At 44.1% G+C, this 64,774-nt stretch overlaps 1 protein-coding gene across 1 annotated transcript; it reads left to right on the top strand.

The window, feature by feature from the left end:
- Positions 1-26,195: 26,195 nt before the first annotated feature.
- LOC119116549 (G-protein coupled receptor 37-like 1) lies at positions 26,196-64,560 on the top strand. The gene is made up of 7 exons (XM_037242007.1): positions 26,196-26,335; positions 26,462-26,676; positions 26,779-26,840; positions 26,898-27,098; positions 29,053-29,556; positions 62,765-63,067; positions 64,333-64,560. The coding sequence occupies exons 1-7, from the start codon at positions 26,196-26,198 to the stop codon at positions 64,558-64,560; spliced, it is 1,653 nt and encodes a 550-aa protein (XP_037097902.1).
- Positions 64,561-64,774: the final 214 nt, after the last annotated feature.

The following is a 64,774-nucleotide window of genomic DNA, read 5'->3' as shown; positions in this document are numbered from 1 at the left end:
TATGGTGTCTAAATCTGTTTATAGTGTTCTTTTTGCAGATTAATTTTTTTGTTCTGGGCAAATTTAAGTGATTTGATCACCACTGTGGAATGTGAAGTGAAATTGGTTAAAATGGTTTGATGTGAAACTTTTATCTTTGAATATAAGTAAAACAAAAGTCATGATAATTGGGAACTGTAAAATTAATTCATCGATGTAATTGATATAGTTTGTAACACTAAATCCTTAGGTATTTTTTGGACCATAAATTGAATTGGAAAAGGCAAATAACATTTGTTAAATCAAAACCAGAAAAATCAATTCCTACAATACATATAAGGTGAAAGAGGATTTTAAACAAAATGCGTATGTTTTGTATTATTCATTGTTGGTCACCACTGTGGAATGTGAAGTGAAATTGGTTAAAATGGTTTGATGTAAAACTATCTTTGAATATAAGTAAAACAAAATTCATGATAATTGGGAACTGTAAAATTAATTCATCTGTCTGCTGGGAACGTCTGGCGGAATCCCCTGTCAGGAAGAGCTTCAACTCCCACCTCCGGCAGAGCTTTTCCCACGGGGAGGCGGGGGACATTGAGTCCGAGTGGACCTTGTTCCGCGCCTCCATTGTTGAGGCGGCCGACCGGAGCTGTGGCCGTAAGGTCATTGGTGCCTGTCGTGGCGGCAATCCCCGAACCCGCTGGTGGATACCGGCGGTAAGGGATGCCGTCAAGCTGAAGAAGGAGTCCTATTCGGGCCGTTTTGGCCTGCGGGACTCCAGAGGCAGCTGACAGGTACCGGATGGCCAAGCGGAACGCGGCTTCGGCGGTTGCTGAGGCAAAAACCCGGGCGTGGGAGGAGTTTGGCGAGGCCATGGAGAATGACTTCCGGACGGCTTCGAGGAAATTCTGGTCCACCATCCGGCATCTCAGGAGGGGGAAGCAGTGCAACGTCAACACTGTTTACAGTGGAGATGGCGTGCTGCTGACCTCGACTCGGGACGTCGTGTGTCGGTGGGGAGAATACTTCGAAGACCTCCTCAATTCCACCTACACGCCTTCCATTGTGGAAGCAGGGCCTGGGGACTCTGAGGCGGACTCTCCAATCTCTGGGGTCGAAGTCACTGAGGTAGTTAAAAAACTCCTCGGTGGCAAGGCCCCGGGGGTGGATGAGATCCGCCCGGATTTCTTAAGGGCTCTGGATGTTGTGGGGCTGTCATGGCTGACACGTCTCTACAACATCGCGTGGACATCGGGGACAGTGCCTCTGGATTGGCAGACTGGGGTGGTGGTTCCCCTCTTTAAGAAGGGGGACCGGAGGGTGTGTTCCAATTACAGGGGAATTACACTCCTCAGCCTCCCTGGTAAGGTCTATTCAGTGGTGCTGGAGAGGAGGGTCCGTCGGGAGGTCGAACCTCGGATTCAGGAGGAACAGTGTGGCTTTCGTCCTGGCCGTGGAACAGTGGACCAGCTCTTCACCCTCAGCAGGATCCTCGAGGGTGCATGGGAGTTCGCCCAACCAGTCCACATGTGTTTTGTGGACTTGGAGAAGGCGTTCGACCGTGTCCCTCGGGAGGTTCTGTGGGGGGTACTTCGGGAGTATGGGGTACCGAGCCAACTGATAAGGGTCCCTGTATCACCGATGCCAGAGTTTGGTCCGCATTTCTGGCAGTAAGTCGGATTCGTTCCCAGTGAGGGTGGGACTCCGCCAAGGCTGCCCTTTGTCACCGATTCTGTTCATCATTTTTATGGACAGAATTTCTAGGCGCAGCCGAGGCGTTGAGGGTGTCCGGTTTGGGGACCTCAGCATTGCGTCTCTGCTTTTTGCAGACGACGTGGTGCTGTTGGCTTCTTCAGGCCGTGATCTCCAGCTCTCACTGGAGCGGTTCGCAGCCGAGTGTGAAGCGGTCGGGATGAGGGTCAGCACCTCCAAATCCGAGTCCATGGTCCTCGATCGGAAAAGGGTGGAATGCCCTCTCCAGATCGGGGATGAGATCCTGCCCCAAGTGGAGGAGTATCTTGGGGTCTTGTTCACGAGTGAGGGGAGGATGGAGCGCGAGATCAACAGGCGGATCGGTGCAGCGTCGGCAGTAATGCGGACACTGTACCGGTCCGTCGTGGTAAAGAGAGAGCTGAGCCAAAAGGCAAAGCTCTCAATTTACCGGTCGATTTACGCTCCTACCCTCACCTATGGTCACGAGCTATGGGTCGTGACCGAAAGAACGAGATCCCGGATACAAGCGGCCGAAATGAGTTTTCTCCGCAGGATGTCCGGGCTCTCCCTTAGAGATAGGGTGAGAAGTTCGGTCATCCGGGAGAGACTCGGAGTAGAGTCGCTACTCCTCCGCGTTGAGAGGAGCCAGATGAGGTGGCTCGGGCATCTCATCAGGATGCCTCCTTGACGCCTCCCTGGGGAGGTGTTCCGGACATGTCCCACCGGTAGGAGACCCCAGGGACGACCCAGGACGCGCTGGAGAGACTATGTCTCTCAGCTGGCCTGGGAACGCCTTGGGATCCTCCGGGATGAGCTCGATGAAGTGGCTGGGGAGAGGGAAGTCTGGGAGTCCCTCCTGAAGCTGCTGCCCCCGCGACCCGACCCCGGATAAGCGGAAGAAGATGGATGGATGGATGCATAATTCATCGATGTAATTGAAATAGTTTGTAATACTAAATCCTTAGGTATTTTTTGGACCATAAATTGAATTGGAAGATGCAAATAACATTTGTTAAATCAAAAACAGAAAAACCAATTGCTACAATACATATAAGGTGAAAGAGGATTTTAAACTAAATGCATGTTTTGTATTATTCATTGTTGATTGTATCCTATATAACATATGGTCTAGAAATATGGGGGAATGCATATCCCACTCATACAAAAGTTATTTTCATTTTAGAAAAGATATCTGTAAGGATTATAACGAAGTAAATTCATAGAGAACCATCAAATAATTATTTATAGGTTTAAGGGACGGTAAACCGAGGATGGTTCATTTTCAGTATACATATGTATTTTTTTCATCAGGAAAATGAAGAGGTTAGCATTTTCTATTTTGTCCATTCATCTTGGAGGAATAATGAAACAACAAATGCCTTTAAAAACACCCACTTCTATTGAGGAATAGGGCCACACACCCCTCCCCTCCATGTCTTGGTTGATGACGTCATGGAAGGAAGCAATCACAATTTCCCCATAGGAAATTATTGTACAGACTGTCGCTTAAAATGTCCAAAAACAGCTATCAATTGGCACCAAAATTTACATGGACATCTGTACTTATGACTACTTTCATATATCGATTAGTGTAGAAAAGGCTGCCAGAGGACTGTAAGACTGACCCCTTTAAAGGGTCAGAGCTTAGAGCCCGAGCTGCGACATATGTAGAGGGAGAGAAAAGGCAGAAGAGAAAGGAGAGACGGTGGCCAGACTTTGCGAGTTTTGTTTGGTCATTTACAGTGGGGCAAAAAAGTATTTAGTCAGCCACCGATTGTGCAAGTTCTCCCACTTGAAAGATGAGAGATGCCTGTAATTTTCATCATAGGTATACTTCAACTATGAGAGACAACATTATAAAAAAAATCCAGAAAATCACATTGTTTTATTTTTAAAGGGTTTATTTGTAAATTATGGTGGAAAACAAGTATTTGATCAAACATGGCCTCGATCTGGGGTTCCACGCAAGATCTCACCCCGTGTACCTAGTGAATGACTTGCAGAGAGCTGAGACCAAAGTAACAAATACTACCATCAGTAACACACTACGCCGCCAGGGACTCAAATCCTGGAGTGCCAGACGTGTCCCCCTGCTTAAGCCAGTACATGTCCAGGCCTGTCTGAAGTTTGATAGAGAGCATTTGGATGATCCAGAAGAGGATTGGGAGAAGGTCATATGGAATGTCAAATTTCAGACGGGCCTGGACATGTACTGGCTTAAGCAGGGGGGCAAAATTCCCAAAATTGCCAAGTTAAAAAATTTCACGTTTTCACGTTTAAATTTTGCGCAAAATTTCGCAAAATTTTGGTTTTCACTTCAAATTTCTACATTTTTCAACCGATTCAACCCATTCCAATATTAAACTGTTCATCTTTTGGCTTTATTGTCTGCATGAGCTTATGAATGGAAGAAGAATTGGCTTCCGGCCTGAGTGTGAGGGTGGTCTCACAATAATTCACCGTGTGAAGTGGAAAGTCACTGCTCTCTCTGTCCCTCCATTCAGGTCATTCGAGTGTATTGCATGCAAATTGTCCGGTCGCATTCCTACCATTATCGCCACTGTTTACCGTCCACCTAAGCCCCACCCAGAGTTTTTAAATGACATTGCTGCTTTTCTTGCCCATCTTTCCACACTCTCACCTAACGCGATTCTGCTGGGCGATTTCAACATCCATATGGACAATGCTGCTCTCCCCCTCACCCGTGACTTCTCATCCTGCCTTGAGAGCTCCGGGTTTCACATCTTCACTGACTTTCCTACCCACATTAAAGGCCACACACTGGATTTAATCTGTTGCTCCGGTCGCACTCTCTCCACCTGTACAGCTGATCATCTCCCCATCACGGACCACTTCCTCCTCTCTTTTAAAGTCACGCTCCGCCTCTCCATAACAAAGCCACCTCGTCTCATCTCATTCCGTAACATCAAGGACATAAATACTGACACTCTCTCCTCCACCATTGCCTCGCTACCATTCCTCTCCTGATGAACTGGTTCTCCACTACAACAACTCACTTACCAACATTCTCAACTCCCTCGCTCCAGTCAGAACCCGGTCTGTTTCTTTCACCCATTCTGCCCCCTAGTTCACCCCTGCTCTCCGCTCCATGAAGTCGAAAGGACGTCAACTTGAACGCCTCCATAAAAGACTGGTCTCGCTGTTCACCTGGACATGTACAATAACCACATTTTACAGTACAATGACTCTATTGCTTCAGCCAAATCCACTTACTTTTCCAGTCTTATTTCATCCAACCGTGGGAACCCTGAGGCTCTTTTTTCACTCCTCAACAAAATTCATCAACCCCAAGATCTCCCACCCCCCCACCTGTATTCCTCCGACACTTGCATCTCACTTCTTTTGTTTTTTACTCAAAAAATTGACAAAATCCACCAGCAACTGAGCCCCTCTTCCCCTTCTCCCTACTCCTCCTAACCTCTCTCGTACAGTCTGCCTTTCTCTTCATTTCAACTCCCTGACCCCTCTGCTATTTCTGCTATTTCATCTCCAAAATCCAAATCGTCCACATGTCAGTTAGACCCACTTCATACTGCCCTGATCCTATCCTGCCTCTCCTCACTGCTCTCTATCATCACTGCCATCATCCACTCCTCTCTCAGTAGTGGCTCTGTTCCCTTACATTACAAAACTGCTGCTGTCTCCCCAATTTTTAAAAAAGCTGGTTCAGATCCCAACAACTTCAATAACCTCCGCCCCATTTCCAATTTACCTTTCATCTCTAAAATTCTTGAAAAAATATTAGCCATAGCACCAAAACAGCCCTCCTAAAAATCACCAATGACCTCCTCACTGCAGCCGATTCCGGTTTACTCTCCATCCTCATCCTCCTTGACCTGAGTGCGGCCTTTGACACTATCTCTCATTCCATTGTCCTCAATAGACATCGGTATCTCTGGCACCCCCCTCGAATGGTTTCACTCCTCCCTCTCAGGCCACACTCAGTTCATCCAACTTAAATCCTTCCGTTCCCAATCCTCCCCTGTCTCCACTGGTGTCCCCCAGGGCTCTGTCCTGGGTTAAGTTAAAGTTAAAGTCCCAATGATTGTCACACACACATCTGGGTGTGGTGAAATTTGTTCTCTGCATTTAACCCATCCCCATGTGATTTTAATCCATCCCCTGGGGGAGAGGGGAGCAGTGAGCAGCAGCGGTGCCGCGCTCGGGAATCATTTGGTGATCTAACCCCCCAATTCCAACCCTTAATGCTGAGTGCCAAGCAGGGAGGCAATGGGTCCCATTTTTATAGTCTTTGGTATGACCCGGCCGGGGTTTGAACCCACAACCTTCCAGTCTCAGGGCGGACACTCTACCACTAGGCCACTGAGCTGGGTCCCCTCCTTTTCATCGCTTACCTCCTCCCTCTTGGTCTTATTTTCCGTAAATTCAATGTCCTCTTTCACTGCTTCGCGGATGACACCCAGCTCTATCTGTCCACCAAACCCAACTCCACCCTCCCTTCCTCTTCCCTGACTCACTGCCTCTCTGAACTACAAACCTGGTTCACCTCCAATTTTCTCAAACTTAACAGTGATAAAACTGAAATCCTTTTGGTTGGTTCTACATCCGCTCTATCAAAAGTTGACAGCTTCTCCCTCCCCATTGACAGCTCCTTAGTTTCCCCCTCTCCCCAGGTTAAGAGTCTGGGTGTCATCCTCGATGGCACACTCTCCTTCTCTTCCCATATCAACACCACTACCCGCAATGCTTACTTTCATCTCCGCAATATCAATCGCCTCCGCCCCTCTCTCACCCCCCACTCCACCTCTATTCTTGTTCATAGCCTCGTCACCTCCCATCTTGATTATTGTACCTCTCTCCTCTTCGGTCTCCCCCAGAAATTTATCCATAAGCTCCAACTGGTCCAGAATTCAGCTGCTCGAATCATGCTCTCTGCTCCCAAACTTTGGAACACACTTCCGCCTGACATCCGCAATATTGACTCCCTCCCACAGTTTAAATCCACTCTCAAGACCCACCTATTCAGGACAGCATTTCATCTCTAGTGGCCTTACTGTTGTTGTTTTTAACATGTTTTCACAATCTTCTTTACTGTATGATATTGTTTTAATTTGTTTTTAACTTGTTTTTAACTTTTTAACTCTTGTAAAGTGACCTTGAGTGACCTGAAAGGCGCTGCTAAATTAAATGTATTATTATTATTATCTTTTGCCTACTTATTTCAGAACTTGCCACAATCCAGGGGTGTTGACAGTTGAAAGACAAGTCAATTGAAGTTAAAAATGTGCTCTTCATCAAACCTAGATAGGATGAACAGATTTAGGCAGGATTTGACACAAATATGGACCCTTCATGCTCCAACTTTTTCCATTCATCTTCCATTCCATATAAGGTGTGAGTGAGTGAGTGAGCGAGTGAGCGCGTGCGCGCGTGCGCATGCATGCATGCAAAGCTTCAGTACTTATATGGGGCTGTAAATGGACATACAGTATGCACATCTGCCAATCATATGAAATGGTGTTTTGGAAACATTCAAGATCGCACTGGCACAAGAATAACAAATGCGCATAACTGCTTTTTGCATTGACTAAGAATAGGTGTCAAGTGCGTCGTTTGGGTTCCCTAACAAAATAGTGCCAAAGGGGTGCATATTTTTCTCTTACACCCATATTTCACACATTGTCAAATTTTGTTAAACAGCAGAAAATTATACAAACGTCTCATCTCAGCTGTTTGTCAGTACTTACAGCACATACAGATCATATACGTATAGAACAATTTCACAGTGTCACAATTAAGATTAAAGATTAAAGTCCCAATGATCGTCACACACACACCTGGGTGTGGTGAAATTTGTCCTCTGCATTTAACCCATCCCCGTGTGATTTTAATCCATCCCCTGGGGGAGAGGGGAGCAGTGAGCAGCAGCGGTGCCGCGCTCGGGAATCAGTTGGTGATCTAACCCCCCAATTCCAACCCTTAATGCTGAGTGCCAAGCAGGGAGGCAATGGGTCCCATTTTTATAGTCTTTGGTATGACCCGGCCGGGGTTTGAACCCACAACCTTCCAGTCTCAGGGCGGACACTCTACCACTAGGCCACTGAGCTGTTAGCTGTTAGTTACAATTGCTAGCACAACAGTGGAAAAAGGTAACTAAATCCATCCATGCATGCATTATCTGAACCGCTTATCCTGACGAGGATTGTGGGCATGCTGGAGCCTATCCCAGCTGACTTCGGACAGTAGACAGAGGACACCTTGAACTGTATCCGGAGAAAACCAACACGGGCATGAGGAGAACATGCAGACTCCACACAGGAAGGCCAGAGCCGGAATCGAACCTACACCTCTGAACTTTGAGGCAGACGTGTGAACCAGTCTACCATCGTTCCACCGCCAGGTAGAGTGGCCAGCAGGTCCTGAGCAGTCTGAGCAGCTTCAGTCTGCTTATAGGCTGGGCTGACCCTGGTGTCAAGGCAACAATACTAGGCATTTTGCAGTTTGCCTTCTCGTACTTTCTTGTGTCCTTGTGACCTGTGAAGTGTCATCAGTCACAGTACCAAGTATTGTTCCAGTTGATAGCACAAATATACCAAGATCACAGGGAATACTCAGATGGTTCTTCTCAGATAGCTTAATCCAAGGATGCATTGGTTGGATACCTGTAAAGGTTAGGCTTGGAAAATATCCCAGGATTTATTTTCTGCTGCCATCAATACAATACAATAGAACTATATCTATATCGCACATCTCACACAGCTGCAGCTGTAATGAACCACTTTGCATATAACATAAAATAACAATACAGTAATATAACACTGTGTAAAGTAAAGTAAAACACAAATGACACTAGCACATGAACAGTAGACACCAGAAGAACAACGTCAGTCTTATGGTGGGTCAAAAGCCAAAGAATAAAAATAAGAAATTAGCCTTCTGGAACGGATCAGTTCGTCTGTCCGCCATGATCAACGAAAACTGAAAATTTCATTGGTTGAATTTATATTAGTGGTGTCAGTTTAACGCGTTAATGCGATTAATCCAACCCTATTTTAATGGCATACATTTTTTTAATCGCGCAATTAAAGCTCATTTTGGCCTCATAAAATTTGCACTCTTTTCATGCACTGTTGCCGTAGAAAAACTACAACACCTCAACGAGACCGGAAATAAACGTCAAGCATGCCACACTGGTGACACTTTCCAGGGCTTGTTGTGCAGAGAAACGAGTTTTAAAAATGGTTTGTTGTAGACTTAATCCTTGTTTATATTGTTAGGCTACGGATTTTAGTTATTGATCTGACTCCAAATTGTGATCAACACTTAACACAAGAATTGTTACGTCCTAATCCACACACTGGTACACCTAACAATTTTGCGAGTTCGTTCTGTCAAAGAGAAGACCAGTAGATCAATTGGGCCGAATTTACCAATTGTTTAATCCTGACAAAGCAAACTAATACAGGCGCCTGGGTCCCCCGGGTCCCTCGCACTAAGATTCGTGTGTTCTTGTGACCATCAAGAGACAACACATTCTTCCGGGTTGCCCAGTTTTAAAGAAACACAATATGAATATTCAAGCATGCAAAATATTGTGTGGTGATTGGTTGATGGTCATCTCCTCGTTTGGGTTTTTCCGCTCAGCGCAGGTGTCTGGTCTCAGTTGTGGGCGGTTGGGTCTGGACCACAATGACGAGTTGTTATTCGCGTTCCTCACCGGCCTTGAGATGTCCTCCCTGTCTGGACATCCTGTTCCACAATACTTTGTAGAAAACAAATTCATGTAGCCTGCACATTCCTTTCCACTTAATATGCGACCACACTACTACTAGAAATTATATTGATACGATTACATATGTCTAACGCAGCCTTAATCAAATATGTTTGCAAACTGCCGAAAGTACATTTCCCTTTAACATTTAATGTGCATGTTGTATTTTTCATATTGCCCAAATTTTCAATTCTTAGAATGGATTGTTGAGGGGCTGTTGGTGTGACTTTTAAAAAATGGAATCCAAGTCAATAAAAGAATTGTCTGTCTGCATAAGAAAATCAATCCTCTTCTTCATGTTAAGTGTATCAAAATTTGCTAAAATAATGATCAGAATCAGAATCAGAATCAGAATCAGCTTTATTGTCAATTCCTTCATGCTAGGACACACAAAGAAACCGAAATACCGTTCCCCCTATCCCACGGTGACTAGACACAGCACACGATTAACACACAAGTAAAACAACGGGGAGAGAGTTCAGGACCCCAACAGCCCGGAGATCACAAACTTCGCCAGTGGCGAGCAGTGCTGGCATCTCACAACAAAGTCCCGGCACCATTCTTCACGGATGTAGACGCACAGTCCACCTCCACGCGATGTTCCCCCTCGTACAATGGCCCGGTCCGCCCGATAGCGCGCCATCCGCTCCAGACGCACAGCAGCTACGCACTGTCCGGTCCGCAGAACTCAGCAGGCATGTTGATGTCCAGCGATCGAACGTCCGTGATGGCACAGAACAAAAGTTTTTTTTTTTTACAATGCAAGCCAGTTGCAGGGCACACATAGAAAAACAATCATTTGCACTCACACCCACAACTACGGGCAATTTGGAATGGTCAATCAACCTACCATGCATGTTTTCGGAATGTAAAAGAAACTCGAGTATCCGGAGGAAACCCACACTGTCAGGATCGGAATGGAGCAGGGCGACCAAATGCAGCTTGGACCAGGGAAAAGGTAGTTGGAAGGGAGGATGAGGGGAACAAACCAACAGAACCGGCAAACTAACATAACTTAACGGACCGACCGACAGACTGGCTAACCGAAACAGAACTGACAAAGACAGGAACCAAGAAACAAGAAGACATCAACGATCCAACAGGGGAGTGAGGGGCAGACAAGACTTAAATACAAGACAGCTAACGAGACGCAGGTGAGGATGATCACACTGATCATGGACACACAGGAGGGGAGGGGCGAGTCGTGACACACGGGCATGGGGGAAAACATGCAAACTCCACACAGGAAGGCCGCAGCCTCTGAACTTTGTTTACAATAAATAAAAATGTGTGGTTAACTCATGGTTAATCGCACATTTTATTTATTGTAAAAAAAGAAAAAAAGAAAATCGCTTTTTTTCTGTGCCACTATTTTAGCAAATTTCGATTTTTTTTTAGAATAAATAAAATGCGATTAACTATGAAACACACACCCACACTCACACAATTACAAACAAGCATCTGAAGTCTGAACTTTAGCGCGTTCTCCAGATCTCCGACGGCTGGTTCCACCACAGCGATTATCCACCAAGCGGCACGCACGCACGCACACACACGCACGTACATGCACACACATGCAGTCCCAAGTATTGTTCCAGTTGATAGCATTAGCATTCCATCCACCATCATGCATGATGTCCAGCAAAAGACAGTGACTACCAAACTATTAATTACACTGATTTATTTTGTATTGTATAACAGGAACACATTGGTGATATAAACCTATGTCTCATATGAAGGCAAATTATTTGCATACATAAATATTTATTAATTTTGGCATTTTGCTTGAAATATGCATTAGAGCAATTCATTTCTAATATTTATATTTTGTAAAGCATCTTCTATCAATACAAACATCATTCAAAGTCTGTGACCTCACATTATAAATTAATACATTGAACATTATATCCACACTACATAATTAAAGAACCTTATATCCTACACTATATAATTAAAGAACCTCATTACAAGTTTACTCTTCCAGCTATAGTTGCAGATTTTGCATTTTGCTTTTGTAATTTGGAAGCATTATTTGAGACGGGGCGACCAAATGCAGCACGATCCTTTATTGAACAGGGGAAAGGGGAAGTGGAACACTGGACTGCCGGTCTGGCTGGTGTGGCTGAGCAGAAGAGCGCAGCCCGTAGTCGGAGGCAGGCAGGTGGTCGAGGCAGGCGGCGATCAGAAAGTGGTCAAGGACAGGCAAGTAGTCAGGGCAGGCAGCAAGCAAGGCGAGTCGGGTCAGAACACAAGCAAAGTCGACAACGGAAATCGTTCGGGCAGGGAGCAGGGTGCAGTGAGATGGACGCAGTGAGCAGGACGCAGTGAGCAGGACGCAGTGAGCAGGACGCAGTGAGCAGGACGCAGTGGCGTCACGGGCAGGGTAAGGAGACGAACTGACAACCACTGGCTTGAGTCACTGAGTTTAAATAGAGTGGACCCAACGAGCCGTGGCAGGTGCTGGTGCTTAGCTTGATTGGCGGCGTGGCTGGAAGTCAAGTGACGCAGGCACGTGACATTATTAGATTAATTAATGGTTAATTATAAAGTGCACATTTTCACTGTTCAAATTTTAATTGTAGCTGCAACAAAGCGCTTTATATAAAAATAATGATACAACTACAAGGATAGTGAAAACATTAAATTGAAACACAAATTAATAACACAAACACAAAGCAGACACCAGGAAGCAATGGACCAATGCAATAAGAGGCATAACAATAAATTTGTCGAACTAGTGCCCCCTCAAAAGCCATCCTTGTTGGTCAATGAGGAAAATGCTACCTCACATCTCAAAGTGGTCCATCTTACATCTCTCTCAGATCAGTTGAAGCAAAATTCCAACAGCAACATCCGATTGGATCAGGAGGGTCAAGAGGGCAGGACAACCCAGAACAGCTGGAGAGACTATGTCTCCTGCCTGGCCTGGGAACATCTACGCAAGAGCTGGAAGCTGGGCAGAAGGATTCCCTGCTGAAGCTGCTGCTCTCGCAAATCGACTCCAGATAAACGGTAGATGATTGATGAATTAGATGTTAGGGTTTAAAAACTAACTAAAATGAGATTACTTCCAAGACGAAGCACCTTCCACGCTCTCCAAACTCAACCTTTTAAGAAAAAAACATCAAAGTCAAAGTGGTGTCAACTTTTAAGAAAAAAAATCAAGTCATTTGGTGTGTGAGCCCATAACTGCATGGGTGAGTAACAGATTCAGTGACCAAGTGCTTGCTTGAGTGAGTGAGTGAGTGAGTGAGTGAGTGAATGAGTGAGTGAGTGAGTGAGTGAGTGAGTGAGTGAGTGAGTGAGTGAGTGAGTGAGTGAGTGAGTGAGTGAGTGAGTGAGTGAGCGAGTGAGCGAGTGGGCGAGCGAGCGCTTGAGTGAGTGACTGGGTAGATCAGTAAGCAGTAAGCAGGTAAGTAACTGGTATGTGAGCGGGGTTACTAAGTAAGCACGCAAGCACACAATGAACTCAAGTAACAAGGAAATCCATCGTAAAGATAGATGCCTGTATGAAATATATGTTCAAAATGACTCAGTCATACATGAGACCACAACAATTGGTGCAGTTAAATCGCACACCCTGTGTCCTCTCTCTCTCTGGCCTTTGGGATTCGTTATACTGCCTGCAGTAATCTATGGAGCAATGCTATAGCCTCGTTAGTCCAGTAAGCAAAATTTTATCCATGCCTATTTGATTTTAGTTTAGAGACAAAGTAAAACTTTAAAATAATGTAGGGACTATTTGAACTATATGGCATGCACAACAATTTACGAGAGACTTATCGGTCACAGTAAAGGTGTAGCGTAATTTTACTTCTGAATAAAAAAAACATACAAAAGTCAATAACTAATTTCTTAAAAACCCATTTCTTATCATCCTCCCATAGGGTTTTCCAACGGTAAGACGTCAGCACTTTTTCCGTTGTACGACGTCTTCCATGGTGACCCCCGCTGCCCAGATCGCTGTCGCAACTCTGCAGTACATCGCAAATTTGCCCTAATAATTGTAATACGGTCACAATTTCAGGCAAATGTGCAGGACAACTCCAAGACAGTGGGAGCAGAAAAACTAAGCATGTGAACGTGTTACAAATGCGGGAAAGAAGGTCATATCAAGCTTGGTTGTCCAGATTGGAAACGTAAAACTAAGCAGAAAACTCACAAGGCTAAGAGCATGATGTGTGAAGATGAAGAAGATTCATATGAAACTGCCTTTGTCACTAAGGAAGTACGCTCAACTAACAAATAGCAACAAGCTGAATGGTTGATTGATTCAGGAGCATCAACGCACATGACGTGACAAATATATACTTCAAGAATACCAACAGTTTTCAAGTGCACAGTCTGTAAAACTAGGTGATTCAAGATTCAAGAGATTCAAGAGTTTTTATTCGCCATGTTTGAGCGTGCCAAACAAGGAATTTGACTTCGGTACATCACTGCCTCTGTTCAACATTTAGGTGACTAACAACACTCAGGACATGTGAAAAATGACAAATATTCTCAAACATCCCCTTATCTTAAACTCCCAGGAGGGCAAGGAAAAACTCAAAACTCCAGCTAGGGGAAATGAGAAACCTTGAGAAGAGACCACAGATGGGAGGGTCCCTCTTCCAGGATGACCAGGCTGCAATGGATGCAGAGAGGACACAGTGTAGACAATTCAAAAAAGGTGTGGAGAGCAGGATGTTATTGCACAGCAATGACTCTGAGACTCTAAGAGTGGTGTGAGTTCATTAGAGCAACAGCCTGGGGGAAGAAGCTGTCTCTGTGTCTGCTGGTTTTGGCGTACAGAGCTCTATAACGCCGTCCGGAGGGGAGTAGTTCAAACAGACTGCAACCTGGGTGAGAAGGGTCTGTAGAGATGTTACTTGCACGTTTCCTGGTCCTGGCCTGTCCAAGTCTTGGATAGATGACGGTAGGGTGGTTGAACTTGACGCCCTTGGAATAGGAAACGTCAATTCGAAAATGATCTTCACACGAAGTGATGCAAAACATGTCAAGATGTATGATGTTCTCTATGTTCCAAAGCTAGCAGGGAATGTGTTCTCAGTGGGAGCTGCTACCAAAAAATGAAATACAGTGCAGTTCAAGAAGTCTTATTGCTACATACGTGGAAAAAATGTCACTCTCCTTGGAGCCAGAACTCAAAGAGCTGATGGACTGCTGCTCAGCTGGGTGTTGAAAGAGCTGTACCTGTCAGTTACGGTGCAGCACTTGCAGCTAGTCTGTGGCACCAATGCCTGAAACACAACTGCAAGCTGAAGGAAGTAAATGATCTGGTAAAAGGAGTGGACTTCTCTCCAGACAGGTTCCTTTCTGTGACGGGTGTGTGGAAGGGAAGCTGGCCAAACGTCCATCAAGTTGATTGGACGAATACACTCCAAACGCAGAATGCAGCTAATTCATACTGTAGTGATGTCTGTGGTCCCATGCAGACTGAATCGATTCGTTGGAGCAAAATATTTTGTGACATTCAGGGTGTATTCAGACCTGACTGTTTGGTCCGCTTTAAAAGGACCAGGGTTCGATTGCAACGCTTGTCCAGACCTTTTGTTCAGGTGTGAATAAACGTAAACGAATTCTGGTGCGGACTTAAGAAAGGGACCGAGACCCACATTTTCAAGTGGTCTCGGTTCGCTTCCAAACGAACCCTGGTGCGGTTTGCTTTAGGTGTGAATACAAACAGCGAAGATACGAACCAACAGCACAAATATGCAGAGCAGGAACGCAGCGCGTAGGACTCGCATGTTTTTTGCGGGTCTGTGCTCTGTGTGCTGCCCCTGGTCATTGCTGTCCAATGGGAGCACAGATTGTCACAAGTGTGGATGTGTATACTGAATAGGAACTGCATCAAACAAAAAAAATTGAGTCCGCTTTTGGTCCGGACCAAACAAGCGGACTAAAGGACTTTTCTGGTCTGAATACACCCTCTTAGATGACTACTCGAGATGCTGCAAAGTATACTCCATGAGACAGAAGAATGACGTGTTACAGTTTTGCCAGTTTGCCTGTATGCCCCTTTGGGCCACAGTGCCTGTTACCTTTTTGCCAATAATTCAGTAAAGCAATCAAAACCAACCGAGCCAACAGTCCTCAGGCTCCCCAACAATAGCGGTAGCAGTTTGCATTATTTTATTGCAATGTTTTTCCTTATTCAGATTTGTTTCAAGACTACAGTTACAGTTAGACTTCACTTTGATGGTTAATGCAGTTATTGCAATTTTGTTGTTTTATCACAGTAGATTGGTTTATTTACATTTTAAAAACCAGAAGCCATTCAGTGAAGAAGAAAAAAACGAGGGGTGACAGGATTCTGACTTTTTTTCTCAGAATTCTGACTTTAAAGTCAGAATTCCCAATTTCTGACTTTAAAGTCAGAATTCTGACTTTATTCTCAGAATTATATATAGTTTAGTCAGAAATTGGGAATTCTGACTTTAAATTCAGAATTCTGAGAATAAAGTCAGAATTCTGACTTTAAAGTCAGAATTCCCAATTTCTGACTTTAAACTCAGAATTCTGACTTTATTCTCAGAATTCTGACTTTAAAGTCGGAATTCTGACTTTATTCTCAGAATTCTGAGAATAAAGTCAGAATTCTGACTTTATGGCGTGGGGTGGCGGAGGGAAAGTCAGTGTGGTGTGGTTTTGACCAGAGAGGACATTATGTCGTCAACGAGTGACTTTTTGCGTGCCAGAGGATTGCCGGAGGACATCATTTCACACTTGGAGGAGCAGGGGGTGAGTAAATAAAGCATTGTGTTCATTTTGGTGACTGTTGCGTATATAACTGGCTCCGTGTAGCATGTAGCTCTGTTGCTAATTGATAGCTCTTGACGGGACGCGCCGCATTTACACGTAAAGAAGCATTATGCGTATTTTTGTTCATTCAGTAGTCAGTGTCATTAAACCGATGACGTAATGCACGATTATAAATATATATACACGTCACGGCAACGTCACAAAGCGTCAGTAAAACACCGTGACTCGCGGCATCAAACCCCTTATGCCTTGCTGACTCTCCATACCACAATCCAACGCTAGATCATTTTAAGTATGTACACCAGGGGTCTCCAAACTACGGCCCGCGGGCCGCAGTTGGCCCGCGGTCCAGTTTTTATTGGCCCGCAGCAAATTCTGAAAACATAATTGAATATTATTCTGGAAAATGTGGGTCATTAAGGAATATTTAAAGGTCAAGAAGGCATTGCAAGACTAAAAAAACATAGTACCGTAATTTTCGGACTATAAGTCGCGGTTTTTTTCATAGTTTGGGTGGGGGGGCGACTTATACTCAGGAGCGCTCGGCCGGGTGGCTGTCCAGGGACGGTGGATGGGGCTCGGACAATGCTTTTACGCACGCCCGGTCCTACTCTACCGAGCTGTCTTTCAGCTCAGTGGATGGAAGTCGAGGGCCGGCGCTCAGCCGGGTGGCTGTCCGAGGACGGTGGATGGGCCTCGGTCATGGCTTTTACGTACGCCCAGTCTTATTCTATGGAGCTCTGTTTCACTTCCGTGGCTGGAAGTCCACGCCGCCACACGCCTGTAAGTTTGTTTTGTTAAATAAAGAGCCGTTTACCAAACCCACGTCTTTCCTTGAACTTTGTTAACGCTACAATATAGTTATATAGTAGATCTGTGGAATAACGACGAGGCTGACGTCAGGGCGCACGCGCGGCGATGTTGACAAAGGACGAGGAATTTGATCGATGGATTTAATGATTTAGAGTGCACAGATGGTTTGATAACATTATTGCTTATATAATAGTTATTTGATATATAATTTATATATCGTTATATGGGCCTGTGGAATATTTTTAAGTGCAAGAGCCGTCAGCGGCGCGCACGCATTGTTGACAAAGGACGATTGATGGATTTAATGAATTGGAGTGACGCAGATGGTTTTATTAACGTGTTATTTATGTAATAGTTTTTTGAATAACTCTGAATTTTACGTCAGGGCCGTTCTCAGCTCTTAGTTTGTGTTTATGTCACGTTAGCATAGCTATCGTTTAGCCCAGGGGTGGGCAAACTACGGCCAGCGGGCCACATCCGGCTCACGGGGCCGTTTAATCCGGCCCGCCAACCCTGAATTAATTGTATTATTAAACTTTTTTTTTTGTTATTTTGCCTGCAATGACTGCGTTTCCCCAGTAGATGGGGAACCGCTCGCCTGCGCATTTACTACCGGAAGCCGTGTCAGAAAGCTCGGTGCACACTCACAAGTGCGTGTACGTACGTACTCAGTAGTACGGACATGGCGCACTCGCGCTCTATTTGTATCAGTCCCGAATTTAGAGCGTGGGCTGTGACGACAGCATTCTTGTAATTCGCTCGCTGAGCTTTCAGATACAGTTTTACGCTAAAGCCACCCACAAACCTTCCCCTGGAATCCTTCCATTAAAATGAGTGGCCCGAAGAAAAGAAGTGAGTGCCGAATGTTAAAAGAGTGGCCAATTTGGCTCGACGTACACGACGTGACGTTCAGCCACATCAACCCGTCACAGATCGAGGTAAACGGATCTCTCCTAAGAATTGCCACAACAAATTTGACTCCAGACTATGATGCACTAGCAAAAAAGGGAGACCAACAACACTGTTCCCACTGAAAATGAAGGGGAGGCTCTCAAGTTTGTTGTAAAAAAATGCATTTTGAATATGATTTGTACACATAGCAGGGATTGAAACTAGCGACCATTCTCATTTTCAAACAATGCAGGATGCTCAAGGACATTGATGCACCACCTGTTTGCGACTAATCTTAACCTGTAAAGTTCTTAAGGCTTACTTTAAGGAAGTGTTTCCCGTTTCCTCACCTCTGTTACCAGGTGTTTGTGAGTTAAAACTCTGCTCTGATGTTCAGATACCCCTCACCGTGTTGCCGTTTTGATTACTTTATTTGGATGTATGCTTTCACCGATTCTTCAAGATGATATATTTGGTCAGAATGTTTGCTGTTTGATGTGATCTCATAAGATAAACATTTTTCATTAATCTGACCTGCAGGCACTGAAGTGATGGAGACTGTTATTCATAATAATAGTGTCGTATTTTATGAGAATCACTGATAGCAGTTTTTTAGTGTTTTTTTTTTTTTAATGCTGTTAATAAATGCATTTGTTTTCAAAAAACTTGTTTGGAATATCCATGCTTTACTACCTACTAAAGGCCAAAATCTTTTATGCAATGACCTTTACAGGTCGCTTATATTACTTCACACAAACACTACGTCCATCTGCTCCTGGTTCGGCCCTCCGGTCCAAATTTAGAACCCAGTTCGGCCCGCGAGTCAAAAAGTTTGCCCACCCCTGGTTTAGCCTGTTGTTGCTCGTTCATGACTGTTCTTGGTGTTGGATTTTGTCGAATAAATTGCCCCCCAAAATGCGATTTATACTCCGGAGCGACTTATATATGTTTTTTTTCACTTTTTTGGGCATTTTATGGCTGGTGCGACTTATACTCCGGTGCGATTTATAGTCCGAAAATTACGGTAACTGAGTATACAGACTACTGATTAAAAAAAAATCAGAAAAATTATTTTCTGAGGAGTTTATATGTATCACATCAATACGCTTGTCAAACAATCTTCAGTAATTCCTCTCTCAACATAAGATACAAGTCACTTGCATGCAATGGATCTGATGGAGCGTGCCATTTATTTTCCTCCATTAGCAGACAGCACAGTTCAAATACAGTTTCGTCGCAAGGAAACTGGCATTTTGGAGTGCACTCTTCCATACATGCAGTGATATCTTGCATTCCAGTGGGTTTCAGTCGATCCTCGGCACTGTGCATGGCAGGGAATGAATACATGACGCCTGAAGCTGTATCACCGTTCGACCTTGGTCTTATTTTGTGTGAGTTCCATGTGTTCACAACTTCATCCAGCTCATCCTGCACAAGAGCAGCATAGTTAAGTATTTAAGTACATTGTTATTTTTTACTACTCATTTATTCATTTCAACTTCAAAAACATGATGGAGAGACAAAATATTTTACCTGCACAAGATTAAGAAAGCAGAACTGGATAAGACTTTTATCCAGAAAATCTCCTGTGTAGTGATCATCCTCCTGAAGAGTTTGAAATAAATTAATCCAGAACTGTGCGCTCTGTTTGCGAAGGATGGACCACCACCCTTCAATGCGATGATTGGCAGTACTTCTCCCGTAAAGAAAAAACTTTTCTCCCCAGCAAAATTGTCAGAGTGGTTTTGTCGCAAAAACACTTGCATCTGTTCAACACAACCATTTTCTGTGCCCCTGTCTGCACGGATCCTCTCTAGACATCCACCAATGCGCGAAACTGTTTTGATAAAATAACTTGCAATCACCTTGGGATCATTGTTTGTGGTATAGGCCTCTGCTCATAACACATACCGGCTAAACCCATCAATACAACCATGGATGCAAATCCCATAGGGTTTTAGCCATCCATGTGCCAAAGAGCATTTGGGCCTCTGCAGCTGTACTGGCGTCTTCTAAGGCGTCGTGCTCTTCTTAATTCCACGCCGACTGGGTCAACCAATTTTATAATTTGTCTTATTGTATTTATTGTACTTTTCCTTATCAAAGTCAAAGTCAAAGTCTGCTTTATTGTCAATCTCTTCACATGCCAAGACACACAAAGAAATCGAAATTACGTTTCCACTATCCCACGGTGACAAGACATAGTACACGACATACATACAAGCAAACAACACAAAATAAAAACAAGAAGGCACAAACAATGAATAATAAGAGTGATGAATAAATAATAAATAAACAAATAACACAATAAATAAGAGGAGCAAAACGGAGCAAGTGTGCATACAGCAGACAGTCAGAATATAGCGCAAAAGTACAGGACGCTACGCAGAAGGGGGGAGAGAGTTCAGGATCCTAACAGCCTGGAGTATGAAGCTGTTGGTGAGTCTGGTGGTGCGGGAGCGCAGGCTCCTGTACCTCTTCCCAGAGGGCAGAAGGTCGAACAAAGAGTGAGCGGGGTGACTCACATCACTCACAATCGTGGTCGCCTTGCGGGTGAGATGGGAGGTGTAAATGTCCTTCAAGGAGGGGAGTGAAGCACCAATAATCTTACCAGCCGTGTTCACTATGCGCTGGAGGGCCTTCATGTTGTAGTCAGTGCAGCTACCACCCCAAACAGCAATACAACTGGAGAGGACGCTCTCAATGGTGCCACGGTAAAATGTAGTCATGACGGCCGGAGGAGCACACGCTCGCCTGAGTTTCCGCAGGAAGTACAGGCGGCGCTGGGCCTTCTTCACCAGTGATGCGGTGTTGGTGGACCAGGAGAGATCCTCACTGATGTGCACCCCCAGGAACCTGGTGCTGCTCACTCTCTCCACCACAGCACCGTCGATGGTCAGCGGCAGGTGTTGGGTGTGACCCTTCCGGAAGTCAACAACAATCTCCTTGGTCTTGTTGACGTTCAGCAGGAGGTTGTTGTCCGTGCACCACGTGGTCAGATTATATATATATATATATATATATAATAGTTTAAAGTCAGAAATTGGGAATTCTGACTTTAAAGTCGGAATTCTGACTTTATTCTCGGAATTCTGAGAATAAAGTCAGAATTCTGAGAAAAAAAGTCAGAATCCTGTCACCCCTCGTTTTTTTCTTCTTCACTGGCCCTAATCCTCTTCCATACATTCATTTACAAATGTGATTGCACTTTAGTTTACATATTTAAATGTTCAGATATTAAGATGTGATAGACAGTTTTTGCACGGTCCGAGGCAAAATAACATGCTTTTTCTCTCGAATATATTGTTATAATCGTTTCAGACAGGCACGTGCACTCATAGGAGGCAGGTGAGGCAGTGCTTTAATATAATAAGTGCAGATATGACACCGCAAGCAAAGCTTTTTACTTTTCCTGAGTCATTAAACATATTGCGGAAGCTCTCTCCTGTGCCCTCATTGGCGATTTCTGAGTGGTGTTTGGTCGCTGTGAGTCTTTGAATATAGCATGCTCCAACCAGATATCGAAAAATTTCCCCATGACTTCGTTTTGTCTCCGTTACCAAGGAATATTATGGAGGCACAAATTATTTTGTTCACGTTTTCACTGCGAACAACACACACTGATAGACTTCACGGACCTTCTTTTTTTATGGTTGTTGGCATCCACACACTACAGCATACGTAACAAGTCCTACTCGAAATTAGGTGATTATCTATCTATCTATCTATCTATCTATCTATCTATCTATCTATCTATTGGCCCGAATATAAGACGACCCTGATTATAAGACGACCCCCTCTTTTTCAAGACTCAAGTTTTAAAAAAGACTTTTTGAACACCAAATTTAATTTTTATACAGAAAATGATTACATCTGAAACAAATGATTATAACAATATATTTGAGAAAAAAGCATGGGTTTTTGCCTCATTCAAATCATGCAAAAACAGTCTATCACATCTTAATATCTGAACATTTAAATATGTAAACTAAAGTGCAATCACATTTGTAAATGAATGGCTTCTGGTTTTTGAAATGTAAATAAATGCTGTTGCAATAACTGCATTAACCATCAAAGTGAAGTCTAACTGTAACTGTAGTCTTGAAACAAATCTGAATAAGGAAAAACATTGCAATAAAATAATGCAAACAGCTGTTGGGGAGCCTGACCCATAACTCGGATGGTTATGCTCTTTTCGCCCCCGGGTGTCGGTCAGAACACAGGAGGAAGGACGTGGTTCAGTTTGATTGCTTTACTGAATTATTGGCAAAAACAAAACAGGCACTGTGGCTCATAGGGTCATACAGGCAAACTGGCAAAAGGGTATAGGCACATGTTTGGTCGTAACTTAGACTTAGACTTAGACAAACTTTATTGTCATTTTGTCAACACTAGGTGTGCACAAAACGAAATTTCGTTGCATACGGCTTTCAACAATGTAGTGGTATTTCGGCTGGTTAAAAGTGACATTCTATATAAAAATATGAAATAAGATAATTATAAAGTACAAAGTGCAGCAGTGATAAAGTATGTAAACAGTGCAGGAGACAAAAGCAGTATTTACAAGTGTGCAGAGGAATGCTGCGTTTGAATGTTCAACAGTCTGACGACAGCAGGGAAAAAACTATTGCAGAACCTGGTGGACCTGCAGCGGATGCTGCAAAACCTCTTCCCAGAGGGCAGCAGGGAGAACAGTCCATGGTGGGGGTGTGATGGGTCACTGATAATATTACGGGCTCGGGACACGCAGCGCTGGGATGACAAGTCCTGAATGGAGGGAAGAGGAGCCCCGATGATCCTCTCTGCTGTCCTCACCACTCTCCTCAGGTTCTTCCAATCGGAGGCGCTGCAACCTCCACACCACACCGAGAGACAGCTTGTCAGAATGCTCTCTATGGTGCTTCGGTAGAACGTCCTCATGATGGGTGGGGGCAGGTGGGCTCTCCTCATCCTCCGCAGGAAGTACAAACACTTCTGTGCCCTCTTGACCAGTGTTGTGGTGTTCACAGTCCAGGTGAGGTCGTCTGTGATGTGGACTCCCAGGAATTTAGTGCTGCTGACCACCTCCACAGCTGAGCTGTTGATGGTCAGTGGAGCGTGGTGAGGCTGGTTCTTCCTGAAGTCGACGATGATCTCCTTCGTCTTCTCCACATTCAGGATCAGGCTATTTTCTCTGCACAAGCCCACCAACTGCTCCACCTCCTCTCTGTAGTCCAGGTCGTTGTTGTCCCTGATGAGGCCCACCACCGTTGTGTCGTCTGCAAACTTCACGATGTGATTGGTGGTGAACCTGGGGGCGCAGTCGTGTGTCATCAGGGTGAACAGCAGGGGGCTCAGGACGCAGCCCTGAGGGGAGCCTGTGCTGAGGGTGATGACATCTGAGGTGTTCTGTCCGACCCGGACTGACTGAGGTCTGTTGGTGAGGAAGTCTAGCAGCCAGTTCCGAAGGGGGGTGCTGAAGCCCAGGTGTTCCAGTTTTTCCACCAGATGTTGTGGAATGATGGTGTTAAACGCTGAGCTGAAGTCCAGGAACAGCAACCGCACGTGGGTGTTCCTCTCCTCCAGGTGAGCCAGGCTCAGGTGAAGAACGGAGGAGATGGCATCCTCAGTAGAGCGGTTCTGCCGGTAGGCAAACTGGAACGGATCGAATGTTGGGGGGAGTCTGGAGACGATGTGATCTTTGAGCAGCCTTTCGAAGCACTTCATCATGATGGGAGTCAGTGCCACAGGTCTGTAGTCATTCAATGAGGTGATTTGAGGTTTCTTCGGCACCGGAATGATGGAGGCAGCCTTGAAGCATACTGGCACTTTGGCTTGGTCCAGCGAGATGTTAAAAATGTCTGTGATGACACCAGCCAGCTGGCCTGCACATTCCTTGAACACCCGCCCAGGTATGTTGTCGGGGCCTGGGGCCTTACGTGGGTTGACTCTTCTCAGAGTCTTCCACACGTCGGCTGAGTCAAGGCAGAGGGCCTCCTCTTCCTGGTGGGGAACAGTTTTAACTGCAGGAGTGCTGTTTAGTGCCTCAAAACGCCCAAAGAAGTTATTTAGACCATTTAGGAAGTCAGCATCAACCTCACCCACCGGGGGGGAGGGTAAGTTGTAGTCCGTGATCGCCCGTATGCCTTGCCACATACTCCTGGTGTTATTGGCGTCGTGGAAAAAATCCTGAATTTTTCGACTGTGGCTTCGCTTCGCTAACCTGATGGCACGGTTCAAGTTGGCTCTCGCTGTCCTCAGTGCCTCCTTGTCGCCAGACTTGAAGGCTGAGTTCCGTGCTCGTAGCGTATGACGTACATCCTCAGTCATCCAGGGTCGTTGGTTGGCTCGGGTGATGATGTTCTTAGTGGTGCTGACGTCCTCGGAGCATTTGTTGATGTAGGCTGACACAGTCATGGCGTACTCATCAATGTCGATCTGATTGTCATATGTTGCTGCTGATTTGAACATGTCCCAGTCAGAGCACTCAAAGCAGTCCTGGAGTGCCTCCATGGCCCCCTCAGACCACACCCTCACCTGCTTCACTGTGGGTTTTGCTCTGATCAGCAGGGGCCTGTATGCAGGGATTAGCATAACAGATAGGTGGTCTGAAGAGCCGAGGTGGGGGCGGGGGGCTGCTCTGAATGCATCCTTTATATTGGTGTAAACCAAGTCCAGAGTGTTCTCTCCCCGAGTTGGAAAATCCACGTGTTGGTAAAAATGAGGGAGAATAGTCTTCATGCTAGTCTGGTTGAAGTCCCCAGCAATGATGAAAACCCCCTCTGTGTGCGTGGATTGCAGCTCACTGATTGTCCGATAGAGACCACTCATGGCCTCTTTAGTATTAGCGCTAGGAGGCACATACACAGCCGTGATGCTAACAACAGTAAACTCTCTGGGCAGGTAGAAGGGTCTGCAGTTAACAGTCAAAAGCTCGATGTCCGAAGAGCAGAAGCTGGCGACAGATCTAGCATTTTTGCACCAGTTGTTGTTGATGTAGACACACAGCCCACCTCCTCGGGATTTACCGCTTAGCTCGCTGTTTCTGTCGGCGTGGAATGTAGCGAGCCCCTCCAGGCTAACGGCGTTGTCCGGTATTGATGAGTTCAGCCATGTCTCCGTCAGGATGAGAGCGCAGCAGTTTCTAACTTCCCTCTTTGAAGAGAGTTCCAGTTGTAGATGGTCAATTTTATTATCCAGTGAGTGGACGTTGGAGAGGAAGATGGATGGAATCGGCGGTTTGTAGGGGTTAGCTTTAAGCTTAGCCGTTAGCCCACCTCGACAGTCGCGCTTTCGCCGCCGGTCACACCGCCTACGCTTACTCCTCCTCCGGCGTGTGCTGCCCGGCGAGCCCGCTGCATCGTGAGCTTCTGGGGCTAGCGCCCTAAGCACTCCGAGGCTACGCAAACAGACTAGGGTAGTTGTGGCTACGAGTCCGAAAACACTTGATGACCGTACCTCCAGCAGGCGCTGGCGATCATACACTAATCTACTGGATGGATAAACTAAACTTTGTGTTGTTTGTAGTGTCCTAGGCGACATATTTTGTGAAAATACTCGTCGGTTGTTGAGAGACAACTTCTGATGTCACACAACACTAGTAGATGGCACACATTACACAACTAACTGCGCGTAACGGTTCCGCTATATTAAATAACCATAAATGAAATACTCTCGTTAACACACCAAATCATCGAGACAACAAAATACATTTGCTGGCGACCGTTAGTCGCCGTGCCGCTCTCTATCTATCTATCTATCTATCTATCTATCTATCTATCTATCTATCTATCTATCTATCTATCTATCTATCTATCTATCTATCTATCTATCTATCTATCTATCTATCTATCTATCTATCTATCTATCTATCTATCTATCTATCTACCTGCCTACCTACCTACCTACCTACCTACCTACCTACCTACCTACCTATCTATCTATCTATCTATCTATCTATCTATCTATCTATCTATCAAATGAGTGTGATTAATATTTGACAAGGTTGAGAACAGAAAATGGTGGTGAATACACGTCAAGGGAATTTCAAGAATATTTGCGGGTTCAAGGCATCCATCATGAAATGACTGTACTTCACTCGCCACAGCTAAATGGTGTTGCAGAAAGAAAAAACAGAACATTGGTTGAAGCAGCTAGAAGCATGCTATCACATGCGAGGTTGCCAAAAATGTACTGGGCAGAAGCTGTAGCCACAGCAGCTTACATTCAGAACAGGCTGCCCACATCTGTCCTGAAGAATGAAACACCATACAAAAAATGGTACAGGAAAAAACCTGACATGAGTCACATGAGGGTGTCTAGCTGTATTGCTTATGCACACATCGAGGAGCGAGGAGCGCCGCGCAGCCCGCGCAGCCACCCTTGTCCGCCCGTTCAGCTTCCATTGACCGCCCCGCCCACCGAGCCGAGGGAATTGGGGTGAGCCCGCCTTCCCGCGGAGGAACACCGCCGACGGCTCACGCAAGGGCGGTGCCTGTACTGTGGGGAGGGTGGCCATCGGGCAGTCGGATGTCCGTTAAAAGTCCAGAGCTCGCGCGGCGTCAGGGGGATCCGCGTGAACCCGACTAACATCTGCTCACCCAGTTCCCGTTCGAGTTCCAGCTCCTTCACGCTACAAGCACGCATCCAGTTTGCAGCGGGCGACCACAACGTGGCAGCCTTGGTGGATTCTGGAGCGGAAGGTAATATCAGTTTGGAAAGTCAGTGGGAGATCAAGTACCTGCCCCTGAGCCCGTCAATCCCCGCTCATGCCATTGACGGTCGGCTGATTGGCGAGGTGACTTCCATCACGGAGCCAGTCAGGTTACTTCTCTCGGGCAATCACCATGAGATGATTCCGTTTTTTCTCCTGACTCTCCCAGAGCAGCGGCTCATCTTGGGGCTTCCCTGGCGGCAGCTGCACAACCCGTTGCTGGACTGGGGGGTGGGGGGCGTTCGGCAGTGGAGCGAGCGATGCCACTGTTCGTCTGCGCCTTCCTAGCTCCATCCCACGTTCCACGTCTCTCGGGTGAGACCCGTGTTTGAGAGCCCCTTGGCGGCGGCGTCTGCTCCTCTGCCGCCCCGGCTCGTCGAGGGAGAGCCGGTTTACACCGTCCGCTCCTTGCTCCGGTCGCGGCGGCGCGGCCACAGGCTCCAGTACCTCGTCGATTGGGAGGGGTACGATGAGTCGCACCGCTCCTGGGTGCCGAGTCGCTGGATCCTCGACCCCTCACTCGTCGCGGAGTTCCACCGCCTCCATCCGGGCCAGCCGGGCCCCTGGCGAGGGCGTCCGTGTCGGAGGGAGATGGTCTGTGGGGAAGGTCCGTCGCTGCACCGCGCCCCGGCCTCACCGCCTCCTGCGCCCGCGTCAGCTGCTTCGGCGTCGGCTGCCGATTTGGATGCTTTGACGGAGTATTGATTCCACCCCACCTGCCCGTTCGGTGTTGGGGTGGGCTGTTCCTGGGGTCGTCGGTGTTAGAGTGGTGCTCACTCTAACTTATTTTGCAAGAACCACACGGGAGACAGTTTGCCCTTTTAGACACCTGCAGGTGGAGAGTCCATTCGTCGCTGTGCGTACAGCGATGATCGAATGAGGTCTGACTCTGGCCTCTCGCAAGAGCCTTTTTATTAAGAGAAACAGGGTGGGGGTGAGAGTGGACTGGATAGAGAAAGCCCTTGACTTCTAGTCAAAACATAGCAAGGGGTGTTTTACGACGTTGTGTAGGATGGGACAGGCTAGGTTATTTATTACAGGTTACATTCCAACATAATCATACGATCAAGGTAGTTTGGAAAACCCTGACAGTCGGGAGCCGTCCCTTGTGGGGGGTGGGGGGTTCTGTCACGCGCCGGTGTCATCCAGCCATGCCCCCTTATCACCAGGATTGCTGTCGCTTGTTACGGGCTCATTGGGAGCGCTATATTAGCGCGGCCAGCGCGACAATGCTTGTCAGCTTGTCTCGTGATGTCTCCGTGCACACCGGTCCTTGTAAGCTTGACTCCCCGTTTCTTTATGATTCGGTGCTGTTCCTTTCTGTCCAGTGCTACCTTGTCAGTCCGCAGTTGCTCTCCTTGGAGATCACCCGTCCGCCACGTACAGTCCTCGCCAGTGCGAAGTCCAGCCGCCAGCTCCTTCCCCTGGCTTACCATCCGGCTATCCACACCCGACGAGCGCAGCCTCGCCCGTTCGACGCTTCAGCCCTCCAACGTTCCCCTCTCCCTCCACAATAAAGACTGCTTCACTTTGCATTTGGCTGTACTGTCCGATCTGTCACACTTCTTGCTTTTTTTATGTGCACAAATCTTTACTAATAATTATTTTTTCTTTCTTTTTTCAGATATAACTTTCCATTTTAACATGATTTTACGATAGGCCAACAAATTGAGTTCCATTTAATGAATCTGTTTGAATAAATCAGGCATCTGTTTTAGGTCTTATTTATTTATTCATTTATTTGTAAATGCTTTGTACTGATCAGGTGTAAAAAAAGGTTCAGAACCACTTCTTTAATTTGAAAACATTGCTGAAGTTATATGTACATGATTGATTGACAGTTTTCGTAGACATACAGTACACAATTGTATTACATTTGCCACATACATACGTATGTTCATGATTGATTGACACCTGTCATTGACATGTTCTTTATTTCTTCACACTTGTTATAGACATGTTTATGTTTGATTGACACATTAACTATGACGCTTGGGTGTGCTGTATCGTCCTGATCTCACTGCTATCGTTTAACAGAACAGGCGAGAGCTAGTTTTTTGAATGGCAGTTTTCACCTGAATGAGCAGCAGGGGGCAGCAGAAGGTGAAATTGTGCGTGAGTCTGCACACGCTTGTGCTGTTGGTCCCACAGACTTCTTGCAATACGTTCATTAACTCTGCTGCATTCATCCTAGACGCAGCAGCCCTGCCACTGGCTGTAGGACCCCCCCTCCACCACCATCAGCATAATCACCATGTTCCATCCGTCTTCTTGACTTGTTGAGGTCCAACATTGAACACGTGAGGATCTGAAAACAAGAAAGATCATTTGTGAAGTTAACTTTGAAACTTTGTGGTGAATCCTGAACTCTCTGCTTGGACTCTTCAGATCTTCTACCATGGCATCATCTTTCACTTTGGTCCATGTTCTGTTTCTGTGGCAGATTCTTGCAGCCACCACAACTCTCAATGAGTCCACTGTCCTAGAGGTACTGGACGTAGATCTGGAGCAGCACCGGCGCTTGGCTCGCGAGGCTGATGAGGAGGTTCAGCAATCCACCTTCAGACTGTCTTATGAAAAAGACTTAGTGACATCGACCCAAGTCACCCAACTCATGAACATAACAGACACAGTGGATGCCACTCAAAACCACCCCCCTGGACTCTTTAATCCTTTCTACTCACTGAGGCACAGCTCCTACATCACCTATTCCATTGTGCTGGAGGCTGGCTTGCTGCAAGTGGTCGGTGTGGTGGGCCACATGGCAGTCATGTGCATTGTGTTTAATAACTTCGACATGAGGTCAGCCTGGAACTATCTGCTGGCCAGCACTGCATTTTGGGACTTCCTGTTGCTGCTGATGTGCCTGCCTGTGGAACTCGTCAACTGGCTGTCATACCGCCGCATCCTGCCCAACATTACCTGCCGATTAGTGCCTTACATGGAGGTAGGTGGGGCTTTGAAAGGTTTGGCCAACTCTGAAAATAAATCATCATGACAACACGCGGACGTGCTACCCAGTGCGCCACCGAGCCGCCCTACCTACCACTACATATCCATTATTTAAATCATAAATAGAGGGCGGCTCGGTGGTGCACTGGGTAGCACGTCCGCCTCACAGTTAGGAGGGTGCGGGTTCGATTCCACCTCCGGCCCTCCCTGTGTGGAGTTTGCATGTTCTCCCCGGGCCCGCGTGGGTTTTCTCCGGGCACTCCGGTTTCCTCCCACATCCCAAAAACATGCTTGGTAGGCCGATTGAAGACTCCAAATTGTCCCTAGGTGCGAGTGCAAATGGTTGTTTGTCTCTGTGTGCCCTGCGATTGGCTGGCAACCGGTTCAGGGTGTCCCCCGCCTACTGCCCGATGACGGCTGGGATAGGCTCCGGCACTCCCGCGACCCCCGTGGGGACTAAGCGGTTCAGAAAATGGATGGATGGATAAATAGAGGCCTGTCACAAAAAATATTTTTTCCAGACAATTATTTTCCCAAAAACTATCACTCTAAATGATATAGGCCACAAGCTATATTTTGTAACATGATATTTTGTTCCAATATCTGGGTAAGACAATCTCTTTAAATATTTATATAGAGAGTTTTACAGTTAATATATAGTTTCCACACATTTTGTTATGAGTAATTCAACCACATAGTAAAACTATTTCGTTTTAACTCTGAATAATTTATGCTGATGTGACCTATTTCTTCATGTTTTGACCAAACAGCGCATATTTTTTACAGTTTCAGTGTAAACAAAGATGGTGTTGCCCGCCATATCGATGTTTTTCGTCACTCAATTACAATCACAATTGAGTGTGCTGCATGTACATTTTGGACCACTGCAGCGAGAACACATGTTGCACCTAAAGTAACGTAGGACACACCCACAAAGATCGCTACAGAGTGGATAGTGCTGAACGATAGATAGGGTAATGTCCTGCTGCCGGCATCTGTGAGCTGCAAACCTTGTTACAAGTTCATCACAGACCAGCGTCAATTGTTTTATGCCAAAAAAGACTGCTTAAAAAGGAAGATCTACCACCTTTAAGTGGTGATTACATTTGTATTTGTGACTGAATTGTGTTGATTAACCAAATACGAGATTGAGATGTCACGTCCTGAATCAAATTTAGTTGAAAATCATTTGTGTGTGCGTGTTTGTGTGTGTGTGTGTGACTGTGCGTGCGTGCGTGCGTGCGTGTGCGGGTGCGTGTGCGGGTGCGTGTGTGTCAGTCTTTTTCTATCTGTGACTATGAAAATAAATGGCACATGCACTTTACAGACTTTCTTATAGAAAAAGAAAAATCAATGGCCAAACTGGGGACCAGACTGAGACAAAATAAACTTGGTCTTGGAAGACTGTTGATATTTGAACACCAGCAAGTAAGCAGGAGTGACAGGCTACCACGCTGTGTGTGTGTGTGTGTGTGTGTGTGTGTGTGTGTGTGTGTGTGTGTGTGTGTGTGCGTGCGCACGTGTGTGTATCTGCGCTTGCTTGTGTGCTGGCTCCCACAGGTACACGTTGACAGAGAAGAGGGAAAAATCAGGAGTGAATATTGATGATGTAGTATGTAGTAAACAAAACTGCATTCAAATGACCATTAATGGATTCTGACAAAAACTATTTTGTCCTACTTTTCTTATCGACTAATAAGTTGATATAGTAATTGTCGTGACAGGCCTACACATATATACATACTCTCTTTGAATGTGGGGAGCCTAAGCTTGCCCAACAGCATGTTGCACTCTCATAATTGAATGAATCAATTTTATTTCCAGCTTAAAAACAGGAAAAGATATCAGGAAAATGTAAAAGGAAAAAAAGAAAACAGGACAATAACAAAATGTCCCAAGTAAGTCGTAAATAACTTAAACAACAACAATTAGGACAGCTCGAAAAGGAGTAGGAAGAAGTTAAAGACTTCCAACTTTTCGAACGTCCCGGTTCTCGAACAAATCGGAAATCGAATGAAAAATTCGAGATTTTTTTGCTTCGGTTGTCGAAGGAGGTCGAACCTCGCGAGATGAACCGATAGGACCCGAGTTGCGCGGTCGGCAGCGCGCTACGGTTGCGCATTCGGCTGTGCGCTGCAGTTACACGTTCGGCGGTGCGCTGCAGTTGCGCGATGGGACAAAATTAAGCTCCCTCGCACTGAGGTCCACTTAAATTTTGGAAAGTATATCAGGACTTTAAAAATATTTTCTAAATTTCAGCGACGGCTAGTCATCATCATGCGACCAGCGCGGTGCAGTTGCGCGATCGGCGGCGCGCTACGGTTGCGCGTTCGGCGGTGCGCTGCAGTTGCGCGATCGGAAAAAAATACTTAAAAAAGGCGGGGTTTTTGTCTTGGAACGGATTACATTTTCTTCCATTATTTGTAATGGGAAAAATAGATTCGGAATTCGAACCGCCTTCTGGAACGGATTGTGGTCGAAAACCGAGGTTTGACTGTATATATTATTATATTGTATATACATTTCCAATATTCAATTTGCCATACATCAGCTGTATTCAGTAATACCATATTTATAACACTACATATCCATAGTCAATAATCAATATACTACCATATTTATAACACTACATATCCATATTCAATAATCAATATACTACCATATTTATAACACTACATATCCATATTCAATAATCAATATACTACCATATTTATAACACTACATATCCATATACAATAATCAATATACTAACATATTTATACAACAATCAACATACTAGCATATTTATATCATACCACACATTTCGCCATATCAATACCACATTTATATAATACTAGATTTGACTAGTATCATATTTATATTTACAGATATATATACCATAAATATATACAGTACACATTACCATACTTATGCAATAATATATAATAATCATGTACCATACATATTTCTATACCTATGTACTAATATACCATAATTATATACCACACACATTATTATACTTATGTAATATGCAAAAAATCAGAACAATAGCAACATATGTACTAATATGCAATAATCAAAATAATCAATAATAATCAATGATATAATCATCAATACATTATAATCAATACCATATTTATATAATAACACAGATAGGACTGTTTTACAATACCCATCCTACCCCTGTTCCCTGTATTTGGCCCAGATCGATAGTTTGTATTTATTTTTAAATTGGTTGATGGTTGGGCATTGTTTCATTTCCGTGCTAAGGCTGTTCCATAGCTTCACTCCGTAGATTGTTATGCAATGTTTTTTGATTGTGGTCCGGCAATTTTGTACTCTGAAGTTTAATGGCTCTCTCGATTCGTAACCTCCTCTTCTATCATGAAACCTTGAAACCATGAAATATGTAGTTGTTTTGGCAATGAATTATTTCTGGCTTTATACATGAATTGTGCTGTCATTAAATCTATGGTATCTTGCAATTTGATTACTTTTGACTTTATGAATAATGGATTGGTATGTTCAATGTTTTTTGATGACTTTATTGATGAATCTTATGGCTCTTTTTTGAAGGATGAATAATGGCTCTAATGAACATTTGAATGTGTTGCCCCAGACCTCTATGCAATAAATTAAGTACGGTGAAACCAGGGAATAGAACAGAATACGGAGTGATTTGCTGTTTAAATAGTGTCGTATTTTAGCTATGACTTGTCAAGTAACATGGTGGATGGGAAATGCAGATGGTGCAAAAAGTGAGTATAGCTGAAATTCCAAATTTTAGCAGCAGATGGTGCAAAATGTGAATAGAGAGTTATTGGGTAAATTGGCATTGCTGAAATTCCAAATTTTTCCAAGAGATGGTGCCAAACCTTTACATGAGACCAGAAGGGGCAGTCGAGCAAAACAAGCTGAACTAGCAAAAATATGGATAAACAGAATAGCAAGGGGTCGGTTTTGGGTCACACATGGAAGCACAAATGTTTGGATTTTTTATTTTATTTCTTTGCTTGGCTACATATATTCAGTAACAGCTTAAAGCAATATTATCACATTATTGGACCAAGGTGCCCACTACCATTAGAATATGGTGGTGTGTTAAGAAATATTCAAAAGGTTGATTCAAATGTTTTGACATATGTTAATCAGTAAGAAATATTCAAAAGGTTGATTCAAATGTTTTGACATATGTTAATCAGTAAGAAATATTCAAAAAGGTTGATTCAAATATTTTGACATGTTAATCAGTAAGAAATATTCAAAAGGTTGAATTCTAGAAATAAAAGCGAACTAATCACTCGACTTTATTTCCACCAAAAATAGCATACAACTGGTAGCTACCTTTTCCTGCTTTACTGATTTATGTTTTATAATCAAAAGGACTCCGTGACTGAATGATTTTATTTGCACGGGTATCAGTGAGTGAAATTGTTCAAGTTGTTGGAAGAATTAAGATTTGTAATTCTATATCATACTTTTTCAATAAATGTGGCTTGCATAATCATTTAATTCGTTGTGCGCTGATTTGTATGGTATATGCAATCGATGGTTTATTTTTGATCTAACAATTTGATTTGGTTACAGGTAATTATTATGGTATAAAATTGGACCGTGATAAATAAAATTAACGAGGGTGTTTAAAGTAGACTAGTCGGATTATTGTTGGATTCAAATCCATTTAATTGTTCGTTGGTCGCGGGCCCGTCCTGTATTTGTCGGGCCGCGTCTTAGTCTAACTCGGACAATTGACGCATTAAATTGCCTTCAAAAATTATTTGAAGGATAATTATAATTCGTTTAAACATTTGATTCGTTTTAAAAGAAATATCATTCGTTTAAACAATTGAGTTGGTTGAAGCATTTCAATTGTTAGGAGTTTATATATAGTTTTAGAATGAATGATTAATGTATCAAATTTCTTCTCAAATACTATTATTGTCATACTTCCATTAATTCGATTTTTCATCGAATAAAGACAAGTAGGCTCGCTACTTCGGCAACAAAGTAGAGCAGACCCATATAAATAGTTACTTCGGCACAACTAGGGCGAGTGCGCTCTAGTAAATCAACGAATCCTTGAGGCCTTAACAAAGACATTTAAAAATATCTGTAACATAACAAAAGCCTCAAACAGCGGAAGGGAGCCATCATTATGGCGCGGTTATTCTGACGACGTGCCTCAAATTTGAGTTACTCAGCACGAGCGTCGTTTGACTTGAGAGGGATTGGCGTCATAAAGAGATGATATTGATTCTTTTAGAATTAATTTAACTCGGGTGGTCAGAGACGGACAAGTCCCTTCACCCCGGCTTATCGAACCCTTTGATGGGAAGCCGGTCACTTTAATAAAAAGTGCAGGTTTGACAGACTGAAATGCTTTTAGACATTTTAGTACAGATATATTTAATGTGAGGTCTCCAGCAGATTTTGTCGTTTATTATCACACCAAGAAATTTGATTTCATGTATTCTTTCAATGCGAACACCCTCTATCTGTACTGCTGCTTTGCTGTCAATCTTTCTATTACTGAATACAATGAATTTTGTTTTGCTTAAGTTTAATGGTATCTTATTTGTATTGAACCAAGATTTTATTTTGATGAATTCTAATGTGATATTGTTCAAAAGCTTATTTCGATTAGTTTCATATTGTCTTCTGAATGCTATTATTAGATTCTTATTTTCAGACAAATGCTAGAAATGTTTCGTTGTTACTTGCTGCTGATAGTTTCGCCTGCGCACTCCAGTCTTCCTCAGAGCCGTCATCCGGCGAGTTGATGCGCAGTCGAAACTGTCGGCAGCAGGCAACAATGAAAAATTTCTAGCATTTGTCTGAAAATAAGAATCTAATAATATTGTTCAAAAGTTGCTGCAAATTCTCACCTGTACCAAGGATGCTTGTGTCATCAGCAAACAGAATGAATTTGAGTAATTGAGAAGTTTTACATACAGGACTGTCTCAGAAAATTGGAATATTGTGATAAACTTCTTTATTTTCTGTAATGCAATTAAAAAAACAAAAATGTCATACATTCTGGATTCATTGCTAATCAACTGAAATATTGCAAGCCTTTTATTATTCTAATATTGCTGATTATGGCATACAGCTTAAGAAAACTCAAATATCCTATCTCAAAATATTAGAATATCATGAAAAAGTAAACTAGTAGGGTATTCAACTAATCACTTGAATCGTCTAATTAACTCGAAACACCTGCAAGGGTTTCCTGAGCCTTGAAAAACACTCAGCTTGGTTCAGTAAACTAAATCACAAGTATGGGGAAGACTGCTGATCTGACTGCTGTCCAGAGGACCATCATTGACACCCTCCATCAGGAGGGTAAGACACAAAAAGACATTTCTCAAAGAGCAAGCTGTTCACAGAGTGCAGTTTCAAAGCACATCCACAAAAAGTCTGTTGGAAGGGGGAAATGTGGCAGGAAACGCTGCACAACCAAGAGAGATGACCGCAGCTTTAACCGCATTGTGAAGAAGAGTCGCTTCCAGAATTTGGGGGAGCTTCAAAGAGAGTGGACTGAAGCTGGAGTCCAGGTATCAAAAGCCATTGTTCACAGACGTGTCCGGGAAATGGCCTACAATAGCCGTATTCTCATGGTCAAGCCACTTCTGAAGCGTCTGACTTGGGCTATGGAAAAGAAGCACTGGACAGTTGCAGAGTGGTCCAAAGTCCTCTTTTCAGACGAAAGCAAGTTTTGTATTTCATTTGGAAGTCAAGGCGCCAGAGTCTGGAGAAAGGCTGGAGAGGAGCAAAATCCAAGTTGCTTGAAATCCAGTGTGAAGTTCCCACAGTCAGCGATGGTTTGGGGAACCATGTCAGCTGCTGGTGTCGGTCCACTGTGTTTCATCAAGTCCAGAGTAAATGCACATTTTAGAGCACTTACATGCTTCCGTCTGCTGAAAAGCTCTATGGAGATGATGATTTCATTTTCCAACATGATCTGGCACCTGCCCACAGTGTCAAAACCACCAGTAAATGGTGTACTGACCATGGCATTACTGTCCTCGATTGGCCTGCCAATTCCCCTGACCTGAACTCCACAGATAATTTATGGGATATTGTAGAGAAGAAGCTGAAAGACACCAGACCCAATAATGCAAATGAGCTAAAGGCCGCTATTGAAGCATCCTGGGCATCCACAACACCTCAGCAATGCCACAGGCTGATTGCCTCCATGCCACGCCGCATTGATGCAGTAATCCGTGCAAAAAGATTCCCAACCAAGTACTCAGTGCATTAATGGACATTTTCAAATGTTTGATTTTGTTTTGCCGTTATAAATCTTTTTTTTTACTCGGTCTGAGGAAATATTCTAATATTTTGAGATAGGATATTTGAGTTTTCTTAAGCTGTATGCCATAATCAGCAATATTAAAATAATAAAAGGCTTGCAATATTTCAGTTGATTAGTAATGAATCCAGAATGTGTGACATTTCTGTTTTTTTAATTGCATTACAGAAAATAAAGTACTTTATCACAATATTCAAATTTTCTGAGACAGTCCTGTATGTCATTTATGTACATCAGTGGTCCCCAACCTTTTTTGCGCCGCGGACCGGTTACGCGTCAGAAATATTTTTGCGGACCGGCCTTTATATAAATAAATAATACATTTATATAATTAAATAATACATTTATAATGAATATATAAATACGATGAAATAAAATGATACGACTGGCATAAAAACAAATATAAACCACATAAAAATAAAACTCACCATTACGTTGTTTATTGGGAGCACCGAGCTTGTTTCTCAGAAACGAGCCGGTCCCATCTAGGCGTAATCGGAAACAACGCGTCAGAAATATTTTTGCGGACCGGCCTTTATATAAATAAATAATACATTTATATAAATAAATAATACATTTATAATAAATATATAAATATGGTGAAATAAAATGATACGACTGGCATAAAAACAAACATGTCACGTGACCGGGACGAGCGTCTTGACCAGAATGAATTGATCGTTAATAAAAAATACATATATGTTTTTTTTTTTTCTCCTGTGCGGCTAGGCGGCCCGGTACCAAGTAACCCACGGACCGTTACCGGTTGGGGACCCCTGATGTACATGATAAACAATTTTGGTCCCAACACTGACCCCTGTGGCACACCACAAACAATGTTCAACCAGCTTGACTGTACATCTTCTAATTTTACAAATTGCTTCCTGTCTTTTAAATAACTTATTGTCCAATGTAGTGCTATACTCCTGATCTTATATTGTTCTAGTTTATGTATTAATATATCATGGTTTATTGTATCAAATGCTTTATTTAAATCGATAAACAACCCCACTGCATATTTCTTTTTATCCATAGAGTTAGTTAGTATTTCTTCCATTAATTAAATTAGTGCATGTGATGTAGATCGGTTGCCTCAGAATCCATATTGATTGTCTGTAAGTAAACCATGTTCTTCTATAAAATTATCCAGCCTGCTGATGAAAACTTCTTTGAGAATTGTGGGAGAATAGAGATGGGCCTGTAATTAGTGAAGAGGTGTTGTCTCCAGTTTTGAACAGTGGAATGACCTTTGCTATTTTCATATTGTTGGGAAATTGATCAGTTTGCAGTGACAAGCTGTTAATTGTTTGCAGATACAGTCAAACCTCGGAACGTCCCGGTTCTCGAACAAATCGGAATTCGAACGAAAAATTCGAGATTTTTTTGCTTCGGTTGTCGAACAAAAATTCGGAGGTCGAACCTCGCGAGATGAGCCGAGAGGACCCGAGAAAGCCCGACCGCGCGGCCTGGATGCCGACTGACTCCGTTCGTTGTGATTGTATTTTCGTTACTTTGAGGATTGTATTAACCCCTAATCATGCCTCCAAAGAAAGCAAATGGGAGCAGTACAGTCATTCTAAAACACAAAGACGCTCTTAAAGCAATGCGACAGTGAGCGCCTGGTGCGCTGCAGTTGCGCGATTGGACCAAATTAAGCTTAAGTTCCACTTAAGTTTTGGAAAGTACATCAGGACTTTAAAAATATTTTCTAAATTTCAGCGATGGCTCTGTCACAATAATGCGACCAGCGCGGTGCAGTTGCGCGGTCGGCGGCGCGCTACGGTTGCGTGTTCAGCGGTGCGCTGCAGTTGCGCGATCGGAAAAAATGGGCAAATGAAACAATGCTTAAAAAAGGCGTTTATTTTAAGTCTTGGAACGGATTCATTTTTTTTCCGTTATTTGTAATGGGAAAAATAGATTCGAAATTCGAACGATTCACTTCTCGAACCGCCTTCTGGAACGGATTGTGGTCGAAAATCTAGGTTTGACTGTACCGTGAATGACTGTTTTTACTGTTTTCATGTCAGTATCTTTGAAATCAGTGGATGTCTTGTTTTAGCAGGAATGTACTATATCATTTCTTTTTCTATTACAGGCTTCAGAAACAGAATTTGTATTTCTATCTATTAATTTGTCATTATCTATTCTTGATTGTCTAATTTCCTCAGCTAGTTTTGGTCCAATATTTACAAAAAAGTTATTAAATTTATTAGCTACTTCATTCTTATCATTTATAGTTTTGGCATTATCTATAAAATACTGTGGGTAATTACCGTATTTTTCAGACTAAAAGTCGCTCCGGAATATACGTCGCATCAGCCATAAAATGAACGGCTTTTGTTCGTCTAATGCAGTGGTTCCCAAACTTTTGCAGGCTGGCGCCCCCTTTGGCTCCCCAGTGAATTCCTAGCGCCCCCCCCCCCCCCAGGCATATTTTCGCGGACCGGCATTTATATAAATAAATAATACATTTATATAAATAAATAAATAATACATTTATAATATCATTACCATTACGTTGAATTAGTGGGAGCACTGAGTTTGTTTCTCAGAAACGAGCCGGTCCCATCTAGACGTAATCGGAGACAATGACACCCGAAGTGATTTAAGGTTTGTCTTTTATTGCAGGATGCTTGGTCTCCATGTGTTGAAGCAGTTTTGAATGCTTCACTGCCTGGTTAGTTAGCCTGTCGCCACATATTAGCTTTGCGGGCTCGACTGGGGAAACATGTCACGTGACCGGGACGAGTGTCTTGACCTGAATTAATTGATCGTCGATAAAAAAAAAAATTCTGTGCGGCTTGGCGGCCCGGTACCAAGTGACCCACGGACCGGTACCGGTCCGCGGCCCGGTGGTTGGGGACCACTGCCCTAACCAGCTCAACACAACACAACACGGCGCGTTCTGGCGAGTCCCCAATTTCATGTTGACTTGAACTCAAGATGATGTTGACCGCCAGAATGCGGTTTTTATTATAAGATAAAATTCTGAACATTACAAGCTTGAAATTACAAACCTGAGCTTTTGCTTTTGTAGTCTATGCTGTCGGATCTGACTGGGCCAGAGCGGCGTGTTGTGTACAAATCGACTGCCGCCCCCCTACCGCCCCCCTACCGCCCCTTTCTTCCTCACCGCCCCCCCCAGATCTTTCCACCGCCCCCAGGGGGGCGGTACCGCCCACTTTGGGAACCACTGGTCTAATGAGTGTTTGTCCGGCAGTTTTGTGTGTTCGTCTCGTCGTACTGAGTCGTGCTACAAGTACGGCAGGCAGGTTCTGCTCGACAGCACTTGCCCGCTGAAGGCCACTCCCCCTTCCCACGAGCTGCCCCTGTGCCTCTCCGCCGACAGCGTGAGGAGGGCGCTTGCCGCTATCAACATCCGTAAGCCGGCGGGCCCGGACAACATCCCGGGTCGGGCGCTGAAGGACTGCGCTGGTGAGCTGACGGGTGTCTTCACGGACATCTTTAACACTTCCCTGCAGCAGGCCATCGTCCCGTCGTGTTTCAAAGCTGCCACCATCGTACCTGTGCCGAAGAAACCTGCTCCGTCCTGCTTCAATGACTACCGCCCCGTGGCACTTACGCCCATCATCATGAAGTGCTTTGAGCGGCTTGTCATGGAGCACATCCGATCCGTTCTCCCCCCCACCATTGACCCCTTCCAGTTTGCGTACCGAGCCAAACGGTCCTCTGAGGATGCCATCTGCTCTGCCCTCCACTCGGCCCTCACCCACCAGGAGGGGAGGGACTCGTATGTGAGGTTGCTGTTTGTGGACTTCAGTTCTGCCTTCAACACCATTGTGCCACAACGTCTCATCAGCAAACTTGACAAGCTGGGCCTCAGTACCTGCCTCTGCAACTGGCTACTAGACTTCCTCTGTCAGAGGCCACAGGTGGTGCGTGTTGGCGACAAACTCTCCGCCAGCATCACGCTGAGCACAGGGGCCCCCCAAGGCTGCGTGCTCAGTCCGCTGCTCTTCACCCTCCTGACGCATGACTGCACTGCCACCTACAGCGACAACCGCATAGTGAAGTTTGCTGACGACACGACTCTGGTGGGTCTCATCACCAAGGGAGACGAGACTCAATACAGGCTGGAGGTTGACCTTCTGACCACGTGGTGCAGGGACAACAACCTCCTGCTGAACGTCGACAAGACCAAGGAGATTGTTGTTGACTTCCGGAAGGGTCACGCCCAACACCTGCCGCTGACCATCGACGGTGCTGTGGTGGAGAGAGTGAGCAGCGCCAGGTTCCTGGGGGTGCACATCAGTGAGGATCTCTCCTGGTCCACCAACACCGCATCACTGGCAAAGAAGGCCCAGCGCCGCCTGTACTTCCTTCGGAAACTCAGGCGAGCGGGCGCTCCTCCGGCCGTCATGACTACATTTTACCGCGGCACCATTGAGAGCGTCCTCTCCAGCTGTATTGCTGTTTGGGGTGGCAGCTGCACTGACTACGACTTGAAGGCCCTGCAGCGCATCGTGAAAACGGCTGGTAAGACTATTGGTGCTTCTCTCCCCTCCTTGAAGGACATTTACACCTCCCATCTCACCCGCAAGGCGACCAAGATTGTGAGTGATGTGAGTCACCCCGCTCACTCTTTGTTTATCTTCTGCCCTCTGGGAGGCGGTACAGGAGCCTGCGCTCCCGCACCACCAGACTCTCCAACAGCTTCATACTCCAGGCTGTTAGGATCCTGAACTCGTTCCCCCTTTCTGCGTAGCGTCCTGTTCTTTGCGCTATGCTTACTGTCTGCTGTATGCACACTGGCTCAGTTTTGCTCCGCTTATTTATTGGGTTATTGGTTTATTATTTATTCATCGCTCATTTTATTTATTTGTTATTTTATTTATTATTTATTGTTTGTGCCTTCTTGTTTTTATTTTGTGTCGTCTGCTTGTTTGTCTCGTCACCGTGGGATAGAGGAAACGGAATTTCGGTTTCTTTGTGTGTCTTGGCATATGAAGGAATTGACAATAAAGCTGACTTTGACTTTGACTTGACTTTGAAAATGCACAATGAAGTGAAAAAAACCCCATATAAGTCGCACCAGAGTATAAGACGCATTTTGGGGGAAATTTATTCGACAAAATCCAACACCAAGAACAGACATGAACGAGCAATAACAGTCTAAACAATACGGTATGCTAACGTGACATAAACACAAACGAAGAGCTGAGAACGGGCCTGACGTAACATTAACAGTACAAATAACTATAACATAAATAACACCTTTATCAAACCATCTGTGTCACTCCAAATCATTAAATCCATCGATCGTCCTTTATGTAAACAATGCCGCGTGTGCGCCACGCCACTGACGTCGGACTCGTCGTCAGTTGCAGTTCGAATTATTCCACAGGCCCATATAACGATATATAAATTATATATCAAATAACTATTATATAAACAACATTATCAAACCATCTGTGTCACTCCAAATCATTAAATCCATCGATCGTCCTTTATGTAATCAATGCCGCGTGTGCGCCACGCCGCTGACGTCGGACTCGTCGTCAGTTGCAGTTCAAATTATTCCACAGGCCCATATAACGATATATAAAGTATATATCAAATTCCTATTATATAAACAATATTATCAAACCATCTGTGTCACTCCAAATCATTAAATCCATCGATCAAAATCTTCGTCCTTTATGTAAACAACGCATGTGCGCTGCGCCGCTGACGTCGGACTCGTCAGTTGCAGTTCAAATTATTCCACAGGCCCATATAATTATAAACAACAATTTTATCAAACAATCTGTCACTCCAAGTCATTAAATCCTGTGATCGAATCCTTTGTCCTTTATGTAAACAACGCCGCGTGTGCGCCGCGCCGCCAGTTGCAGTTCAAATTACAGTCATCCCTTGCTACATCGCGGTTCGTTTATCGCGTTTTCACTACATCGCGGATTTTTTTTCCCAAATTAAATAAAAATAAGATTCAAAATAAAACTTTTAAATTGAGGAATTATGGCACGAATGTTGCCCACTTGTCAGCAGAAGGCAGGGAGTGCCCACACAATTGCAGCGCATACACTTGTACCTTTTTATAAAAAAAATTGTTATAATAATAAGAAGTCTAAATACACATTTAAGAGTGTTATACCTTGTTAGGGTGGCGCTCACTCTAACTTATTTTGCAAGAACCACACGGGAGACAAGTAAGTCCTTTTAGACACCTGCAGGTGGAGAGTCCATTCGTCGCTGTGCTTACAGCGATGATCGAATGAGGTCTGACTCTGGCCTCATGCAGGAGCATTTTTATTGAGAGAAACAGAGTGGGGTTGAGAGTGGGGGTGTGGGTGGACAGGATGGGGTTGAAGCCCCTGGCCTGCTGATCAAAGCATAGCAGGGGGTCTTTTACGACGTTGTGTAAACAAAGCAACTTTGATTGCTTCCTCTGCAGCTAGTCAATCAGTTCAAAAGATCTTAGCACTTTGGTCTACTACTTTTGTTAAGACAGGACAAGCTCGGTAAATTATTACAGGTTACATTCCAACATAATCATACGATGAAGATAATCTGTAAACCCTAACATATCCCTCCTGTTTTATCATATGATTATGTCAACCCTGATCAATCAAACATATAAGTAAGAAAATACAATGACAGCAATAATAATTTTTTTTTTTTCCAGTCCAAATTTTGTGAGTGATTGAAAAACCTGCGGCTAGATATTATTTTGCAGGAAAAGTCTCACACGGTCCCTCTGCCTTAGGCGACCAGAATGTTATCAACAACAACAGTTCAAGATAAAAATTGCTCGTGATTGTTCAGCCGTTGGGGGCTTGGCACGCCCACTGGTGGAGGGTGAGCACAATTCCCATCCCCTTCGCAGCTCTGCTCCGTCCGGGGAGAACTTGGAAATACCTGCCGCGTAGCCGTTGTCTTCAGTGGCTCAGGCTGGACTACCTGGCCACCAAGGGGGAAGAGGATTATTCTGCCTCTGTTTGAACTGGGGGCGGGGACGCTGTCGATGGCGGATCTGGTTCCTTGCAGGAACCCTTCACTGGGGCGCACTGGGACAGATGATCTCCATCAATTCTGAGTCCTTACTTCACGTGCTCCTTTTTTTAATGTGTTGGCTGCCCTGGTTACAGAGGCGTTGCTACACTAAAGGGAGGGGAGATTGTGTCTGTAGCAACGCTGATTAGCTAAGGAATGTAGTGTGGTGTGAATTAGCACTTCAACCAGCTCAGTGGCCTAGTGGTAGAGTGTCCGCCCTGAGACTGGAAGGTTGTGGGTTCAAACCCCGGCCGGGTCATACCAAAGACTATAAAAATGGGACCCATTGCCTCCCTGCTTGGCACTCAGCATTAAGGGTTGGAATTGGGGGGTTAGATCACCAACTGATTCCCGAGCGCGGCACCGCTGCTGCTCACTGCTCCCCTCTCCCCCAGGGGATGGATTAAAATCACACGGGGATGGGTTAAATGCAGAGGACAAATTTCACCACACCCAGGTGTGTGTGTGACGATCATTGGGACTTTAATCTTTAATCTTTAATTGTCGGCCCGTGACCCCCGCAGAATTTGTCCTCTTTCCTCAACCAGCTGTTCTTCTCCCATGGTTGGCTGACTCATCCTCGAGTGTGATCAGATAACTTGAATTGCCGCTTTCCTGTGGAACAATGTGTCATGTCTCGTCCCCAGTTCTGTGTCTGTGTGCTTGCCCCTCCCTTCCTGTGTGCCCTTGTTTAGTGTAATCACACGCACCTGCCTCTCGTTACCTGTGTCTTATGTAAGTTCTGTTTGCGTGTCACTCTATGTCGGAGCATTACCTGAGATGTGTGGACAATGCATGTCTCACTGTCACGCGGTTTGTTTGGTTCCTGTCTTTTGTTTCACGTTTTGGCGATCAGTCCTTTTGGTTTTGCTGTTTAGTCACATCGGTTTGCCGTGTTTGTCTTTTGAGTTTCCTGCAATAAACCCTGGTCCAAGCTGCATTTGGTCGTCCTCGCTCCATTCCTCCACTCCGTTCGTGACACAATGCAACTAAACCTTGGCTAATTTTATCTACTTGGTAAATTAACACACAATAATAATAAGTAACTTGTCCTAAACACTAAAACAAATATTAAGTAAATGTAACGTAACTGGTATGCAGTTCCTTAAACAAACATTGAGTAAATATAGGATAACTTGTACGCAACTACTTCAAACTGTATATAACACTTAACAAAGAAAAACAGTTCTGATCAACAACAATCTATGAACCAAACCTACAGTTAACTAAAAGGAATGAAGTTTCTTTGAACCAAGTAAGAACATTTCGCCTATGCAAATAAACTGCTCATTGTTAGTGAAGGCCTCTTACAGGAACAAAAACACACAGATAACATAAGGACAGGAAGGATACATATGGCTGACAGGGATCAAAAGACATCCCTGTCACTAAAGAGGAAGAACCTAGATAAAAGGAAAGTCATAAACTCGTAGAGACAAGGCCTCCAGGTCTGGCAGGCCAAGGCTTCACTTAAATTATTTTTAATTGTTTATCACATATTTGCTCAATTTTTACATTACCAAAAACAACCACTTCTCTCGATTTTCAGTTATCGGATCACAAGTATGAGCACAAATAAGTTTACACCAAAAAGGATAAATGTTTCGACATTATCATTCGGAAACACACAGATCTGGGAAAAAGTCTGTAAACTCAAGTGCAAAAATTGCATCATCATCATCGTTATCATCAACATGCTGGCGTTCAGACATTAGGCATACCCGGGGTTATCTTGTCTTCCATGGGCGATATTGCTGTAGTGATGAGACGATTAAACAGAGCACGCAGACATGCAATACAACAACCTCCACACAAAGTGAGTATAGCAGTAATTGAGGACACAAGGGCTTTATACTTCCCAAAAGCAGTCATCCACTTGTAGTGCTCTTTGATCCTCATGTTGAGGGATTGCCGGCTTGCAATCGCCTTCGTCAGGCTCCCATCAGGGGCGGTGTCGTTCTGGATGAAGGTGCAGCATTGTTCTCTGAACATTGCGCAGACCCTTCCTTTCTCAGACAACAACATAACAAGAGCATTGCGGTTCTGGATTGACATTAGGGAAGGCGTGGCTAGCTGGTCGTGCACTGCCTCAAGTCCCGCTTGTGTCCGTTTGCCCAACTTCTGCATGTTGCAATGGATGTAATTTATCCTGTCAACGTTCTTGTTCATCGTACACCAGCAGCAAATGGAGGACTCCCATCCCGCTGCAATTTGGTTAATTAATTCTTATTAATCAGGAACTCCTCTGGGGACCCTAATTGCATCAATTTCAGTCAGATCATCGTCGCCTCTCAAATTTAAAGACATTTTGGTTTTTTCCAGCTTTTTCCCAGATCTTGGCATGTCGATACATATACAATTTTGGTTGACTACATTCTCTAACAGCAATGGTTTCTTTTCTTTTCTCTTTTTTTTTTCCAACGGATATTATATAGAACACTCTGTCGCACATTTCACAATCAGTAGACGTGACAGATTTCACACAATCTTTTGTCAATGGTAACGGTACAACATAAAGAATCGGTCGTAGACCCATACATCTGACATTCATTATTTTTTCTGTCTTTGCAGCTTGTTTTGCCATTAGCAATCAATTGTAGTAAGTAACTCTTGTAGTCACCTGAAACAAACTATCCACATTCATTTTAGAGATATTAATTCCATTCTTTAACATCTACAGCGGTTGTTGACAAAGTATTATTTCTTTACATAACGTTTTTGCCACTGTTAAGGCATTCAGTGTTTATTTTGAAGCCAATTCAATCCATTTTGAGAATGCATCTATTATGACCAGGCATTATAACCCTGTGGATTGAGTTTAGCACATGTTAAACAAGCTCTACAAAATCTTCTTTTTTTTTTATAAATGTTTTGAATATGAATCAAATTCCTCTGTTGTATAAAGCTGACTGAACTGCCCTTTCATCCCCCCTGTTGAGCCATGTGTCAACACCATGTGACAACACCATGGCTCAATATCGCTGCCCATTTGTATCGGTTCATTTGTATGGGCAGGTAATATTGCTGCCCATTTGTATCGGAATTTTTCCTTTCACAAGGTGACAAACCAATCCACTAATCGAGAAAAAGAAATCAACAAAATAACTGCCAGTAAATTAATATAGTTAATTGTTGTTGTTTCTTAACTTTAACTAACTCAATCGCTCTCTTATTCTCAAATTTTAAATTTAGCTTTGAAATGTTGTTATTTCATAATTTTTCTTCATCCAATTCCAAAAAGCAAGTTCTTTCCATCTCTCAAATTTTGTTTCATCAAGGCTAGGCATTAATGCAGTGTGGACCAGTTTCTGCCCATAAACAAATTACTTGCTTTTTTTCACTTCCTATTTTTACAAAATCGTTTTTGTTTTGGGGTGCAAATCAGATAGACTACAGTCTAAGAAATTCTTTTGTGCACCTGTATTAGCCAATTTCATCCTTTTAACACATAACACTTACAGCACACAGACAACACGAAAACAGCAGAGACACAGCTCACAAACAATACCAACAAACAACGCTGCGCAAACGTCATCCTCTATTTTGACGTTTTGGTTATACGTTTTTTTCTCATCAGTTCCTTTTATCCTTCATGCAAATATTGTCACATCTTCCTGAAGCATCACCCTGCTTCAAATATTCAAACATTCTCTGAGAAACTCACACTTTCCCTGCTTCGCCCGCAGCCATAGCACCCCCCGTGCGAGGGGGGGGGCGCGGCATCAGTGTTGATTGGTCACAGGCTGGCCATTTCCTGCAACAATCATGATGCCGGCCCACCGCCCACACGAGCATAGCACAGGCCCACGCGCACAGCCCCGCCCCGCGACTACGTGCGAGCGCAGGCACGCTTATCAGTCTCACCCTCTCAAAGGGCAGGCCAACTTTGCTGTTGCCCCCTTCATCATGTTCACATTCGACATCTTTCACTGTTTTCTACACAACATTTGCTGTCTCTTATTCTCATCCTATCAAACCACCGTTCTAGTCACTTTCTGCCACACACGTCTTATTTTCTCTACTGCCACACACTGCTCATCTTAGTTTCTCCAACCAACTTAAACACACCATCATCCACTTCTCAATTTCCCTATTATTCCTCAACAGCCTCCTGAACATTCTCCATTACTGATTTCTTCCATAGAACACACATCTCACTCATACACATATACACAACATTCATGAGGATCCTCTGCGCGCACACGCACACACACACCAGCACAAAAGGATGACGCACAACATATAAGAACACATAGAACGCACTAAGAACACCTTTTTGCTCGTCTTACTTGTCAGATTTATTCTCTATTTTACTTTTAGAAGCTATTTGTAATTATTTTCCATTTATTTTGCAAATTTTAACTTTAGTGTGCACACAATTTGAGCTCAGGTCATTTGTCATTGGGCATACAAACAGCATCGTCATACTTCTTGTATGGACAGGAGCTCTAATAATCCAAAAAAATTTCTAATAATCTGACAATGACATGTTTTGCTGTCATATGGGCATCTTATTCTTTCTTTCTCTGTATTAGCATGAGCGGTCAAAGGGGAGGAAGCTTGTCATGCTGAAAATTTGACTTTGATTGGCATTGTTTTTTTCTAAAACACTCTTTTGACCAGTGTCCACGTTTCCCACAGTTCCAACAGTTGTCAGAATCTGATGGGGGTTTTGAATTATAGGGCGGCCTGCGACCTCGTTGGCCTCCAACTCTTCCTCTGCCCCTTTGAGAACTTTGGAAGAAGATCGTTGTATCTTCATCTAGATCATTACCATCATCATCTAGATGAAATACATCAAAACCTTTGCCTTTTTGGATCGCTTTTTCAGCATGTCTGGCCCACTGCATAGCTGTTGTAACAGTAGCAGTATCCACTTCTACCAAGTGTTTCCTCACCCAGTTGCCTAAGTCGGGGGGGAAACCAGTGAGGAGCGCATTTTTAAGATGTTGCTGACAAGCACTCTCAGCTGCATCATCGAATGGGATGCCACTGTGCACCCAGAATTCTTTTTCAAATCTATTTTTTGTCTTTTGAATTTGTTCCCTTCTCTCTTGTGAAGCTTTCAACCACATTCTAGCACAATTCAACTCTCTCTCTTTTCTTTTCTTTTTCAGTCCCTTTGTCGTCCTATCTACACTCTCCTCCAAAACATCAACCACTATCTTCCACACTTCAACTTTCAACTTCCCTTCTACTCCATACTTTTTCTTCCACTTCGGCATGTATTGCATACAATTAAGAAATTTACTCGCCATGAACTTCTCATCTTCTTCAAGAGCTAGAGGTTTACCGTTCTTGTTTCCCATCTTAATTTGGTATTTTTTAGGTTTATACAATTTTTTTTCAAAACATTTTTCTTTCTTTGAGGATCCTCAATGCAGGTTTAAATTGACCTTTCAACAAATTACTAGCCTGTGTTATTGCCGTGGATCAATGCTAGAACTGCTATTTAGTCAATTTACCCTACCAGTCACACTCAACCACAAAAACTCCAGCGCTTTTTATTTCTAGGCCTATCCAGGATGGGTGTAAAACCCTCCCAAACAGCTTGGAAAAACGGACAAAAAAAAAGAATCTACGCCAGGGGTGTCAAGATCCTTTCCTCGGGGGCCGAATCCCTACATGTTTTCCAAGTTTCCCTCGTTAAACACACCTGATTCAATTAATCAGGCTCCTGCTGAAAGTGAGGACGAACTGGTCATTTGAATCAGGTGTGTTTAACTTTGGCCGGAAAAACGTACAAAGAAAAATCTACACTCTTCTTTGATTCACAAAAAAGAAGCTCCGTGTTTCTTAGCACGTTCCTTCCATTGGGACTCTAACCCAAGCCCGATCCCTCAGCTTGGAAAAACAGACAAAGAAGAATCTACGCACTTCTTCGATGAACGAAAAAGAAGCTCTCCTTTTCTTAGCCTGTTTCTTCCCCTGGGACTTGTACCCAAGCTATATCCCGTGCACCTTTAATTATTTTATTTTATTTTTTTACTCGTAACTTTAGGGCTTTAACTTACCTGTCCCCTGGTTCGTTGCACTGCCGGATCCCGTCAATCCACCTCTGTCAGACGAAGGCAGACCTAAGATGCTGGCCCAGCGAAGAAATTCTCTTCCCAGGACTTTCTTTTCCAGGTCCCCCTAAAGGACGCTGGCTTGTCGACAATGCAGCACGTTCTGCTCCGTCAGCCAGATGGCGGGTATGAGGATCCCGGGTTTCGGCACCAAAATGTTAGGGTGGGGCTCACGCTAACTTATTTTGCAAGAACCACACGGGAGACAAGTAAGTCCTTTTAAACACCTGCAGGTGGAGAGTCCATTCGTCGCTGTGCTTACAGCGATGATCGAATGAGGTCTGACTCTGGCCTCATGCAGGAGCGTTTTTATTGAGAGAAACAGAGTGGGGTTGAGAGTGGGGGTGTGGGTGGACAGGATGGGGTTGAAGCCCCTGGCCTGCTGATCAAAGCATAGCAGGGGGTCTTTTACGACGTTGTGTAAACAAAGCAACTTTGATTGCTTCCTCTGCAGCTAGTCAATCAGTTCAAAAGATCTTAGCACTTTGGTCTACTACTTTTGTTAAAACAGGACAAGCTAGGTAAATTATTACAGGTTACATTCCAACATAATCATACGATGAAGATAATCTGTAAACCCTAACATACCTTGTTATAGAAAAATCTTTATAATAATAAAAAAGTTCTAAAAACATATTTACAGTATGTACACTTGTGCCTTGTTATTAATTTTTTTATAATAATAAAAGCTGTTCTAAAAAGATATTTACAGTATTTGTTAAGAATTCTCCATGTTATTTATATTATTCAGCCGTGCTTTGATTTGAGGTAGGGTGCTTTATTTTGAAGGCCGTTTTCAGATGATACCATTTCAAAATCATTAAATCTCCTTACTCTAGAAGTCAATGAATGGAACTCATTGTCAGTGAGGCTCCAATTATTCCACAGCCATAGTGCGCCCTCATGCGGTTTAAAGTGAAATAACATGAGAAGTGATCAACTATACTAGTAAGTAATGTGTTAATGATCAAGTAAAAATTTGTGAATAATTTCACATATAAGTCACTCTTGAGTATAAGTCGCCCCCCCACCCAAACTATGAAAAAAACGCGATTTATAGTCTGAAAAATACGGTAATATGTCTAGATTTATTTCTAATTACGCTATTTAGAATATTCCATATACCTTTTATATTGTGCTTGTTATCTTCTAGTAAGTTATTATAATAACTATAAACGTGGGTCCCCCTTCCCATGGGCTCACCACCTGTGGGAGGGGCCAAAGGGGTCGGGTGCATTGCAAACTGGGCGGCGGCCAAAGGCAGGGACCTTGGCGGTCTGATCCCCGGCTGCAGAAGCTGGCTCTTGGGACATGGAATGTCACCTCTCTGGCTGGAAAGGAGCCCGAGCTGGTGTGCGAGGCAGAAAAGTTCCGACTAGATATAGTCGGACTTGCCTCCACGCACAGTTTGGGTTCCGGTACAAGCCCTCTCGAGAGGGGCTGGACTCTCTTCCACTCTGGAGTTGCCCACGGTGAGAGGCGTCGAGCAGGTGTGGGTATACTTATTGCCCCCCGGCTGGGCGCCTGCACATTGGGGTTCACCCCGGTGAACGAGAGGGTAGCCTCCCTCCGCCTTCGGGTGGGGGGACGGGTCCTGACTGTTGTTTGTGTCTATGCACCAAACGGCAGCTCAGAGTACCCACCCTTTTTGGAGTCCCTGGAGGAAGTGCTGGAGGGCGCTCCTTCTGGGGACTCCATCGTTCTACTGGGTGACTTCAATGCTCACGTGGGCAATGACAGTGAGACCTGGAAGGGCGTGATTGGGAGGAACGGCCCCCCCGATCTGAACCCGAGCGGTGTTCTATTATTGGACTTCTGTGCTCGACACGGATTTTCTATAATGAACACCATGTTCAAACATAAGGGTGTCCATGTGTGCACTTGGCACCAGGACACCCTAGGCCGCAGTTCGATGATCGACTTTGTAGTCGTGTCATCGGATTTGCGGCCGCATGTTTTGGACACTCGGGCGAAGAGAGGGGCGGAGCTGTCAACTGATCACCACCTGGTGGTGGGTTGGCTCCGATGGTGGGGGAAGATGCCGGTCCGACCTGGCAGACCCAAACGTTCTGTGAGGGTCTGCTGGGAACGTCTGGCGGAATCCCCTGTCAGGAAGAGCTTCAACTTCCACCTCCGGCAGAGCTTTTCCCACATCCCGGGGGAGGCGGGGGACATTGAGTCCGAGTGGACCTTGTTCCGCGCCTCCATTGTTGAGGCGGCCGACCGGAGCTGTGGCCGTAAGGTCATTGGTGCCTGTCGTGGCGGCAATCCCCGAACCCGCTGGTGGACACCGGCGGTAAGGGATGCCGTCAAGCTGAAGAAGGAGTCCTATCGGGCCGTTTTGGCCTGCGGGACTCCGGAGGCAGCTGACAGGTACCGGATGGCCAAGCGGAACGCGGCTTCGGCGGTTGCTGAGGCAAAAACCCGGGCGTGGGAGGAGTTTGGCGAGGCCATGGAGAATGACTTCCGGACGGCTTCGAGGAAATTCTGGTCCACCATCCGGCGTCTCAGGAGGGGGAAGCAGTGCAACGTCAACACTGTTTACAGTGGAGATGGCGTGCTGCTGACCTCGACTCGGGACGTCGTGTGTCGGTGGGGAGAATACTTCGAAGACCTCCTCAATTCCACCGACACGCCTTCCATTGTGGAAGCAGGGCCTGGGGACTCTGAGGCGGACTCTCCAATCTCTGGGGTTGAAGTCACTGAGGTAGTTAAAAAACTCCTCGGTGGCAAGGCCCCGGGGGTGGATGAGATCCGCCCGGATTTCTTAAGGGCTCTGGATGTTGTGGGGCTGTCATGGCTGACACGTCTCTACAGCATCGCGTGGACATCGGGGACAGTGCCTCTGGATTGGCAGACTGGGGTGGTGGTTCCCCTCTTTAAGAAGGGGGACCGGAGGGTGTGTTCCAATTACAGGGGAATTACACTCCTCAGCCTCCCTGGTAAGGTCTATTCAGGGGTGCTGGAGAGGAGGGTCCGTCGGGAGGTCGAACCTCGGATTCAGGAGGAACAGTGTGGCTTTCGGGAGTACGGGGTACCGAGCCAACTGATAAGGGCGGTTCGGTCCCTGTATCACCGATGCCAGAGTTTGGTCCGCATTTCCGGCAGTAAGTCGGATTCGTTCCCAGTGAGGGTTGGACTCCGCCAAGGCTGCCCTTTGTCACCGATTCTGTTCATAATTTTTATGGACAGAATTTCTAGGTGCAGCCGAGGCGTTGAGGGTGTCCGGTTTGGGGACCTCAGCATCGCGTCTCTGCTTTTTGCAGACGACGTTGTGCTGTTGGCTTCTTCAGGCCGTGATCTCCAGCTCTCACTGGAGCGGTTCGCAGCCGAGTGTGAAGCGGTCGGGATGAGGGTCAGCACCTCCAAATCCGAGTCCATGGTCCTCGATCGGAAAAGGGTGGAATGCCCTCTCCGGATCGGGGATGAGATCCTGCCCCAAGTGGAGGAGTTTAAGTATCTTGGGGTCTTGTTCACGAGTGAGGGGAGGATGGAGCGCGAGATCGACAGGCGGATCGGTGCAGCGTCGGCAGTAATGCGGACTCTGTACCGGTCCGTCGTGCTAAAGAGAGAGCTGAGCCAAAAGGCAAAGCTCTCAATTTACCGGTCGATTTACGCTCCTACCCTCACCTATGGTCACGAGCTATGGGTCGTGACCGAAAGAACGAGATCCCGGATACAAGCGGCCGAAATGAGTTTTCTCCGCAGGATGTCCGGGCTCTCCCTTAGAGATAGGGTGAGAAGTTCGGTCATCCGGGAGAGACTCGGAGTAGAGTCGCTACTCCTCCACGTTGAGAGGAGCCAGATGAGGTGGCTCGGGCATCTCATCAGGATGCCTCCTGGACGCCTCCCTGGGGAGGTGTTCCGGGCATGTCCCACCGGTAGGAGACCACGGGGACGACCCAGGACGCGCTGGAGAGACTATGTCTCTCGGCTGGCCTGGGAGCGCCTTGGGATCCCCCGGGATGAGCTAGATGAAGTGGCTGGGGAGAGGGCAGTCTGGGAGTCCCTCCTGAAGCTGCTGCCCCCGCGACCCGACCCCGGATAAGCGGAAGAAGATGGATGGATGGATGAAGTTATTATAATAGTATTTCTTGCAATTCCTTAATATATTTAGTTTAGTTTAGTTTATTGTTTAGCACATATTATTATAACAAATAACAGTGCAAGGAGGGAGACGAAGCCTAGGGCTTGTAAGGAGCTCCACTCCTGTATAAACAAAGTGCACAACAAACAAAGTGCTGTGTCATCAAATATCATTCAAGTGTTTAAGAAAAAAAATATATATAAATGAATAAACAAAAGCATAACTAGCTAAATATTAATTCGTCATATTTATATATGCATATATACGAATGTGTATGTATACATACATAAACAAATACACTATACAAAATGAGAAACAAGAGAAACAAATTCGACACTTAGCGATGTTGAAGCAATCAAAAAGACACCAGGTAAGAAATAGCTAAGAGGGAGCAGAAGAACTGCAAACAGAAAATAACAAAACAAGGAAGAATCAGGGTATAAATAGTGGTTTAAGTTGATGTTCTTAGTATGGATCAGCTGAGTGCGGTGGAGTAATTTTGGACTGGTAGGATCATGAGTGAAGAAGGTGGTGTTTCAGGTGCTTTCTAAAAGCAACCTGTGAAGATATGGATCGGATATGGATTGGTAGCTCATTCCAGAGTGAGGGCCCTCTAAAATGGATATTATATTGATGGCGTGATGTTCGACAGGACGGTGGGTGGAGATTGTCCCCCTGTCTTGTTGGATAACAATGAAAATCAGATACAAATGCGAAGAAATTATGAAAAGTGGCTGGAAGACAGTGTTTCCTATATATATATTTATGGGTGAGTAGACAGGTTTGATGAATATTTACTTTATCAATTGGCAGTAATGAATAATTTCTAAACAATGGTGCCGATGGTTCATATCTATTTGAGAAAGAGATCATTTTTAGGAACTTCTTTTGTATGATGAGTAATTTGTTGAGGTATGTTGGATATGTAGCTGCCCAGACTATGTTGCAGTAATTGAGTAAAGGAAACAGGAAACTATAATACAGAGTGAGATGAGCAGACGGATGGACCAAGGGACAAACTTTTCGTAAAATACCTAGCGTTTTCATGGATCTTTTGCAAACCAAATCAATGTGTTCAGACCAGTTTAAGTGTTTATCTACTATAACTCCTAGGAATTTAGTGCTAGTAACTTGATGGATTTCGTTATTATTTATGTAAATTTTGATCTGTTCTTTCGGGTAAGATTTATTTATATTGCAGAAGATCATGAAGTTACATTTTTTTATATTGAGTGACAACTTATTTATTTTGAACCATTTTGTAACAGCGTGCAACTCAGTATTCACACTTGCAATGAGGAAATTAAATTCCTTGTGGGTGGCAATGAGATTGGTATCATCCGCAAATAACAAAGGAAGAAAATTTGAACAAGACATGGAAAAATCATTTATGTACACCAAAAATAATAGAGGACCCAATATTGAGCCCTGCGGGACCCCAAATAGTATTTTAGATCTGTTGGAAGAACAACCATTTATATATACATATTGTTCTCTGTTGGCGAGATAGTTTGTGAACCATTTCAGGGCAGAATCGTTCACTCCATATCTCTCTAGCTTAGCGATAAGGATCTTATGGTCGACAGTATCAAATGCTTTGCTTAAATCTAGAAAGACACCAAGAGCGAATTTCTTATTGTCAAGAGCTGTTGAGATGTGGTTGGCAAGCTGAAGCAGTGCATGCTCAGTAGAAAACTTTTTGCGGAAACCGTATTGATGTTTATAGAGAATATTGTTTGTTTCTAGGTGCTTTGCCAATCTTGAGTAAACCATTTTTTCTAGAATCTTGGAGAAGCAAGGAAGAACGGATATAGGTCGATAATTACCATATTCATTAGTCTCACCAGCTTTGAAGATAGGAATGACTTTAGCAATTTTTAATTCTTGGGGTACAATGCCAAATTTTAAAGATAAGGAGAAAATGTGTGTTAGTGGAATTATTATTGAATGAATGATTTTCTTAATAAGTATGCTTCTGATCTCATCATGGCCAGGGGCCGAGTTTTTCAAGCTCATGACGATGTTGTAAACTTCCTCAACACTATGAGGGTCAAGAATGGAGAGTGAAGGAAACTGCCCTTTAATAAGGCAACAGGGGCTTGTATCAGAGGTTGAGAAGCTAGATGCCAAGGTAGCGCCAACATTTACAAAGAAATCATTGAAACCATTAGAAATATCTATTAGGTTTGAATGAGCTCTATTCTTCCCCAGCATCTCACTTGGGGTAGATGTTTTTGATTTTTTGCGATGTAATAAATGGTTGATAAGATTCCATGTTGTTTTGATGTCACCGGAGGCTTGTGTAAATTTATCAGCATAGTAAGTTTGTTTGTTTTTCCTTAGTAATACTGTAAATTTGTTTTTATATTTCTTGTATGTTTCTATATTTATAGGGATGGGATTTGCAATAGATTTTCTATATAGTTTATTTTTTTTACGTGAAGATTTTTTTAGTTCATCCGTTATCCATGGTTTCCCCTTAGAGTTATTTTTACGACTAGAAGTTAAAGGAAAGGAGGACTCTAATGCATTTGTGAGTATTGTTAGAAAGGAGTGATAGGCTTTGTTGACATCTTGCAACAGGATAACCTCATCCCATGACACAGAGCTGATGATAGATATAAAAGATACCATGTTTTTCTCAGTAAATTTGCGGAATTTCATTTGATCACCAATATGATGTTTGATTTCAGGACTACTATCATTGTGGATGAGATGGAAGACAGGAAGATGGTTGGATACATCACAGATCAAAAGGCCAGATGTTATCTTGTAGTCTAGAGAATTAAATAGGATATTGTCTATGAGAGTGGCCGTTGAGCTTGTGATCCTGGAGGGTTTGTTGATAAGAGGGAAAAAGTTACTGGAATATAATGTATTAAGGAAGTCTGCTGTATGTGACTGCTTAGTTTCAAGCAAATTAATATTATAGTCACCAAGTAAGACACACAATTTGTTTTCTTTGTTTATGATTTCTAGAGTAGAGTCGAGGGCTTCATTGAAGGTGATTTTATCAGAGTCTGGTGGTCTATATATACATCCAATTATCACATTTTTGTTGTTTATAAGTGAGCAAAATGAGAGTTCTATAAACACAGATTCTGCTACAGTCATGTCAAAGTTGACACTTAGATCCTTTCTGGGAGAGAAATTGAAGTTATCTATCACATACAGTGAGACTCCTCCACCTTGCTTGTTTGGTCTACAGGAATGTATAGGAGTGTAGTGAGAGAGAGGGTAGCTAGATGTATTATCAACCATCCAAGTTTCAGTAAGAGCTATTACTGAAAAAGAATGTGTTAAGGTTGATAAATAGGTTTTTAGACCATCATAATTTTTAGAGATACTCCGTACATTGAAGTGGACAGTGGAGAATACATTTGTTTGGCAGTGGCCAGGAGGAGTATTGCACAGTTTGTTAAACATATCTTCAGAAAAATATTCACATGACATTTCAACAGATTTTAAGGGAGTGTAATTTGTATCTGGGTTAAGGAAGGACTCATAGATACCAGCATTAGCATTCTCTAGGTCAAATGAATTAAATAGTAAAGAGTCTAGATTCGGTGGGACAGAAATTCCTGCATTTGTGAGAATGTCACTGGATGGCATGAAAGGTGTAAGGGAACTGTCTACCTGAGATGGATGTCCTCCCTGCCAGTCTCTGTTTGCCTTGTTGTACTTCGCTGTAATCCATTATTCTCGTCCGGAGGGTCCATAGGTACCAGTTAATGATCATTAGTTCAGCCATTGTAGATGTTTGGTTCCCCCACCACCAGGCCATATTTCTTCAGTTCCTCCAGTTCACTCACAACGAGAGTTTTGACATCTTCTGGTGTTGCTCCGTTTGTTTTAATCCATACTTTACAGTTTCTGACCCACGTTGCGAGAATCTTGTTTTCCTTCTTCAGTTTGCGTGCGTTCCAGGCTATCTCAGCATTCTTCTTAGTGAGGTGCTCATTTAGGTAAACACCCGTTCCTTGTAGCTTCCTCCCTTGCTTCGAAAGATCCACTTTATGTTTTTTTAGTTAACATATTAGTTAGCTTATTCTTATACTTCTTATATTTATCTTCTAATTCCTTAGTTCTATGCTTTATGATTTGCCTATATAATGTATTTTTCTTTTTACAGGCATTCCGCAGACCCTTTGACATCCACTGATTCTCATTGTACTTGTAGGTTTTACAGTATCTTTTAATTGGGCAATTTTTATCATATAATGTCTTAAAAATACTTGGGAATTTATCATATGCTTTGTTAGTATCAGTGTCCTCATATATCAGATCCCAATTTTGTTGCAAAAGCTCATTTTTTAGTGCATTCATGGAGTCTTCCGTTTTAACCCTTCTGTACATTGGCCTATTGTCCTTGTGCTGTTTATTGATGTCATTATAAACTGTAAAGACTGGGAGATGGTCATTGATGTCATTCACCAATAGTCCACTTACTGTGTTGTTTTCCATTTCATTTGTGAAAATGTTATCAATTAAGGTTGCAGATTGCACTGTAATTCGGCTAGGTCTAGTAATCTTTGGGTATAAACCAGTACTGAATAGAGTATTGATGAAATCTTCAGTCTTCTTATGTTTATTAGGATTTAAAAGGTCTATGTTTAAGTCTCCCCCAATGAATGTGATTTTCTGATTCGTTATAGTAAAGAGTACCTCCATCCAGTTTCAAAGCAAGTCTATGTCTGATCCCGGTGTTCTGTATATACAGCTTACCACAATATTTCTTTTTGCTCTACTTATCTCTATTCTCTATTATTCATGTATAACAACTCGTATCCTTCCATCTCAAATTCCATGCCTCTCTCGTCATTAAACCATGTTTCAGAAATTAAAATAACATTAAAGGGCTGTGTAAAATAGTCCTTAATGTTTTGAAAATTGGCATACATACTTCTGCTATTGAAGTGAATTTTTGATATTTTGTTTTCGGCCGTAAAAGTGCGTTTGTATTGTTCATCTGTATAGTAGTTGCAGTCATTGTTGAGGTTCAAGAGAAAATTGTTTTCCGGATCAATATAATTTCCAATGTCTAGGTGCTTGTAGGTTGTGTAGTTGAAAGTATTTAGTTCAGTCTGTTGAAGTTCATTAATTCTAAGTATTGCTGGTGATTCAGAGTGCTGTGTCTGTGTAGTGTCCAGAGTCATGCAGAGTTTTGTGCTTCACGTAACCCATTGTCCGTTGTTCAGTGTACTAAGGTTGGTTGTGCTGCTTGGGCGTGCTGGTGCGTGGATGGATGATCAGTCTGTCGTTTCGTAGGTAGGCAATGTCTTCTCTTTCTCTTGCTGCTCTCAACTCTGGCATAAGCTCTTTTCTTTTCCTTTTGACGGAGTCTGTGTAGTCCTCATTGAAATAGATTCTTGTGCCTTGAAGAGCTTTTGTCCGTTGCAATATGGCGTCTCTGTCTTTATACCTGAGGAGTTTAACAACTACAGGTCTTGGTTTGTCACCTTCTCTAGGTTTCCCTATACGGTTTGCTCTCTCTATTTTTACCTTGTGCGGTAGTTTGAGTTTTTCTTTCAAAATGTTTGTGATTGTCTCCTCTGTATCAGCCCAGGTTTCTCTTAGTGCTTCTGCCACTCCATCAAATACCAGGTTGTTTCTTCTCGTTTGTCATTCCAGGTATTCCAGTTTGTCAGTCATAGATAGCAAACTTCCACACACTTTAAATATGACAGCCTGCATTGTGTTGGCTTTTTCAGTTTGTTTGTTGTTGCAAGACTTCAGGTCATACACTTCTTTTTGGGTGAATTGCAGACTCGCCTTGACCTCTTGGATGTCTTTAATAACAATCTCAAATCTTTTATTTGTGGAATCCATCATAAGTTGGACGAAGCCTTTAAAAATCTCCTGCTGCTGTTGTAGGAGGGCCATAAACATATCCTTCTGTTTTTGCATCAGGTCAGACACCTGGCTAGGTGACATGTACTCACCCTCATCTTCTGGCTTCTTCTCTACTTTTTTAGGCATCTTTGTGTCTGCAACATTAACTCAGGAGCACAATATGACAAACAATCTGACCAACAAAACAAAAATTAAAACAATTTGTGATGCTTTTTCTTGTAAATCAAAATGAGGAAGTCAAGGTTAATGATGATGATGATAGAACTTGATTCATCCCACAGCGGGGAAATTTACAACAACAACAACAACAACAGTCTTTGTTGCTGTCAGTTGCTTCATCAAACTGTAAGGCAAAACTTTTGTCTTTGAGTTTCTCGACCAGCTGTTCTTTGAGATCGTTGGCAATGTCATTTATACGTCTGGCGACAGAGTAATTGGACAGAGGGACAGTTTTTCACGCGTCCAGAATGACAGAGACGATGTCTAATGCTGCAGGCCAGTGACGTGCGGTGAGGTTCATGACTGGGGAGGCACTGACGTCAACACCCCCCCCCCCTTTCCCGGTAAAATTTGTCCGGCACCTAACCGTGTCACAAAAAAGGTTGGGGAACGCTGCTCTAGTGTGGCTTATTCATTATTTAATTTGAACTATTTTAATTAAAATCTCATAGCAGCAGTCTTCACACATAAAAACACTCAAGAAAGCACATGGAATCAAAAACTTGTTTTCTATCGTGCGTACCACTCCATTTGAAAAGACATGCTCCGAAGTCCCGTTGTCCGAATCAAACCTTTTAACTTCGGAGTTGGTCTTCCTTTACTGATGACCTTCTGCTTCGACCGAAAATCCATAGTTGAAAATCGTTTGGATATGTAATCCTCCATTGTAAAACGAAATGTAAAAACGGAGAAAAAAAAAAACGAATGTAAAACGAAATAAATGGAGGACTGCTCCTCAGTTGTTCACTGTAAATTTGAACTGGAGATCTCTTATTCTACAGGGAGGTGCATGAAGCATCCCGGGATCACTAGCACTCCCTGCCATAAGGCTGGAGAACCTTTTTTTCGTAGCCTCCGTAAGGTCTCTGTTCAAAGCCGTTTTGTTCATCTAAAGAAACACGACGTTACAGACAGATGACAAAAAACATTACATATTATATACATCAACTACGAAAATTAGTTAATATACCCACAGTGTTTGAACACTTAAACAGCGACATAAAGACAGAGAGCAGTTCAGTCTAACTGCATAGCCTGTCAACATAGGCAGCCGTGTGATTACGCAATCCTCAGAGGAGGCGAGGCAGGAAGTTGGCTCCTCCGACCGAATCGTCTTCGGTTTTAAAATAACTATAAAAATTCAGTGATTTTGGTTCAAAATGATACAAAACTATTGAAATTAAAAGGAAAATGACTTTATAATAAAAACAATTGAATTTGTTTTTCCCCTTTTCATGTTGGCAAGGGAGGCGTGGTGCTGCAGGGAGTATCAGTTCCTCTGCTATGGTGTTTTTTTTTTGCACTGAGCAATTTGGTATGCCACTTTATACAATGCGAACAGTGCTCGCTGGTTTACTGAAGTAGCACTCACAAAGCGGGACGATTGTTGGCAATATTCGGCACGTTTTCGCTGAAAAAATTCAAGCGGCTTATCAGCGTGATTGGGGTACAATGACTTTAAGTGCCGCCTTAATTTATTTGGCTTCATACTGTCCGCTGCCAACATTTTTAAACATACCTTGAACATACCAGTCTTTCCTCGTCTCCCACCGTAGTAACAGTGAAGCCAAGCGCTACATACGCTTGGTCATATTTCCTTGTCTTGGCTTTCGGGAGACTTACGTTTGTCTCATTATCTGTGTCCCTCTCCGCCTTTCTTTTCACTCCTATCAAATATTTTTTCATTGTGTTGCTGAAGAGTTTGTTCGTTGAATTTTTACATCTCTTGCTCTGTGCTGTGTGCTCTTGTTTGGTGCAAAAATACCGCAACTCCCTGCGCAAACTCTGAAAATGAGTGCGCCACTCCCACCCACTGAGTGGATGTGCAATTACACTTCATTCTAGTACGCCAAAAAAAGTATGTTCCCGAGGTCACATGCCCCCCCCCTGGCATCGCTCCGCGCCCCACTATTTGAGAAGGACTGGGCTAGAGGAAGCCGCTGCTGGGCCTCGATGCTAGCTAGCCGCCGCTGGGGAGGTTCGTCGTGTTATCCTGTCGACTCAAATACCTCCTCTCGTTTGCGGTCATATACTAACATCTGTGGCAAAGCTGGTGATTGGTAATTGTGATGACAAGCCGAGATTTGTGAGTTGATCTTTATATTCTACTTCAGGGGTCTCAAACTCCAGTCCTCGGGGGCCGCATTCCTACATGTTTTCCAAGTTTCCCTCGTTAAACACACCTGATTCAATTATCAGGCTCCTGCAGAACGTGAGGATGAACTGATCATTTGAATCAGGTGTGTTTAACGAGGGAAACTTGGAAAACGTAGGAATGCGGCCCCCGAGGACTGGAGTTTGAGACCCCTGTTCTACTTAATTGCTGTGCTGATACCGCCATTTACAGGGATTTTAGTCATTCTTTTTTGGTACCTCAACACGCAGGATGATAAGAATTGGAGGCAGAACATTGGAATGTTTGTGTGTGGAGGGGTATGCAATGTTTGACTTAATGTGTAATGTGCTGATACTGATACAAAAAACAGCTAATGTCAGCTGAATAATCGCTTTGGGCTGAGGCATTAAGGCATGTAGTAGGCCATGATCTTGTGTCAACAGAATCTTGTGTGAATGTGGTCTTTTGGGATGCTTTTTGTAAGCGTGTTAAATGTCATCATCATGCTTAAATACTGACATTGGCGATTGATCTACTGCCCGTGGTATCTCTCAGGTTGTGTCTCTGGGTGTCACTTCCTTCACACTGTGCACTCTGGGAATAAACCGTTTCCACGCCGCCACCAGCTCTTCACAATCAAAGATGCGGCGTGTGGAGCGTTGTCGCTCGGTGCTGATCAAGCTGGCCATGGTATGGGTCGCCGCGGTGCTGCTGGCGAGTCCTGAGCTCTTTTTATGGCAAGTTGCAAGGACCACCACCACCGCCACCACCACTGATTCCTGCTCCAGCAGTGTCTCCTCACCTCCATCCCTCCTCCTGCCGGACTCCCTACACTCGCTGCTACACAGGTATCATCAGGTGAGACCATACCCACTTTGTCAGTCGACACACCCACCCAGAGGCTGTGAATATGTTTACAACCAGGTTGTACGAGATTTAGATTTTCAGTTGGTCAGTTTTTATTGGTTCCTGAGCAGCAACCACAAAGAGGCCTCTGTTGTTTTTGTAAAAAGTCTTCTTGTGATTTTCTATTAATTTTGCCACAATGAATTGCATTTTTTGGGGGCCTAACTATACATCAAAACTCACCAAAATTTGCACACTCATTGGGCCCTGCAATATTTTCAAGTCATCATGCACAATTAGAAAAATGTTGAGTGTACTTGAAATTTGGGTTTGCTTTGACTACAAACATTACACTCTGAACTTGTGACGGATCAGGCAGTAAAACCAGATGCAGAGCGACACAGACTTTATTGTTGAAGGGGAAGAGACGGTGTAGCGCCGGAGCCGTGGTCAAGTTGGTGCGCTGGCGTCGCTGGGTGATGGCTGGCGGACGTGACGGGCGGTGTCGCGTTCGAGCACGTCTCTGTGGCTGGCTGAGGGCTGGACACCCCCTGGTGGGAAAAGCAGCAGAGCAAGCACGCAGTAGGGCAGGGCGTGCGCGCAGCAGGGCAGCGCGTAGAGGAGTTTAGGACGAGCAGGCGGCCGGGACAGGCGGCGAGCAAGACGAGGTCAGTAACGGCAGGTGGTCAGGACGCAAGCAAGGCGAGACCGGGCTAGGTCGGCAATGGGAGTCAGGCGGACAGGACACAGTGTGCAAACGAGTGGCATCACTAAGGAGTGACTGGATGGCTTTAAATAGGGAGACTAATAAGCCAGTGACAGGTGTGGGTGATTTCTTGATTAGGGGCGTGGTCGAGTGGCAGGTGTTGCAGGTGCTGCTTTAAAATTTTGCCACATTTTTGCCCTTTATAGAAGTCATATTGAACTATTTTTTATTCTGATGTATTCATTTGCATTCATTTTCAAAAAATTCCAATTCCAATGTGCCTGTATCCTTACATGCCAGTTCCCTAACACGTACAGGCTGGCCCTTTGTAGTAGCTCGCAGCCGTGATTATGGTAAGTTTTATAAACATAAAATATAGTTTCAGTTTGTTGTCATTAACTAAATATATTCATGGGCCCTACGCTCACAGCTGTAATTATGGTAAGTTTTATAAACATGAAATATACTTTCAGTTTGTTGTCATTAATTAAACATATTCATTTGTTTTTGTTTACTATAAAAACCTTGGTTTTTCAGTACTGGCAGAGTGTTATCTTGATACTTTTCCCAGGCCCGCTTGTGGTGGACTTTTGGCTGTTACTTCTGCCGGCCCGTGCTCTTCACCGTCCTCTGCCAAATGGCGACCCGCAACATGCACAGTGACTCCAGCTCTGCTCACAAACAGTGTAGCCATGATAACCCATCTTCCAGTCATAAGCGACATGATCACGAGGCGCTGGAACGGCAGCTCAACTGCACGTTGTTAGCATTAGCACTAGTGTACACTATCTGCGTGTAAGGTAGGTGATGATTTAATATGAACATCTATACTAGTGTTGATTGCTCTCAGACTGCAACGGAAGCTCAGCTTCTCCCAAAAGCCCTGTCTCTGAGCAAAAAGTAGTGAAATGCATATGTACTTCTGTCGGGTCTACATCCATAGACTAAAATTCCCTAGAACACCTTTGATCTTTTGTTAAGAATGTCTTTTTATGTCAGGTACCCTTCTTATT

This window comes from Syngnathus acus, chromosome 2 (assembly GCF_901709675.1).
Source record: "Syngnathus acus chromosome 2, fSynAcu1.2, whole genome shotgun sequence".
In the NCBI taxonomy this organism is placed as follows: domain Eukaryota; kingdom Metazoa; phylum Chordata; class Actinopteri; order Syngnathiformes; family Syngnathidae; genus Syngnathus; species Syngnathus acus.
Note: the sequence above shows the minus strand (reverse complement) of the source record. Positions and strands in the feature narration are given on the sequence as shown.

Excerpts from the sequence above, each read along its gene's own strand:
- LOC119116549 (XM_037242007.1), top strand. The coding sequence starts at position 26,196 with ATGAGTCACATGAGGGTGTCTAGCTGTATTGCTTATGCACACATCGAG. Across the intron at positions 26,677-26,778 it reads CCCCGCTCATGCCATTGACG|AGCAGCGGCTCATCTTGGGG; the intron begins GTCGGCTGATTG and ends TGACTCTCCCAG. Across the intron at positions 29,557-62,764 it reads GATTAGTGCCTTACATGGAG|GTTGTGTCTCTGGGTGTCAC; the intron begins GTAGGTGGGGCT and ends GGTATCTCTCAG.